This window comes from Brachypodium distachyon, chromosome 3 (genome assembly GCF_000005505.3).
Source record: "Brachypodium distachyon strain Bd21 chromosome 3, Brachypodium_distachyon_v3.0, whole genome shotgun sequence".
In the NCBI taxonomy this organism is placed as follows: Eukaryota; Viridiplantae; Streptophyta; class Magnoliopsida; order Poales; family Poaceae; genus Brachypodium; species Brachypodium distachyon.
In genome coordinates, this window is record NC_016133.3 from 28,057,609 (window position 1) to 28,126,785 (window position 69,177).

At 49.5% G+C, this 69,177-nt stretch overlaps 7 protein-coding genes across 9 annotated transcripts in view; 4 read left to right on the top strand and 3 right to left on the bottom strand.

Annotated features, from left to right (window-relative positions):
• LOC100836981 (FH protein interacting protein FIP2) overlaps nucleotides 1–2,931 on the bottom strand; it is an 8,329-nt gene extending 5,398 nt beyond the window's left edge. The window contains exons 1-4 of the mRNA XM_003573914.4: nucleotides 2,755–2,931; nucleotides 2,479–2,582; nucleotides 2,252–2,389; nucleotides 2,014–2,168 (exon numbers count right to left, since the gene is read on the bottom strand). Coding sequence (XP_003573962.1) covers nucleotides 2,014–2,168; nucleotides 2,252–2,389; nucleotides 2,479–2,582; nucleotides 2,755–2,803 — 446 coding nt within the window. The 5' untranslated portion in view covers nucleotides 2,804–2,931. The remainder of the gene's footprint in view (nucleotides 1–2,013; nucleotides 2,169–2,251; nucleotides 2,390–2,478; nucleotides 2,583–2,754) is intronic.
• Nucleotides 2,932–4,534: 1,603 nt separating this feature from the next.
• Nucleotides 4,535–6,151, top strand: LOC100822759 (SKP1-like protein 11). The gene is given in 3 exon segments (XM_024462633.1): nucleotides 4,535–5,075; nucleotides 5,078–5,148; nucleotides 5,593–6,151. Coding segments are annotated over 3 exon segments (693 nt in total). The 5' UTR covers nucleotides 4,535–4,630; the 3' UTR covers nucleotides 5,770–6,151.
• Nucleotides 6,152–7,419: 1,268 nt separating this feature from the next.
• LOC100823073 lies at nucleotides 7,420–9,414 on the bottom strand. The gene is made up of 3 exons (XM_014900369.2): nucleotides 8,998–9,414; nucleotides 8,446–8,922; nucleotides 7,420–8,350 (listed from the first exon to the last, which is right to left on the bottom strand). The coding sequence occupies exons 1-3, from the start codon at nucleotides 9,355–9,357 to the stop codon at nucleotides 7,595–7,597; spliced, it is 1,593 nt and encodes a 530-aa protein (XP_014755855.1). The 5' UTR covers nucleotides 9,358–9,414; the 3' UTR covers nucleotides 7,420–7,594.
• A 24,170-nt stretch (nucleotides 9,415–33,584) lies between these two features.
• On the top strand, nucleotides 33,585–37,392 carry LOC100837287 (F-box protein At4g35930). Of its 3 annotated transcripts, none has more exons than XM_010236459.3 (5): nucleotides 33,585–33,841; nucleotides 35,591–36,009; nucleotides 36,115–36,189; nucleotides 36,663–36,772; nucleotides 36,862–37,392. In XM_010236459.3, exons 2-5 carry the CDS (start codon nucleotides 35,665–35,667, stop codon nucleotides 37,121–37,123), a joined length of 792 nt encoding a protein of 263 aa, XP_010234761.1. In that variant the 5' UTR covers nucleotides 33,585–33,841; nucleotides 35,591–35,664; the 3' UTR covers nucleotides 37,124–37,392. The 3 variants fall into 3 exon arrangements, with proteins under 3 accessions (XP_010234761.1, XP_010234760.1, XP_003573963.1); XM_010236458.3 differs by having other exon boundaries at nucleotides 33,586–33,841; nucleotides 35,588–36,009; nucleotides 36,859–37,392; XM_003573915.4 differs by having other exon boundaries at nucleotides 33,587–33,841; nucleotides 36,859–37,392.
• Nucleotides 37,393–37,554: 162 nt separating this feature from the next.
• Nucleotides 37,555–39,733, bottom strand: LOC100823384 (GDSL esterase/lipase EXL3). Its single transcript, XM_003571767.4, has 5 exons — nucleotides 39,231–39,733; nucleotides 38,994–39,124; nucleotides 38,675–38,905; nucleotides 38,319–38,580; nucleotides 37,555–37,986 (listed from the first exon to the last, which is right to left on the bottom strand). Exons 1-5 carry the CDS (start codon nucleotides 39,520–39,522, stop codon nucleotides 37,799–37,801), a joined length of 1,104 nt encoding a protein of 367 aa, XP_003571815.1. The 5' UTR covers nucleotides 39,523–39,733; the 3' UTR covers nucleotides 37,555–37,798.
• An 8,991-nt stretch (nucleotides 39,734–48,724) lies between these two features.
• Nucleotides 48,725–50,228, top strand: LOC100837591 (UPF0434 protein RPE_0408). Its single transcript, XM_003573916.3, has 3 exons — nucleotides 48,725–48,885; nucleotides 49,009–49,063; nucleotides 49,859–50,228. The coding sequence occupies exons 1-3, from the start codon at nucleotides 48,779–48,781 to the stop codon at nucleotides 49,961–49,963; spliced, it is 267 nt and encodes an 88-aa protein (XP_003573964.1). The 5' UTR covers nucleotides 48,725–48,778; the 3' UTR covers nucleotides 49,964–50,228.
• A 1,205-nt stretch (nucleotides 50,229–51,433) lies between these two features.
• Nucleotides 51,434–52,398, top strand: LOC100837903 (probable E3 ubiquitin-protein ligase ATL44). The gene has a single exon (XM_003573917.4). The coding sequence runs from the start codon at nucleotides 51,612–51,614 to the stop codon at nucleotides 51,957–51,959; it is 348 nt and encodes a 115-aa protein (XP_003573965.1). The 5' UTR covers nucleotides 51,434–51,611; the 3' UTR covers nucleotides 51,960–52,398.
• The last annotated feature ends 16,779 nt before the right edge of the window (nucleotides 52,399–69,177 follow it).

The window sequence follows — 69,177 nt, forward strand, 5'->3', positions numbered from 1 at the left end:
TCAGCGTACTTAAGTATGTTTATCCCCCCATCAACTAATTCAGGAATAACACCTCGAACTAATCCAGCTTTTTTTGCATTGCCCAGCAAGATAGCCAGGGCATCTGCAGCGAGATCAAAGAGCAAGGGAGACATAGGATCCCCTTGTCTAAGGCCAGTAAAAGTAGGGAAATAGGGACCAAAAGAATCATTTACTCTAATGCTCACCTTCCCTCCTCTCATTATGTACATCATCCAATCACACCACTTATCAGGATATCCTTTGAGTTTCAGCATTTGATACACAAAGGGCCATTTAATTTTATCATATGCTTTTTCAAAATCTACCTTAAATAAAATGGCAGATTTCTTTTTTTTATGGATAAAGTTGAGAGCCTCATGAAGAATCATAACTCCTTCCATAATGTACCTCCCTTTGAGGAATGCTGTCTGAGTTTCAGAAACTACAGTACCAACAGTAGGGGTCATTCTATTCATCAACACTTTAGTGATTATTTTGAAGCTTACATTCAAAAGGCATATAGGTCTAAACTTCTGAATTTGCTTAGCATCTTTACATTTAGGAACTAAAGTGATGATCCCATAATTTAGTCTGTCAATCTGCAGCTTCCCATTATAGAAGTCTGTCAGAAGACCAAATAGATCATTTTTGACAATATCCCAATAAACTTGATAGAATTCCACTGGAAAACCATCAGGTCCAGGGGATTTATTTTTTTCCATCTGAAAAACAGCAATTTTTAACTCCCCCATGGAAAAAGGAGTAACCAGCTCAGCTGCATGGTCCTCCTTTAATTTCATCCCATCAGTAATGTCTAGAGTCATCTCAGTGTTACTAGAATGGCCAAATAATTTTTTGTAAAAATCAGTAATGTACTTCATCAGCTGATCTTCCCCTTCAATCAATCCCTCCTCTTGTTCCAGAGAAAGAATTATATTCTTCCTCCTTTTGCCATTGGCTTTAGCATGAAAAAAAAATTGTATTACTGTCCCCCTCTAGTATTTCTTTTTCTTTAGATCTTTGCTGCCATTTTAGTTCCTCCTGTCTCAGCAGCCTACCATGTTGAAGTTCTAAAGCTTTCTTCTCCTCTCTTTGAGCTAAGGATAAACAGGCCGATTCTGCAATAATGTCTAATTCAGCAATTTTTGCAGATAATTCCTTTTTAAGTTTTTTATACAGGGCATCTACATTTCTGTTCCACCCCTTCAGCTTTTTCCTCAAATTTCGCAAGATCCACTGCCATCTATCTAAATTGTCCAGGTGAACAGGGGCAGAAGTCCAGATTTTTTCAATTATTTCCTTAACTCCCTCCCTCTCAAACCAACTAGATTCAAAACGAAAAATGGGATCTTTCTTGAGAGCAACCCCTGAGTCAATCAGGAGAGGTACATGGTCAGAAAGAACCCTATCCATAGCAGAGACAATAGAAAGAGGAAATAGGTCCTCCCAGTCAGTGCTCGTTAAAATCCTATCCAACTTTTCAAAAGTTGGGTCCAAGTGATCATTGGGCCATCTATATTGTCTCCCATTTAAAGCCAATTCCCTAAGGCCAGCTTGTTCAATTATAGCATTAAACAAAAAACTCCATCTATTATATCCTCCAGATTTATTTTTTTCATCTTCTTTTCTGATAATATTAAAATCCCCTCCCAACAGGAAAGGGTATTGACTATCCTGACAAACCTGAGATAGTTCAGTCAGAAAGTCTTCTTTATGCTCAACCTGAGCAGCTCCATAAACCACCACTAAATTCCATCTAGAATCATTTGTTTTGTCATATAAAAGCAATCTAACAAAATGGTCTCCATTTTGTTGTTCAACAATATCAAAAATAGAATCTCTAATCCCTACAAGTATACCACCAGATCTGCCCTTAGATGGAGACCATTTCCATGAAAATTGGCCACCACCACCCAAGTTGGATAACTCTGCATTAGATACAAGCTCAACTGCAAGTTGCCTGGAGGTATTTAACCACACAAGGGACATAAAACTAGCCACTGTGAGCTTACAAGCTTAGACAGGTTAAGGCCGGAGAGATTCACGCCGCGGAATCTGACTTTCTCAGTCTGAATGCACTTGATCACATCCTTCCGAGTTAGTTCGGCGCCCAACGATTCCTCCACCTTCTCCTCCGCGATCCGCTCTTTGATGTAATCGATCAACCCCTAAAATACCAACTCAATGTCAGATGGTTGGACAGTCTATAAACTCCTAGGACAGGAGAGCATGACGCAAGGCCCATCCATACGTGCATCCGGTAGTACTCCGCCTCCCGAAGCAGCCGCTGGTACTCATTCGCCGCGAGCATGGGGACGGCACCGTCCCTGAGCCAGTTGAGCACGTGCCGGAACTGCTTCCCGTCACGGTCCACAAACGCCGCCCCGTCCTGCAAACGCCACACGATTGGTTCATGAGACGCGGGCCGCGGGCAAGGCAGGCGGAAACAAGACACAAGCGAGAGATGTGATGAAATACGTTGGAGGGGAGACGGCGCGTTCCGCCGGCGAAGATGGCGGCGAGGAGCGAGCCGGGCTCCCGCTGCGTGAGCGTGTCCACCGTGGCTGCGTACTCGCTGCCCCCTGCACCGCGCAATCACATCGCACAAAATCGGCAAGCGTGAGGTGAGCCCGTGATCGCGACCATTCGCCATTAGAAGAGCGGGGAGGAGTCCATCGAATTTTGGAACCGAATCGAATGGAATCGAATGGAGGATAAAATTAGTACGAAGCATTGGGAGGGAAGCGGACTGACCGATGTTGAGAAGGACCGGTTGCTGCATCGCGGCGCGTGGGCTCCGCATCTCGGCCTTTTCCGGCTTTCTTCTCGGCGAGGCGAGGGGGGGAAGAGGAGGCGCCTCCTGTGCCGCGCGGTGTGGTGGACTCGGCCCCTCCGCGCCCGAGCCGGCCAAGCATAACCCTTGGATGGGGGGGGACTGGGGACGCGCAAAGCCCAACTTCGAAATCCTCCACAGCCGCTTCGATTTAAGAGATTTTCGAGATTTTTTTTGTGAATTTGGGACTATTTTTGGTGAATTTTTTACATCTGACTTTTTTTATGGATTTTTTACGTCTAACTTTGATCGGAGTTTCTCCAAAGGAATCCTTCTGCGCGGTTCCATACAAAATTTATATTAACTCAAAGCTCTTCCGTCAGGCCTCCGGTTACTCTAAAAAAAAAACTCAAAGCTCTTGGGAATGCTTCTTTGTTTTATCTATACAACTAAATAAACTTTATTCAAATCGAATGACATACCAGTAGAAGCCAAGTGGGCATGATATTCCGGTCTTGTATTTCTTTTTCACGTGTTTCGGCTTTCCAGGATCTTTTGTAAAGCATGATTCTTAAAAATGCGGGAGTAAGAAAAACAAGATAATCAATCCTGAAATTCCAGACATGGCTTCTGTGTGCTCCTTGAGGAATTTTGCAATAATTTAAACAAAGTAGATGCATAATGCACACACAAAAAAATACTGAAAATATACAAACATGAACTTGTTCTCCGCTAGAACCTTGCATTAGATCTCCTTCACCTGACATTTCCCACCATGATTCCTAGTGCATCCTGGTTCACCGGTTTCTCCGAGAATAACTTCTCGATCCCCTGCGGCAGACTGTCACTTCCTTACTCCCGAACAATTTTCCAACTTTTATGCCCTTCTTCTCCGCCTCCGACAGCTTCAACTTCCTTCAGCCGTCATCAAGTCGCATGATATCTTGTCGAGCACCAAGAATGAATCGTGGTTTTAATGAGATGTATTACGATCATGTAATCACCGAGAAATTAGCAAAGTGAAGATTAGAATTTGCATTGTTGCTATCCTGCTGTTAGAGGCTAACGTCAAGGTGCATAACTCAAATGCACTAAGAGCATGTGCAATGCAAGATGCTAAGACAGGTGCTTACGAAAATAAACCAAACATTTTTTTAAGCACCAGTGCTTATTTGTATAGAGGAGGTGTCAAGTTAGGCATCTGCTTAGTCTAAATAAGCATCAGTGCTTAACAAAAACCGGTTAATTTTTCTAAGCACCCACCTAGACATCTTGCATTGTACATGCTCTAAGAAAACAAAAGTGGACATGCTCTAAGCACTACCCCTCAACGGAGGGACCGTAAGTCGTAACCACGATCACAAAGGACCCAACCTTGAGCTCCAGGAAAACACTAGCGTCGAGGAATGCGTTCTTGGCCTAATTAGGTGGTTAAACTTTTTCTAAGTTTTTTTTCCTGAAACATTTTTTAAATACAGTACTCTTGGCTCCAGGGAAACATTTTTTAAACACTCTTCGGTAAAAGTTTTGACCTGAAGTTCTTTTAAGCTAAATAAAAAGATTGATACAGCATACTCCCTCCGTTCCATAATTCTTGTCGAAATATTACATGTATCTAAACGCTTTTTAGAAATAAATACATTTATTTTTAAATAAGTTTAAGACGAGAATTATGAAACAGAGCTGCAGTAGTGCTGACCGGGACGGACGGACGGTGAAACAGAGCGTTCACACACATGAACCGAAACCCACGGATCGGTTCGAGTCGAAGCCCTGGTTCGGGTTCAAGATCCCTGCGGTGCCAGTTCTCTCGGGCAGAAAACCCCAATCCCCCCAAAGCCCCAGTTCCGCCCCACCATGGATTCCATCGGCGCCGACGAGAAGCGCAAGGGCAAGGCCCCTCTCCTGCAGGCGGACGACGTGGCTTCCGCGGCGGCGGCAAAGGCGGCGCCGGAGGAGGAGGAGGAGGCGGTGTCGATGGCCGAAGCGAAGCGCTCGTCGTCTTCGGAGGTGAAGGAGCGGGAGGAGAAGCCGATGCTGGTGCTGCTGGCGCAGGACGGCGTGGAAGTGCGTATCTCGGAGCCGGCGGCGAGGATGTCGCAGATGCTCCGCCACATGATCGAGGACTGCTGCGCTGGCTACCGCATCCCCACCCCCGACGTCTACTCCGACGTGCTCGAGAGGGTCGTCCATTACTGCGAGAAGCACGGGCCGTACTACGATCCTCAGGCCTCAGAGCGCGACCGGCACCCCTTCCCGCCCTTCCCCGTCGAGCTCACCCCTGCCGTCTCGTCCATCAAGCCCGTCACGGCCTCAAGGCCTGGGACAAGGAGTTCATCAACCTCGACAACTCCACCATCTTCGAGATCACGCTGGTAAAGAAACCAAACACCATTTCCCTACTTTCTTGCTTTATCTTCTACGCCAAGTAAGAACATCTGAACATGGCATGGATTTGTATGTCTGGTATGTGAACATGAGGGATATTATGCGCAATTAGGGGTGATTTCATAAGTTCAATTGGGTTGGCTCGCTGATCGATCGCCCTCCTGCTTCCTTATACGTTGTCTTTATGGCTCCCTGCAACGGTTTCCCAGCCATAAGTTCAATTGGGTTGGCCGTCATTGTAATTCCATAGATCATGATTTAGCCCAGTATGCTAGGGAGGTGGGAGTAGATGGCATTCGTACTGGTTCTTTGCCACGACCAGTGCAGACAGGGCATGTACAAGCATGTAACCTGGTTAATTTGCTTAATATATGAATGCCTTTTTCCCGTAAAAAAATTAGGGGTGATTTGGTGTGGTGGGGTTTGTGCAGGCAGCAAACTACCTGAACATCCAGGACCTGCTGGACCTGTGCACCACAACGCTGGCGGACAAGATGAGAGGGAAGACTCCGGAGGAGATCCGCGAAATCTTTGAGATTGAGAACGACTACACACCACCGCAAGAGGCTGAAGTCAGGAGGGAGAACTCATGGGCCTTCGAGGACTAACAGATGCTTGCTATTCTAGGTTGCAAATACAAATCATTACCTTCAGGTCGGTTCAACGAGTCAACATTGAGTAGGCAGTTCCGTCAAAAAAAACATTGAGTAGGCAGATAGATAGACCCATGAGTTGGTGAAGACATTGTTGTGTACCACAAAGTTTTGGTGCAAATTATGGATGCTTGGGTGGGTGATTTTAAAGTGGTTGAATTTGGAAGAACTTTAGTTGCAACTTGTGTTCAGTAAGTTGTTCGTACCAATTTCACATTTTTTTCAGTCAAGTTTTTTTGCTAGTTCATATACTGGAGAACTTAGCATGCTAATTGCAACATATTTGTTCGGATGCATTATAAACAGTTGTATTCGCATGCTTGCCTTTACCTGCCTATCTGCTGTGTAGTGAGAATATGTGATGTTGTTGGGTCCTTCATCAGTGTTGGCACAATTGCGTAAAAGATGGATGTTTATTCCTGTCTGTTTGCTCTGAATAGAAAACTAGAAAATTCTCACCTTCAAGTTGATAGATGAGTCGGAGAAAACTGCAGATGGTACGAATTACGCTTGTTCTGTATACGGCATGTTTTCATGTAAATGCGGATGGGTGTCTCCCGTGTTCTTGAAATGGTTTTATCACCAGACTTTTATTGATAAAGCTAATTGCACATTTGCTTTCAGTTACTCCCATTTGTAATTTGTAAATACTTGTCAGTTTTGAGCAAACCATTATGACAGGAAATTGTGTTGCCAATTATCACCAGACTTAGCATGCTAATTGCAAATTTGTTGTTGGGTTGCATTTTAGTAGTTGTGTTTGCGTGCTTTCCTTTTCCTGCCGCTTTGTAGTGAGAATCTGTGATGCTGTTGGGTGCTTCATCAGCGTTTGACACAATCGTGTAAAGGATGGATGTTTATTCCTGTTTGTGTCCTTTGTTCTGAATACAAAACTGGAAATTCTCATTTTTCAAGTTGACAGACAAGTCGGAGAAAACTGAAACGTGGATGGGTGCCCCCCGTTTCTTAAAATGGGTTTTATCACCAGAATTTGATTGATAAAGCTAATTGCACGTTTGCTTTCAGTTACTCCCATAAACCATTGTGACAGGACATTGTGTTTTGGACAAAACTGGATTGAAAGGACATTGCTAGTATATGAACCAACTGGATGGTAATAGGTACAAGTGTCAAGTATCCGTGACCAAACTGGATTTGGTGTTTGTTTAATGTAGTGTTGGTATTTTTGAACTTGGCTCGGTTCTATCTAGTTCATGCCATCATGTATAGGATTTGCATAGAAGTGTACAATTTGCTTCTATTGCTTGGGCGCGAGCTGCCTATATAACCTTGGAAGATGCATGTGAAATAATGCAGGTGACAGCAGGTAACATTTTTCCTTTCTGAAAACTTTTTAGTGGTATATGGTATTACACGTTACTGTAAATTTATTTGTGCCATGCACAGAGAAGTGAAAACTAAAGCTAGTAGTTGCGGCGCAATCCCGGGAAAGCAAATCGATTTAGGGCCAGTTCGGTTATGCCATTCCCGGTGGGGATTGACAGGGAATGAACAAATTTCAGCTCAATTTCCCTTTGATCCCCCTCAATCCCTTAGTGGGGGCAATTTGACGCCTCAAGCATTCTGTGTCATGGACTAGCACGATTGTGAGTCAACTGAAGCATGTTCATTAGCTTGCTGAGCCATGTCAGAGCAGAGCAATAAAAAAAGCGACCAAACATGAAGAGCTGCAGTTTGCAGGGGAAGAAGAAGAAGATAACAAGAACTCTAGGCAATCAGATAGACCATGGCGCTGCAGCTGCAAGGCACACACAGGCGTTCACATGAACCATGATGACCGCAGGACCAGGGCCGGCGTGCGCTTCTCCCCCTCCATGACGTACACGAGGCCTGGCTGCAGCTTGCCGCCCCTGCCGAGGTTGAAGCTGAGGAACCCTTCGAGGTGCGGGCGGTGCTCTTCCCCATCTGCCGTGCCGCCCATTCTCACGCCCCACCCGAGCTCGTGCTCCGGGGTGTTGGACAGGCTGCAGCCCCAGCGCACCGGGACATGGCCGGATCGCCGTTCGATCTCAACCCACCCTTGTGCTCTCATGGCTTCGAAGAGTTCACAGTCCACCATCGCCGCGACCGACTGTACAGACTGGGTCTCCGGTCCGCGTGGTGCAGGATCAGTCTGCGCCATCATAGCCACGGGAGCAATTAGAGAAGGAATGCCGGGTCCTTGTACCATTATGCTTGATCCCTGATGAGTCGTCGTAGAAGCATTTCTCTGCGGTTTTAGGCTGCCAAGGGGAACGGCAAGCGTCCCGAGGTTGTTGAACCGGGATGACAGCGGGCAGATCTGCCATAGCCCCGACAAGCTGAGCTTGACATCTTCCGCCGGTTCGTAGCACAGCTGCCCAAACGTTGTCATTCGGTTGGCCACCCCATGGTCGCCGTCCTGTGCTCCTGAACCGAAGACAAGCTCAGCCAGCGACGCGGTGAACTTGGATCCCCTGATGCTCAAAGCGGCGGCACAGTTGTGTTGTTCAGAGAAGGAAGGCGGCCCGTCGAGAGAGGCCTGGCTTGGCAGATTCTGCCAAGAAAATCTCATCAGAAAAAAGCTCATCCAACTCCGCTAGGCTCCAACGGATGCGATGGTCTCTGGCGAAGTCACGGAACACACGTTACCTGGATCAAGCTCAAGCCGTGCAAAAAGCCGTTGCACTGAGCTCCGAACGGAACCAGGATCATGGAGAGCCAGTCGTTGACGTGGGCGCAGTACTGCAGCCTGGTCAGCTCCAGGGGCCTCCCGTCGTCCTCCTCCGCCTCGAGGCTCATCACCCCTGTCCCGCGCCTGGTGGAGAACTCTGCCGCGATGGTGTCCTTGCCCCTGGTCTTGGACTCGAGGACGAACCTGGAGCTGAGGCCCGTCCTGTTCCCGGCCACGCCGAGGATCTGCCTCGCGTGGTTGAACTCGTCGCCGTCGACGAGGAACAGCGCCCCGACAGCTTCCAGCACCACCTTGGCCCGGACGGGGAGGTCCGGGAAGTGGAACCCCATGCCGTTCTTGTACATGGACACGATGCGGTCGATCTGCTCGTGCCTGTCCATGAGCCTCATCACGTCCGGGAACGTCTCCCGCTGCAGCCGCTTCATGATGTCACCCTACATACAGCCAGAGCGAGGACAGTTTTATTTGACGATGCCGGTCTACGATAAGGTGTGCAAGGAAAGGCTTACAGGGCTGTGGTGCTGCTGCGAGTGCGGCAGCGGTGGCCGAGGAGGAGACGCGTGGCCGGAGCTGCCCCGGAAAGCGCCACGGAGGAAGGCCTCGCCGGACCGGAGCAGGCCCAGGACGCCGTCGACGACCGTGCAGCTCGGAATGGGCCTGGGCTCCGGCGGCACCGGTAGTACCGCGTGCGTCGGCTCCGGTGGCGGTGGCGGCTGCAGAAGGAGCGGAGGCGGCGGCCGGGCGCGGTCGGTGGAGGCCATGCCGCTCGCCTGCCGCTGACGCTGACGCTTCCTGAGGGCCACGTCACAGGTGGATATCCGCTCGAAGAAACCAAGTGGCGGCGCGTCAGGCTCCTGCTGCGGCGCCATCTTGGTCCGCGCAGTTCGCGCACAAGAAGGCAGCCTCTGCTCTGCTCGGGGGGACAGAGCGTCGCTTAGATCGATCGTTTCGCGCCCTTTTTCTTTCCTTCACGGCGCCTTATTCCTGTTCACCTTTCCCTTTTGTTGCTTTAGCTTTCGCTTTTCCTTTTTTTTTTGTGTTCACTGTTTTTTGTTCTTGCCTCGCTTTGGCCTTGCCGACGATGTAAGACAAGATCCCGATGGCGTGCATCGTCGGGAAGACAAAAGTGAGCTGTTGCAGCACGGTGCACACCAATTAGTAGAACCGATGTATGGTCTTCCATTGAACACAATGCAGCGAGGCGATTGTACGCGGTCATTAGCTCGTCGTCGCCGGCAGACCCAAGTCTAGCCTCTAGGCGAGGACAACGGGCGAGAGCTTCGCTAGCAGCGATCGCGGTGATGAAATCCCCGATCTGTGGCTCGTCAGACAAAACAACGACAATAATTTAGCATTGGATGAATATTTTTTAATTCACGATCAAAGACGATTCTACATATTCAAAAAAGAGAGAGACGATTCTACATTGGATAACACAAATGCTCGAGTGAGTGTAAAGTGGTCGGTTGAACATTCAGGGAGTGTTCGGAAGTGGCCTGGCTTCCGGCTTCCCAAAAATCCATCCTGGAGCAACGCCGAACACCACGAAGCTAAATCTGGGAAGCCAACTCAATTCTATGTGGAAAACTCGGAGCACCTCTTTTCAGGATTCCGATTTGCAAAACACAGAGCGGCGCAAAATTACAGGCACGTGCCACCGCCAAGTGAGAAAACGATTCGTTTGTCGTCCTGATTCCTTCTGTCCTGAGTCCCGACCTCTTCCTCCCTCGTCACAATCCCCTTCTGCTGCCTGCGCCTCCACCAGTACGCGAAGACGGGCGCGAGGCTGGCCTTGGTGGCGAGGATGGACGGAAGCCTGCGGGGATCTCAGCTCGCCCGACGTGCTCGTCCTTCCCGGCGACGTTGCCGAACCGGAGGCTTGCGATTTGAAGGCGTTCGTCCAGGCCACAGTTGAGCGCTTCAGGCCTTCGGCTGAGATATGGTACGATAAACCGCCAGCAGCGCCTCCTCCTCCCACTATCTCCGGTGTCCTCTGACCCCGCTCTCCGGCGTCCTCCTCTGCCCCGTTCTTCGGCGAAGGCAGCCGCTCCACTGGTATCCATCTGCTGCCTCACCCCATCCGTCCGCCTCCGCCGCCGCATCATATCGAAGCGCATGCCGGGTGTACGGCGGCCTCCTCCTCCATGTTCTCCGGCGGCCTCCTCCTCCTCCCATGTTCTCCGGGGCCTCTTCTCCCCTCCGTTCTCTGACAGGCAGATCACTGGAGCTCTTCGTCGCGCACGAGATAAGTCTGCCTGCGCAGCGCCGAATGGAAGCCTGGAAGGCCCTTCCTTAGCAGGCCGGCCCAGGAAAAATGGGGCTTTCGGCCCACGCAAACTCAGGAGCGGCGACGAACGTTTGGTGCTTCGATCAGGACGGTGGAATCGCTGTGCGAAGCTGGATCGAAGGAGTTTCGGGAAGCTAGGCTATTTCCGAACACACCCTCAATCACCCATGTAACTTAGCATTGGAAAAAGTGTTTCCTAATAAGGCAATAATCTCTCTCCTTGAACATTTATATGCTAAAGTATAAGCACCTTGTACATGTTCTTTCACCGAATTTACTTTTACCTTCAATATATTTTTCTTAACCAAAGTCCATCATGCATCCGTTTCTTTGCACACACGGGTCACCTGTATTTTCCATTCCTTTGATGGGATCAACAGGCTGATCAATTTTAACCTCCATTTTATAAAAAAACAAGATTATCGATGGTTCACGCCCTTCCTGCTGCATGGCCCCACTTGGTGATCCGGATGGCCAATCCCAAAATAAGTGTCGCAATTTTGGGACATACAATTTTGGCTATGCATTTGAACTAATTGATGCCATTGCACATGTTATGCTAGATTCTATAGTTAGATTTACATCGTTAGATTTACATCATAGATCAGACATCTTGCTTCCTCAACCGGGAGGACAATTTTGATCTAGTAATTTACTGCTTTATGTTTCAGTCATCATTTTTCCTTGTGTGAACAGAAGAATTATGCTTCTTGAAATGTAGTGTTTGCGAACTTTTGATAGTGGAATATTTCAAACATTCAGCAACATAATCCTTATGCGGTATTTACAACCTCGTAGTCACACAATTAGCTGGATAGTTCCTGTATTTCTAAAGCATTTCCATGGCAACCAGTGAAGCATCTTCTAATTTATACAACAAAAAAAAATTCATATACAAAATGATGAAAAAAAATCTTTTTTTTAGATAATGGAGACATGCTCCCGATTTCATTTAAGAAACCGTGTCGGTCCACAATTCAGCAGTTGTTCAACAGAAAGATTAAAACACAGTCATGACACACGCCCAGTCTGTGGAACTACGAGATACATAGCAAAACAAGGATCACCAGGAATTAACTGCTACTGGAATTAAAACTCTGCAAATACTCTGCAGAAAGGAAAACTTCTCGTTGCTCAAGGCGCCGCAACGCCCCCACCCATGAGCATTGTTCATAGTGTCAACAACCACCTCCTTAAGGACCATCGCGATGTGCAGTAGGAGTTGCCTGAGCTTATGCTTCTGAGCCCCGCCCAAAATTCCAACCAATGGCAAAGAAAAAGAACCAGGTTAGCAGGATCTTTAAGCAAAATTCCTTGAAAGCAAGTAGTGTTTCGATCTCTCCACACGGACCAACATAGAGCAGCCATACTTATTGCTACACTAGCTCTAACAGGAAGACGAAAACCAAAAATCCAAGCGTGCAGATGTTGCATAGAAACATGACGCTACCTAATACCGAAAGCACAGCTGATTGTAATCAAACGAATCTAGTGACCTGACAATCAAGAAAGAGGTGATCGATGCTCTCTACTTGTCCAAAAAAAAACACATTCTTTTGGACCTTTCCAGCCTCTATGAAGAAGAACATCCCTAGTCAAGATACTTTTCTTATTTATCAACCACATGAATACTTCAATCATCAATGGCATTTTAAACTTCCAGAACTGCCTACAAGAAATCCTAATCCTATGTGTAACTAGAGCATTGTAAAAGGATTGAACCGAAAAAACACCATTCTTCTCTAATAGCCATTTACACCTATCATCATCATTGGTGAGCTATAGTGAAGCAAGTACTTTTTAAATCATGCCACATCAAGTATGTATCAGAATTAAAGTTCCTACGAAAAGAAAGACTTTGCAAATTACTATTAATAGCATCATAGACATTGATGTCCTGATTCATAGAAACGCTGAACAATCCAGGATATCTATTCTGTAAAATAGAATCTCCTAGCCAAATATCTTTCCAAACCTAGTTCTTTTGATGTTCCCTATCTTTTTAGTGCAAAACTTAGAAAATAACTCTTTAATTTGCATCAGCCCATTCCAAAACTGGGATTGCCCTTACTTCCTGTCACATTGACCTAAAGTGCCTTTCTTCAGGTACTTAGCTCTTAACAGGCGCTGCCAGAGACCATCCTCATGTTCACGTCTCCAAATCCATTTACCCAAATAACTAATATTCTTAATAGTTAAGTCAACAATCCCCAAACTACCTTGTTCTTTGGGCTGGCACACATCCGGCCAGCTCACAAGGTGATACTTTTTCATCCCCTGATCTTCTTCCACAATAGTCTGGATCTAAAATGATCTATACGTTTCTTAACCCCCTTAGGCAGAACATATAGAGTGACGTCGATATCATATAAGAAGGGACATGAGTTAAACTAGAGTTTAAAAGAGTCAAACGACCACTAGAAGACGAAGTTTTCCTTTCCAACACCCTAATTTCTTTTCCACCTTTCCTATAATATCTTTCCGGTCAGCATTACTTAAGCTTTGATTGTGCACAGGAACTCCAAGATATTTAAAAGGAACTGTACCAATTTTGCAAGTAAAGATCTATGCCAGGGCCTCACTATTGTGTACTCCATTACCAAAACAGTACACTTCGCTTTTATGAAAATTAATCTTCAACCCAGTTATATGTTCAAAAATGCAGAGTAAAAACTTGAGATTCCTAGCCCCTTCTAAATCCCGATCAAACAGGAATATAGTATATGTCATCAACGTATTGAAGCATACTCAGACCACCTGGGACTAAATCAGGGATCAACCCCTTGATCAGCCCTTGATTCTGAGCTCTCTTAAGCAAGACATTAAGGACATCTACTACTAGATTAAACAACAGAGGGAAAGGATCCCCCTGCCTGAGGTCTTTCTTAGTCTTAAAATAAGGGCCCAACATGTCATTTACTACTATATCCACACTACCCCCAGTCACAACCTGCATGACCATGTCAATAAATTTCTTTGGAAATACTTTCATTTGCAAAACATTAAGAAGATAGTTCCAACTAACTTTGTCGTACGCCTTCTCAAAATCAACCTTAAAGAGAACAACATCAGCATGGGTCCTATTGACTTCATGCAAAGTTCCGTGCGATAAAACTACATCATCCAAAATAAATCTCCTCTTGATGAATGCCGATTGCACTTCATCTATTGCTTTATTAGCCACTAACATAGCTTTGTAATTCATGGTTTTAGTGAAATTCTTCAAAAGAGTATTGGACAGGTAGATAGGCATATACTTTTAGATCCTACCAGCATCCTGTCCCTTAGGTAAAAGAGTAATGTTGCCATAGTTAATCCTATCAATGTTTAGCTTCCCTCTATGAAAAAGCTTAAAAAGATGCATCAAATCGACTTTAACTGTTAGAGCTCGGGTCTCCGGCACCGGGGATGTCGGACACCCCTTTTTTGTTCGGTGGAGGGCGAGGAGATCGCTCCGGCGATTGCCGGCGTGACCAAAGACACGAAGTGTCGACAGCTAGGTTTTCCAAGGTTCGGGCCTCCCAGAGGTGTAACACCCTACGTCCTGCTTTTAGTTGTATTCACGAGTAAGAGTGCTTTACAGATCGCCCGGGGGGTTCCCGGGTTGATTACTTGTCCCTCTAAGGAACTCTGCTATTCGGGTGAATGCAATGCTACTTGCTGTTGACTAAAGTTGGGAACCCTTTGACCGGTGGCATTGGTCCTCCTTTTATAGGCAAGGGGATACCACATGTGCCCACACATGCAGCGTGACACGTTCCCATCCGCGTGTCACCGCCACAAGCTTCTCCTTACTGTTGATCCACGCTGGGCGTCATGCAGCGCCCAGGCCACAGTGCACGGTAAATAAAATGAACTATAGGGTAACCGCTCTAGTCTTGCTGAGCAAGACTAGACCTGCTGACATGACCCCTGTCGGTGCATTAAATGCACTGCATCCGCTGTCTCGTCCTGTCTTCACTGTTCTGCGGGCCCCACTTGCAGGCCCGGGCGTTGGTTGTTGGGAGCCCCTTCCCGGTGAGAGCGCCCAACCCGTTGCCGGGGCAGTAAGCTTTCCCACTTCCCGGGATCAGGCTTCCGGATACCCGCCGAAGCGGGCGTTTCTCCTGTTATGGTTCTTGACTTTGTCTTCGCCAATGACTGTCTCTTTGGGGTGAGCCTCCCGGGTCTATCCTTCCCGGGAGGCCAACCTGACGGGGTTTCGTCAGTTGCGACCCATGCGTCCCGTATCAGTGGGACCCCACGGGCCACTGGTACGACAGTAGCCCCCGGGCGTGGGTCGGCAACCTTGAGCCCCCGGGTAGTGTTGTCCTTGGTCGGTTGCTGGGCTACGCTCTATTCGACGCGTGGATCCCAGGAGAGTGTCCCGGTCCCCGGCCCCGTGAGTCGCATCTCTAGTTCCACTCTTCCGAGCGAAACGGTCGGGCGTACGATCTCTTGCCTTATCCCCCATAATTACCAAGAAGTTAAGGCCACGTCGCACACCCCCATCTTAATTCCCGATAGTTTAGGGCACTTTATTGTTGATCGTGGGGGTGTCCGTTGCATCCCGCCAGCCCCCGATAAATACCCAAGGCTGGCGGCGGGCACCCCCCACTATTCCCGGCTTCCGCCATTGCCTCCCAAGCTTTCTGTGCCCCAACTCTAGCCAAGCTCACTCCCTACTCCCGCCAATATCTTCCCAGGGCCAGAGCCGATCCAAGGGGAGCACCAGCAAGGGAGAGAAGGCCAGCAAGAAGGAGCTCTCGGAACGAGCGCGGAAGCATGAGGAGATGCGAGCCAAGTTCGTCTTCTTCTCCCCCGGGTACAACGGCGAGGGGGTGGAGAAGATGGCCTTGGCGCTCGCCACCAAGCACAATGAGTACGGGCCGATGCGAGTTCTTCCCGTCGGCGCGGAGCGCGACCCGCAGTACTTCTGGGTATTTGGAAGGTTCATCCTAGCCGGGTTCGTGCCGCCGCATTCCTTCTTTCTTTCTGCCATCATGGAGTCGTATGGGCTCATCATGTCTCAGGTTCACCCCACGTCATTCTTCACATTGGCTGTCTTCCAACACCTCTGTGAAGCATTCGTGGGGGTGATGCCGTCGGTGGCTCTGTTTCGCCACTACTACTACCCGAGGACGGAGGCGAAGGTTCCCCTGTCCTCGGGAGTGGTGTTCCGATTCCGCGACAAGCTCAAGTCAGAGTTCATCCAGCTGGGGAAGAAGAAGATTGAGAACGAGTGGCGCCGCGACTGGTGTTGGATGCACGCCGATGAGCTCCAGGACTTCCATGAGGAGCCCCTCGGGCCCCCAAAGGGCTCCGGGAACTGGACGCTCCGCGACCCGAAGGATGAGGAGCTGGCCCCGATCTGTGCCAAGATCAAGGCGCTCCGTGATGTCGGGCTCACGGACACGGACGTGGCGTGCCACTTCATCGGGAGGCGCGGGGCTCCCCTGCAGCGGCGCTCACATGCGGCATGGATGTACACCGGGCCGAACGACCGGACCCGGCTGCAGCTTAAAGAACTCATGCCAGACGAGATCCAATTCTGGGTGAGAGGCATCACCGGCGAGGACGAAACCTTCCGGCAGCTGCCACTTGGAACGCACGCGCTCCACGTCGAGATCCCGAACCTGGGAGCTCGGGATCTCCCACTCTGCGATGAGTGGGGGGTCATGGAAGACCCCTCATCATAGCCCTCCCCCCCACCCTCGCAACCCACGTCTCGCACCGGCAAGGAGCCGGTTGCTAAGTCGGGGAGGGTGGTCAGGACCGGGGCTCCGCCAGGCCAGAGGAGTCAGACTCCGATGATTCCTCGTTGGGGGTCAGAGGAGACTCCGACGACGACGACGATGAAGCTCCCCCGGAAGCTGGCGGGGTCGCGCCGGAGAAGGACAACGATGAAGATGATGTCCCCCTAGTGAGGCGGTCTGATATCGACATGCTAACCATGGATACGACCTTTGGTACCCTCAATTCTATAATATTTGACAAGATTTATAATCAGGTGAATGCAAGTAGTAATTGTTTTCATTGTCATATTTATGAAGAGGCGGAGCTACTACTATCTTGTCTTGTTTTATTACGTAGGCATCTTGTCGAGCTTTTCAAGTCCAAGGTCAAGATGAGATACGATGGAGCGAACGGGAGGGCCAACAAGAATCAAGCATTCATACAGCTGAGAGGGAAGGATTTCAAGTGTACTTTCCAACAAATCAAACGGCACATGATTCGGAGCTTGCTAGAGAAAGATATCACGAATTAAAGTTGAATCCGATTCGGGTCCGAGCTGCCAGGAGACCCGAATTTGTTTTAATCACCCAGGCCGCATCCGGAGTCCAAATCAAGCAAACAAGTACTTGTTGGAAAGATAATTACAAGACCTTTCCAACGGATCTGGCCCCATCAAGAGATTCGACTCGCGCTGACCTTGACGGACAAAACAAGCTGACGGATCTCTTTTTCTGTTTTCTAAAGAGTTGTAGTTTGTTAGGAAAGTTAGAGATAGAGTTGGATTTCGGCCTCCTTACTCAAGGTGGACGAAAATATCTCTCCCTCCTCCTTTATATACCTCATGAGCCCCCCCTAAGGAGCCTTGGGTTTTGATTAGATAAAGTTTAGCCATCTTTGCTACTTTCATGTAATCGCGTGTGTCGGTTAGACCACCTGTTTTACCGTCGTCAAGACTCCAACTTATCGTCTCGTTGAGACATTGGTTTGATATAGTATATTCGCAATTTTAGATTGCATCTGCTATTTATCTTGTTCTTGCTTGTTCTTCGATTGCTTGCAGGAACAAAGACCTTCGTGGTCAGGTTGATCGTGCCCCCGCGTGATCAATAACCCTCTGGAGTTGGTGTATCGATTGCTAAGGCGCTGCCTCCTAGGCCGTAGTCGGATCGTCAACGTCACCTCCTGCCCAAATCGAGAGTTATCAATCTCATTGAAAGATCGGGCCACCCCGACCCGCATCACGTGGTATCAGAGCTTAAGGTTGCTCGGTGAGATTTTTCTAGTTTATCCGTAGTTTAGATCTGTTTTTACCTATCGTCCAGAAAAAGCCAAACAAAAATTAGAATTAGTTACCTTGTCCTAGAACCAATCTGAGCCTTGCAATTTTCACATTAGTATTTGCATTGTTGAATCTTTGCTGCATTAATCGTGTCGAGTTGCTGGATTAGATTGGATCGTTTTTCAGATTTTTTCTACTAGATCGAACTTGGTTTTGGTTTTCTTGTTCTTCGTGTGACGCAGGTTTCCTTCATCAATCTTCCACCGCCAAACTTCCTGCCACACCACCGCCATAATCTCCCGCCGCCACCATATCTTCCACCGAGTCCCTCTTCGAGTCCTACACCGAGTCCCTCTTGGAGTCCTACACCGAGTCCCTGTTTGAGTCCTACACCGAGTCCCTCGGCAAGTCCTACACTGTGTCCCTCTTCGAGTTCTACATCGAGTCGGTAAGTAATAGTTTTCAGCCGCGAGTTCGAGTCCGAGTCCAATAAGGAGTGTTTTTGGAAAGTGTTTCATCATAGATCGAATTTTGTTTAGAGATCAAGTTGTTTGGAAAGTTGAAAAAAAAAAGAAAGGAAAGAAAAAAAAGAAAAGAAAGAAAGAAAGAAAAATGAAAAAAAAGAGAAAGAGTTCAAGTCAGTTTCGGACCCGAGTCCGAGTAGAATTTTAGTTTCGGGTGGGTTTGACCCGTGTTCAGTAAAACGGGCGTATCTTTTGCGTACCAACTCGGATTTGGATGTTCTTGGACTTTTTGGAAAGCTCACGACGAGGCGCATCAGAAAATATCTATACACTTTGACCCTCAAATTCGGTTTGTAAGGTGGACTTTTGGAGCTTTCAAATTTCTGCATCCGTTCTCCGGCGTCGCTGCAGCCCGGTGTTTCTCAGTTTTCTCCACCGTCCGACATCCGGTTTGAGTGATCTTGCCCTTGCTGGAAAGCTTGTGTCGATACCCTTCTAACCTATATTTTTCCATATTTTTCTGAAGTTTTCTTACTGCAGCTTTTGCTGTTCTTCGACAGACCAACGTACAGTTTTCCGGTCCTTCTTTTGCGTGAGTTTCTGGGGTTAAAAAAGAAAAAAGAAAAAAAGAAGAAGAAAAGAATAAGAAACCAAACAGAAGGCCACAAAAAGAAAAAAAAATCCCAGGGATTTACTTGTTGTGCCATCTTTCTATCCTATCTTCTTCAGTATCTAGGCTTAGATTATTTCTGTAATTCGTTCTTATCGACTCCAGCAGCTAGGACTAGCATTATTGAGCATATTTTCAACTTTGCATTGCTGAGTTGATTATTTGCTATTCCTTGCTACTCACAAAAGCATCCAAGTTCCACAGATTCTACACCTAGGTTGGTTTGTTACCGAGGCATCGATACATTTAATATTCGAAGGGCTTGGTCACGCCGCTGGCCATCACCTTCCTGTTTTGCATGGTAAGAACTTGTAAGAACTTGATTTTTAGTTTGAGAGTTGAGCGACTTGTAGCCACATCCTAGTAGTTGATAGGAACATATTACTGTGATTTGTTTCTTGTTTTCTACTAACCATGACAGGACTTACACGAAGCATGGCAACTAGAGCGATGCTATCCCGTGACCGCGATGAGTGCTTTTCACCACGGCCATCCTCCACGTCTCTTGTTGATAATGCCATGGCAACGGTACAAAACAATCCTTCTAATACAATTAAATTGTGTGTACCTTTCTTTGAGGGGGAAAATGATGCTGAAACGTATATAGATTGGGAGCTAGATTTAACTGAACAATTCACATGCTTCCATGTACTAGATAGTTGTAAGGTCCAAATTGCTAGTAGTAAATTTCGTTTTGATGCATTATCATGGTGGTGTGAGATAGTTAGAGAAAACAAAATACCTCACACTTGGATTGATATGAAGAAAATCATGAGAGAAAAATATGTTCCTCCAAGTTATGCTTATGAGTTGCGTTCCAAATTACGACGTTTGACACAAGATGATAAAACTGTTGATGATTACTACCATGAGTTCCAAATTTTAACCTTGCGATCTGGTTTAGATGAAACCGAACAAAGAAAAATGGATAGGTTTTATTGTGGGCTTAACTTTGATATTTCTTACATAATTGAATACGGAAAATACGACTCTCTATTGTGTTTGCTTAATCTTGCTCGTGAAGCGGAGAGGAAATTGGAGAGAAGGTGTACAAGAAATGTGTTGAGCCTACGAGGTAATGATAAAGATGATTGTGTTGCTGAATAAAATATGACATGTGATGAAATAAATGAGATACCCGTTGAATTTTCTGCGCCATGTGAAATTGTTGATTTACATGCTGATTTGAGTGCACCTACTGCTGAAATTAATTCTTCTAATGATTTGAGTGCCCATATTAATTTTGATATTGATGAGAATGAATCATGCTCCAACGGTACCTGTGCCCACCGAGGTGCGGGTGATCAACCTCATTGGCGAGACCGATGACGACGCTCCGGAGGAGGTTGCCTCAGCCGGAGCCCTTCAACAAACTGCCCTGAAGCTTGCCCGGGACGCAATGGTCACCACAGGTGATGCCACGCAGATGGCGCAGCCCGCGGTGGGTGACATGGGACAGCCTCTGCCTGCCGAGGCAAGCGGTGGCGCCTTGGAGAAGCCCCCGAGCCCCCAGCCTGCCCCTTCGGGCGAACAGGGAGCTGCGGGACTCGGACAAGCCGGAGGCGCGTCACCGAGCCCTGACTCAACCTCGGGATCACAGACGGTCGCGGCGGGATCCTCCTCCTCCGCCGGTGCCACCTTTAGCCTGGGAGCAGGGGAGCTCGTCGGGCGATCATGGGGTCGAATCACCTTCGAGCCCAGCGTGTTCCTGCAAGGGCACCAAGTAATAGACAACATCCAGCAGCAGCAGCGGATGTTCGTCGACTTCTTCAACGACGCGGTGGTGGCGTAACTGGGCACCGCGCGGCGGGAGGCGGCGGAGTAGCGCACAAAGCTGCAACGGCTCCGAGAGGAGCTCCAGCAGGCGTAGCAAGCAAGGGTGGCGCCCCCCGTGCAAGGAGTTCCGGAGGCTGAGGTCCTCCGGCAACTGTGGGACCTGCAGCAGGAGCACCAGCGGGAGTTCGAACTGCTGAAGGCCACACACGCCAAGGGTGAGGAAGAGAACCAGGCGGCCCTGGATTCATTCCAGGAGCGTCTTCGGGAGAAGTCGGACTTGCTGTCCAACTACTCCCTGGAGATCCAGCGCCTTCAGCACGAGGTCGGAGAGCTGGAGAGGGAAGCTACGATGGCAGCCGAAGCCTCGGCGCGTCGGGAGAAGGAGTTGCAAGACCAGGCTCGCTCCCGGGAGCGTGAGCTTGCGGGGCAGCTTAAGGTTGCCCAGGATGCGGGCTCATCCCTTCAGGGCGAGCTCGACATGGCGCGGCAAGAGCTTCGCCTTATCGACGAGGACAACACCAAGAAGGCGACCGAGATCGGTAAGCTGAAGTCCGAATGCCACGAGCACAAACTGCAGGCCCAGGAGGCTCGTGGTGCATGCACCGAGCTGCGGGCCCGCAGGACGAAGGAGGCAGCTAGGCTGAAGAAGCTGGCGGACTCGGCGGTGGAGGCGCTGCAGGGGTTCGACATCCCGGTGACTTCCTTCGACGGGGCAAACATTGGCAGCTTCACCTCCTTCTTCGCAGATTTCGTTGGCCAGCTACACGGCCTAGAGAACTGCGTCAAGGCATTCGGGGATCGGCAGGTCGGCTTCGCAGCCGAGCAAGTCGCCGGGCAAATCTTTACCCGGGTCCACTCTGCCCACCCCGACTTCCCGTTCAAGTCGGTCCTCGACGCCTGGTCAGACGAAAAAGAGGCCAAAACCCACCGGGAAGCGGTACAAGGCGTCGTGGACGAGATGGTGGCGTGGATGCAGAACAAGACCGATGAAGCTGAAGCTGCTGACAAACAAGCCGCCGGAGGGGGCCCCGACGTCGAGGAGGCACCTGCCGCCAAGACTACTGCTCCGGGAGCACCTCCTGCATAGTTATTCCGCTTGTTCCTTTTTATTTACTTTCCTGCAAGTGGCGCAAGCATCTTACAACTTATTTTGTGTTAGCCCCAATCATTTTAAATGTTCATCCCACGAACTCGTTTGTTACAGTTCCGTTTCATCCAATGATAATTTACTTGTTCTTTGCTTATAATTGGCTTGCCGTGGAGGGGCTCTGTCCTCCACGTGTCATACCTTGTGTACCCGGGGACTTGCCAACCACGTGTCTAGCCAGACAGGGACCCGGGACGAACCCGCAGTGCCGACCTGGGGCCGGACAGCAGCGGCCCGTCACTCCACCTGTGGGTTAACTACCCCAGCGCACACGCCTCCGGGACGGACCCGCGAGTCACGTGTGGTGCAAAGGGATGCACCACCATCACCTCTCTGCAACATCACTTGCCTTCTTGCTGTTGTTGCTATCGCGCTTGCCCCGGTCTTTAAATAGCTGAAGTACTGCCTTTGCCGCCACGCACGCAAAGGGATGCACCACCATCACCTCTCTGCGACATCACTTGCCTTCTTGCCGTTGTTGGTATCGCGCTTGCCCCGGTCTTTAAATAGCTGAAGTACTGCCTTTGCCGCCACGCACGCGGAACCACCAGCGGACACGTGGAGGCACTGGCCCTGTCTCAGTTTCCTGCATCAAGCCTTGAAGTAATTGCCATATATGTACAACTTACTCGCAACACGACGACACCCGTGACTGCCCCACGAGTATCACAGTGTGCTTTCGTCCTCATCTTTACCCTGCATGTCAGATTCTTGCAGTGCCCAAGGTGCATAGCAATTTTTTTTCGAAATGCACGAAAAATAGCACAAACTGGATAACCTCCTGCCTCCCAGCCCCCGAGCACAGAACAGTCGACCTCAGACTTGGGCGTGAGCATCTTCATACTTCCATGGTGCCTTGTTGGCAAGCAGCACGTTGCGACGGGTCCGGCAACTGCTAGGCCTCGTTCCGAGGCGTCCCGGCAACGAGCTTGGTTTTCAGGGTTCCGGCAGCCCCCTACTCACAGCCAAGGATGAAGAGACAATTCTGTGCACCCAGAGTAGGAGACAGAAGCAAATATTAACAGGAATCACAATATTCATTGAAATAACACTTATCTTTGTTTCATTTTTGTGCTAGCGGATTACAATCGGGCCATGCCCGGCTACACTAGCTTAAAGAGGCATGCTGCGGCATCATCACCCGTTGGTAAGGCGCCACCATTTCACGGGTAGAACTTGCGAAGGTGTTCAATATTCCAACTATTGGGCACCGGCAAGCCTTCTTCGGTTTCTAGCCGGACAGCCCCCGGTCTGGTCACCTGCACTACCCAGAAAGGGCCTTTCCAATTTGGAGTCAACTTGTTCCCAGCCTTCGTTCCTTGTATCTAGCGCAGGACGATGTCTCCAACCTCGAGCCCTCGGGGACAGACTCTCCTGTTGTGATAACGACGGTGCCCCTACTGGTAGCCTGCAGCTCGCACAGTAGCCCGGCATCGAATCTCCTCGATGAAACTGAGGTCGTCAATCCTCTGCGCGTGTTGGCTGTCATCACTGTACGTGCATACCCGAGGTGACCCATGCTTGAGCTCGAGGGGCAGCACAGCTTATGCCCCGTAGATGAGGGCAAACGGAGTTTGGCCAGTCGCCCGACTTGGTGTGATCCGAATCGACCACAGCACGGGCTGGAGTTTTTTGACCCAGTGCTTCCCGTGGCCCTTGAGCTTGTCAAAGGTTCTCGTCTTGAGCCCCCGCAACACTTCTGCGTTGGCGTGTTCTACCTGCCCGTTGCTCCTTGGATGAGTGATAGAGGCAAAGTGGATCTTAGTGCTCATGTCCTCGCAGTAAGCTGGAACACCGCACTAGTGAATTATGTGCCGTTGTCGGTGATGATGTTGTTAGGCACACCAAACCGGCGCACAATGCCCTTGAAGAACTAGATGGCTGCCTGTGCTGTGACAGCTCGCGCAGGCTCCACCTCGACCCATTTCGAGAACTTGTCAATAGCCACAAGAAGATACTCCTAGCCGCCGACAGCTCTAGGCATCTTGCCAATGATGTCCAGCCCCCAGACCGCAAACGGCCATGAGGATGGGATGACTTGCAGGGCTTGAGCTGGCTGGTTGCTCTTCTTCGCGTGAAACTAGCATGCTTCATAGGTCTTGACTAATTGCTCGGCGTCGGCTAAGGCTGTTGGCCAGGAGAAGCCGTGCCGGAACGCTTTCCCAGCTAGCGCCCTGGAGGCCACATGGTGCGAGCATGTGCCTGGATGGATATCCTCCAGTAGCGTGCGCCCTTCCTCTTGGGGCATGCAGAAGAGTATGACTCCGTTTGGACGCCTCCGGTAGAGATACCCATCCACCAGAGCGTACATCTTTTCTTGCCGGGCTACTCGCTCCGCGGCAATGTCTTCTCCCGGGAGGGTTCCGTCCTTGAGGTAGCGAATGATATTCGTGGCCCAAGGTGGCGGTACCCGGCTCAAGCATGCCACGGTTCAGTAGCATGGTGCCCCGCAGCTGCAGGGTCTCCTTGCGTTGCAGGAGGGGCTTCCCCGGCAACCGACTTGGGATCGACAGAGGGCTTTGACTGCCTCTGTACGAATACCCCAGGAGGTACCTTGCTGTGTTCCGCTACCCACTTGGATAGTTCATCCGCAACAAAGTTATCCTTGCGCTTCACGTGTTCAAACCGGAGCCCCTTGAACTTGGAATCCAGCTTTCGCACTTCTTCCACGTACGCTGCCATCTGGGGGCAGTCGTAGTCTTTGTTCACCTGATTGATCACGAGTTGAGAATCCCCGCGAACAACCAAGCGCTTGATGTCGAGGGCGATCGCCGCGCGTAGCCCGGCAAGTAGCCCCTCGTACTCTGTTGTGTTGTTGGTGGAGTTGGCGAAGTCGAGCTGAATCACGAACTTGAGTTGATCTCCAGTGGGTGACTCGATCACTACTCCGGCACCGGCACCCTGCAGGCTAAAGGCGCCGTCAAAGTACATGACCCAGTACCCTTCATCTAACTTGCCGGGAAGGCTTGCTTCCGGCTCTTCTTCCTCTATTCCCGTGGACGTCCACTCCGCGACGAAGTCGGCGAGAGCGGCACTCTTGATGCTCTTGGTATTTGCGAAACGCAGCCTGAACTCCGCTAGCTCCATCCTCCATTCGGCCACCCTCTCAGTGGCTTCACGGTTGATGAGGGCCCGCTCTAGTCAGAACCCAGACACCACCGTGACGTTATGCGCCTGAAAGTAGTGGCACAGCTTTCGTGAAGCGAGCAAGATCCCAAGAAAGAGCTTCTGGACCTGTGGGTACCGTACCCGGGCATCGCGCAACACCGTGCTGATGAAGTACACGGGGTGTTGCACTAGACGCTTGCGGGGGACAGCCTGAGTGGGCTGCCCCTCGGCTCCCGGGCCAGCGGTGGTAGCCGGGGATTCTTCCGAATTTCCGGGAGCCCCCTGCCCCACTGCGTCAGCCCCCAGGACTTCCTCTTCTCTCTCGGCAAGTCCTCTTCTCTCTCGGCAACGAGCACAGAGCTCACCACCTGATCTGTCGCTGCTAGGTAAAGCAGCCACGGCTCGCCCGGCCTGCTAACTTCAGGTACTGCTTCAAGTCCTGGAACGCCGCTTCTGCCTCAGGGGTCCAGTTAACTAGGCCCTTCTTCTTCATCACTTTGAAGAAAGGTAAGGCTCGCTCGCCCAACCTTGAGATGAAACACCCGAGCGCCGCAACGCAACCGTTGAGGCGCTGGACATCTCTAACCTTGCGGGGTGCCTCCATCTTCTTGATCGCTTCGATCTTCCGTGGGTTGCCCTCGATTCCCCGGTGAGATACCAAGAAGCCCAGCAAGTGCCCCGAGTCCACGCCGAATGTGCACTTCTCGGGGTTAAGCTTGAGCTTGATCCTGTGGAGATTGTCGAATGTTTCCTGCAGGTTGCCGATGAGCGAGTCCCCGCGCGGCGACTTGACGACGATATCGACCATGTAGGCCTCGATATTGTGACCTAGCTGGGGTCCCAGACACTCGCGCAAAGCGCGTTGAAATGTCGAGCCCGCGTTCTTCAGCTCGAAAGGCATGCATGTATAACAGTAACAGCCAACCGGGGTGATAAACATTGTTTTCTCCTCGTCTTCGACTGCCATTTTGATCTGATGGTAGCGGGAGAAGGCATCTAAAAAGCACAATGACTCACAACCTGCTGTGGAATCTACTATTTGATCAATACGGGGTACAGGGAGGGGTCCTTAGGGCATGCACAATTAAGATCAGTAAAATCTACACACATGCGCAATTTATTTCCAGCCTTAGGGACTACAACAGGATTTGCTAACAAAGTAGGTACAACACTTCCCTGATTGCCCCGGCGTTCTTGAGCTTCTCCACTTCTTGCTGGATGAAGTCCTTGCGTTCTTGTGCTTGCCGGCGAACCTTCTGCTTGACGGGGCCCGTGTCCGGCCGCACCGCCAACCGATGCTCGATCACCTCCCTGAGGACTCCGAGAAGATCCGATGGCTCCCAAGCGAACACGTCAGAATTACCCTGGAGGAAGGCGATGAGGGCGCTTTCCTATTTGTTGCCGAGGCTCGCACCGATAGAAATGATGCGCGCCTCGTTGCCGCCTTGCAGGGGTACCTTCTTGACCTTGGCACCCTCCTCCTTCAGCTTCACGCCCTTGCTGACGCACGAGCTGGAGTTGGTACTGCCCCTGGCATCCTGCCCGGGGGTGGCTCGCGCCTTTTTCTTGTCGGGCTGCTCACCCGCAAGTGGATCCTCGTTCCCGGTAACGTCGAAGTCACCGGAATCCGCCACTGCGGAGGTCTTCACGACCTCGCGTAGGCACCAAGCAGCGTTCTTCAGGTCGCACTTGATGGAGAGTACACCGTATGTTGACGGCATCTTCATCACGCCATAGGTGCAATGAGTCGCCACCATGAACTTGATCAGCGTTGGCCGACCAATAATCCCGTTGTACGGCAACGGGGTGTGAGCCACGTCGAAGACAACGTGCTCAGTTCGGAACGATTCCCGGGACCCGAAAGTCACCGGGAGCGTGATTCGCCCCATGGGCTGCACCACTCGGGGTTAATCCCCACCGCGTTTCCGGGAACCCTTATTCCCGGAGCCCTCAGGTGGGTTCGCCGCCGCTTTGGCGGCAAGCTCAGGCGCTAGGCACCCTTCCTTGGCCATCGCGCACTTGTGCGCGAGGGCGTACAGATCCCTCATAGTTCGGATCCGGTGCGTGTTCAACTTCTCACGCATCTTCGGGTCACGGACGTTGATGGCGCACGTGTTGATGATGGCAGCCGCTTCCGCCTCTGGGATGGAGTAGGAGATGTTGGAGAACCTGTTGGTGAAGTCCCACAATGTCTCCCCCGGTTTCTGCACCACCGTTTGCAGCTCTGCCATGGTTCTCGGGCGCTTGTAGCCGCCTTGGAACGCGTTCATGAACTGTTCGCGCAAGTCAGCCCAGGAGGCAATGGACCTGGCGGGCAGGTTCAGCAACCAGGTTCTCGCCGATCCTTTCAGAACCATCGGGAACCAGTTGGCCCTGACCTTGTCATCGGCACTGATAGCATGCATGCCCAACGTGTAGGTCAGGAGGAAATCCTTGGGATTCACGGTCCCATCGTACGTCCCGAGCGTCGGCGCTCGGAACTTGCGGGGCCATGTCACCCGGCGCAGCTCGTGGGTAAGCGCGGTGCAGCCGTCATCGGCGCCCATGGGAGCGTCTTCCTGCTCCTCTGGACGCTGGCGCTGCAAGCGTTAGCGAAGATCTTGCTGCCGGCGGGCGTTCAGGATGCCTCACGCGTCACCTGGCATGACAGTTGGTGATGAGTCCGAGTAATCCTCGGGATCCTCGCCACCTTGTCATTGTTGGAGATATGCCCTAGAGGCAATCAAGTGATGATGTTATTTCCTATGTATTCATGAGTTATTGTTATTGTCCTTGAACATCATCACTGATATGTATCAATAGATACGTGATTTGTTTGTGAGACTATGTATTCTATGATGTTGTTCTAATGGTCCCTGGTCATTGAGGTTATGCGGACACATAACCTAGACTAGCAATGTGAATCAGTATGATGACTATGTTTCACAAGTCATAGGGCAAGGTGTTGCCGACTGATAGCATGGACTCGACAATGAGATTGTTGAGTCGGACAGACCCGCACTGAGACACAACGAGATGATTGTCATTTGTTAGTCTCAAGTACGATGTATATGCCAGTCCTAGACTTGAGGTCATCGCATGAGCTTGGGATGTGAATCGGCCTACTTAGGGGTTGCCAAACGCTACTCCGTAACTGGGTGGTTATAAAGGTAGCTTTCGGGTTTGCTGAGAAGCATGTTGCGAATCATGGTTGATCAAGATGGGATTTGCCCCTCCTGTTCGGAGAGATATCTCTGGGCCCTCTCGAGTGATCAGATTCGGAAAGCATGGCCATGCGACTTGGGTTAAGTGTTAACCCGTTCGGGAATCTGTATCACAGGAACGAGAAGAGAGTCGAGCTATCCACAAGGATGACAAGCATATCGTGAGGCAAAAGGAACGTTGCATATGACACATTGTATGGTTCGTCAATATACCTTGTGGTTACTCGGGAGTTGGCACGTGCTGCTAGGCGCCGCTACCAACTATCGACTTGAGTCGGTGCCGGTGGACGAGTAAGGTGTTACTCGAACCCGCAGTCCGAGCTCGTAGTCGTGTCCGTCTGACCGTGAACCTGTAGGGTCACACGCTTAAGGGGATGGGACCGAATTGGATCGGATCCAACTCGTATCGGGCTTAGACTCCTAACGGGCCTCAAGTGTTGAAGCCCACCAGGGAGGTCTATATAAGTGGAGGAGGCGTACCCGGTTAGGGTTACACCAGTCCATACGCGAGTTAGACTCGGCCGTCACACCTCCATGCCCAAAGCCTTGCGATCGGATCTAGCGGTCCGCCGCACGGAGTTCCTCCCTGTACGTGCGGATACCTCGAAGGCGCTACACCTGCGGCGCTTGGACGAACCGTTCGTGGGATCGGCGAGGAGGAGCAGACTGTTCGACTACTCGGCATCGACGCGCTACATCGACTCTCCTTCCGCTACGGGTCTGCGCGTCTAGTGGTAATCTCGTGATCCATTATCTACAGCATTGATCCGGGCGGAAGCGGTAGAAATTTTATTTTGTGCTAGCGTAGCATACCGCGTTCCCCAACAGTCATCCTGCGGGTGGAGGATGCTCTCCTTGTCCCGAGGCGCAAGGAGCGTCCCCGCCTCCCGGGTTCTGACCTCGACCCGAACCGGTCGGGCCACCCTCACCTTGTGGTTGTTGGGTGGCGAGCGTGAGGGGCGCGTCCAGCTCCGCACTCCACCCGTCGTGCGCCGGCATGCCCTGCGGTGTCTCGTAGCGCACCATGACACGTGCGGTGATGATAGCTTCGGCCGGGCTCTGGGCGGGAGGCTGCCGGTTCTCAGACCTACTGTTGTCCCCCCGTTCACTGGAGCCCTCGGTTGAGAGGGCCGGGAACCCACTGGCATCGTATGCGACGTTGAGGTCGCTCGTGCGGCTGGCTCCGGCACTGGGCGTCGCAGGCCCCCTCGGACGGTTGTCCGCCGAAGCCTGAGGGTGTGCCGGTGGCAGCTGCGATTGCTGCTGCTGATGTTGCTGACGCTAGGGGGACCCCTGGTCCCCGTGACCTTGCGACGCTCATGCGGCATCGCGGGATCGAGTGTGCATGGCGAGTGTGTCGCACAAGTCGACCCGAGGCTCGTCTGCCTTCTTGGGCGGCATGGCCAGTTGATGAAGACGATGTTGCTGGTGACGAAGCTGATGACGCCCGTGGTCACCCGAAGCTCTCTGCATGCCCCCCTACCTGGCGCGCCAGATGTCGGAGCTCGGGTCTCCGGCACCGGGGATGTTGGACACCCTCTTTTTGTTCGGTGGAGGGCGAGGAGATCACTCCGACGATCACCGGCGTGACCAAAGACACGAAGTTCGGGCCACCCGGAGGTGTAACACCCTACGTCCTGCTTTTAGTTGGATTCACGAGTAAGAGTGCTTTACAGATCATCCGGGGGGTTCCCGGGTTGATTACTTGTCCCTCTAAGGAACTCTGCTATTCGGGTGAATGCAATGCTACTTGCTGTTGACTAAAGTTGGGAACCCTTTGACCGGTGGCATTGGTCCTCCTTTTATAAGCAAGGGGATACCACATGTGCCCACACATGCAACGTGACACGTTCCCATCCGCGTGTCACCGCCACAAGCTTCTTCTTACTGTTGATCCACGCTGGGCGTCATGCAGCTCCCAGGCCACTGTGCGCGGTAGCCGCTCTAGCCTTACTGAGCAAGACTAGATCTGCCGACATGACCCCTGTCGGTGCATTAAATGCACTGCGTCCGCTGTCTCGTCCTGTCTTCACTGTTCCGCGGGCCCCACTTGCAGGCCCGGGTGTTGGTTGCTGGAAGCCCCTTCCCGGTAAGAGCGCCCAGCCCGTTGCCGGGGCAGTAAGTTTTCCACTTCCCGGGATCAGGGTTCTCGGGTACCCGCCGAAGCGGGCGTTTCTCCTGTTCTGGTTCTCGACTTTGTCTTCGCCAATGACTGTCTCTTTGGGGTGAGCTTCCCGGGTCTATCCTTCCCGGGAGGCCAACCTGGCGGGGTTTCGTCTGTTGCGACCCACGCGTCCCGTATCAGTGGGATCCAGCGGGCCACTGGTACGACATTAACCAAATGCCAGAATTTCGGATAGAATTCTATGGAGAAACCATCAGGCGCAGGGGCCTTGTTTTTTTCCATAGAGAAAACAAAATGTTTAATTTCATCCATAGTAATTTCAGCCTCTAACAGAGTTTTTTTAACTTCATCCAGAACTTTATCTACTGGCACACTCAAAGTAATATATAGAGTATCACTAGGGCCAAAAAGCTGTTTGTAGAAGTCAGTGGCATACTGCATAATATTCTTATCCCTAGTATTGTCACCCTCTTTCTGGTGCAAGCGAAAAATCCTAGTTTTCCTCCTTCTGTTACTAGCTCTAGCCATGAAATAAGCAGTGCACATGTGTCCCTCCATAAGATCATTTTCCTTATATCTCTGGAACCAAATCATGTTATCAATAACATCTAGTTGCTTTTCTAGTTGACTCTTAGCATGTCTTAACTCAAAATTCATGCCACTTAACTCACTACTATGAATTGCATCAATTTTCTTATCTAAATCATCTTTAACTTTTTACTAACACCCCTAATGTTACAATGCCAACCTTTAAGGACCTTCCTTAACTCTCTAGCCCTATTCTGCCATTTATCTACAAACTTCTTACCAGTGAATTTTGCATTCCAAACTAAGGTAACAATATCAGTCAAATCTTGATGTAAAAACCAGCTTAATTCAAACTTAAAAGGTTTATGAATTTGTACAGCCGAAAGACCATAAGTAATAAGCATACCTGCATGATCAGAAACTCTTCTATTTAAGGCAATAACCGTAGCTAGGGGGTAAGTACTAATCCATCCAGCACTTAATAAAATTCTATCTAGTTTTTCATACAAGGGGTCCTCCTAATTGTTGGACCAGGTAAAAGATCTACCAGACATTTCTAATTCTTGCAGCGCCCAATGCTCTATGATGCCATTAAACAAAGTAGACCATTTGTAATGTCTAATTCCTTAATTACTTTCAGAAGCATTTCAAATAATATTAAAGTCACCACCAATCATGAAGGGCAAACTGTTACTGCCTAGTACATGCACAAGTTCTACCAGGAATTTTGCTTTATCTTTATAATGAGGTGCCCCATACACTACGACCAAGTTCCATTTAAAACCAGAGCATTTATCAAGGAGAAGCATTTCGATGTGATAATCACCTTTTTCACATTCACCTATTTCATACATGCAATCACTAACCCCCAAGAGGATCACACCAGACTGCTCCACGGAGGGGACCCAGTGCCAAACAAACAAATCATTACCAGTCAAAGAATTTAACCAATCCAACTGAAAATCTAACTTCTTAGTTTCCTTCTTTCTCTAATAGTGTCCGAAGAAATTTCTTCTTCTTCTGCTGTCCTAATCCCCTGGCATTCCAATATAGACCATGCATAAATTATCTTTTTTTGCTAGTTTTCCTACCCCTAACCATTGGTTTAGCACTGAAAACCCTAGTGCAACCAGATTATTATTTCTACTACTCCCTCCGATTCATATTACTTGTCTCAAGTTTGCTCAAATATGGATGTATCTATGTTTAAAAAGTGTCTAAATACGTGTAACATTTCGACAAGTAATTCCGACCGGAGGGAGTACTAGAATTAAACCTAGATTCAAAAAGCTCTACCAGATTTCCTCATGTTCATCCTCTGAAGAATCCAACTTCTTCAGAGTTTCAGGATCAAAGCTATCAACCTTTTCTTTATGTAACTGAACCGTATCGTTATCTTTTTTGGTACTATTGGAAAACATAACAGTCCTAGCATGCTCTGATTCCTTGATGGCATTTAGGTTGTCATCAACCTCTTCTACAGAACTAACCAATTGAACGCCAATTTTACTAGCAATATCTACCAAAATACGATTATCAGTAGAGAGAACAGTAGAGAAAAGTGCGTACCTTTGCTAGCATCCAAGTTCTTGACCTTAGCCCTTTCCATGGCCTTGTCTAGAGCAGCTTTGTCATTACCGGCGTTCCTATTGCTCCTGCACCAATTCCCATCATAAATTGCAGCATTCTTCTTGCCTTTCGCATCCTTAACTTGAGCAGGTTGCTTCCCTAGTTCTCCCACTACAAAATTAACCATTCCTTTTATTTTCCATGCTTTTTTATTCTTTGAGAAGTACAATTTATAATTACTCTATGAAAAAAAATCTTAACCAAATGATTATGATCGTCGACCGAGAAATAAAAATCGGCTGAGAAATAAACACTCCATGCTTTTTTATTCTTTGAGAAGTACAATGCATAATCATTCTCTTCACTTCTACAAAATTCTTAATGTTCATTTCCCGCTAACCATTCAAGAGTGGGGTCGATCTTTGCCTATAGCCCACGGCGGTTGACGTCATTGCAGGAAGATGTTCATTGAAGACCTGGATTCAGTTACGTAACGTCACCTGACATTGGGTGGCTGACATGTGGGTCCCACGACACGTTGGCCCACATGTCAGACACCTAAAATCAGGTGAATTAACTTCACTGAATCTTTCTCCTGAACTCTTTTTATTTCACACTTCGCTTACATTAAACACCGTGGTCTAGGGGCTCCAGGTAGATCGACCTACGACCGGTCAAAAGAAGATGGACCTACGGCACAAAATACTCCAGTTGGAAACAAATCCCCACCGTCGCTGCCTCCCACGGATAACAACGCCCGGAGGAAAACAAGAATCCTGTCCCGATTCCCACGCCGCGCTAGGCTCCGCGGTTTCCGCCGTGCCAGCACCCCACGGCCCACCAGCACCTGGCGGCCTGGCACAAAACAACAAGACGCCCATCCACCACACTTGATGCTCGGCCGGCCCCACCACAACACCTCCGATGACGCCGTTCACCAACGGACGGCATCAGGGCGGGGTACGGCGTGCGTCGTTGGGATCCTCGCCTGCGCACGTACGGGCGGCCAGCTCCGTGTCACGGCCAGGTGGGTCCAGCTCACGGAATCAGTTTACTGTAGCTGGCGCCGTAGGCCCTGGACGGAGAAAAGGGAAAATCTTTACCACCTTCCTCTTTCGGGAGGGGTCCCCGCGCCGCGCTCTCTTCCAGCTGCCTTGGCGCCAAACGCCCACGAAATTTTTTCGGTTTCCCTCTCGTTTTCTCCGCTCGTACAAATGCTTCCCCCCTTTTCCCTCTTTTCTCTCTCCTCTTAGCCATTCATTTCGTTCATCCATTCGCCAGGGGAAAGGGGAGAGAGAGAGAGAGAGTCGTGGGCGCGTCCGCGCGTGTTCCCTCCCCTATCTCCTTCGTGCTGTTCTGGGTTGGCCGGCGGTTTTGTGGTTGTGAGGGATTGGGTTAGTTCGTCCATCGGAGGAAGGAGTTTAATCGAGCAAAAGAGCATGGGAGCTGCCTCCTGAGCTGCGCCGGCGGACCGCGTATCTGGTAACACACCATCGATCTCAAGCTCTGTTTCGATCTAAAGGCAGCGTTTTTTTAGTTCCATGCGAGTTCCTGCGGTACTTGATTTGGGGGTCGATTTTTGTCGGTAAGCTCGTCCCGGGATCGTTGGGGAACTCCTGCTTTGGTTCAGGAATTGGGAGAGGAACGGGGATTCTAGGGTTCACTGTACCAGGGGACGAATCTCGCTGTCAAATGGATGTGCTTTGTGTCCATCCTTCCTCATCTTTCAGATTTACTGTGCATTGGGGATCTTTAGTTGGAGTATTTTTTTTGTGGTTGACTCGTTGACTGCTCTCGTAGCAGTACAATGCTCGGCAGTATCTCCTTTTGCAATTAGTCGTAGAAGTTGTTTCCATGGGTGCTAAGCGAGCTGTTAATGCGGTCAGTCACGAGCCATAAGTTATGGCCTCTACAAGTAGTTTGCTTTCAGTGATAACTTCAGCCATGCTGTCAATACTATTTACTACTCCCACAATTAGCCATTAGTAACACACCTCTCCCAAAAGAAAGTAACACATTAACAATATCGTATTTATAGCAACCTTCTATGGGCATGTCATATGTTATCCTACCCACCTCTTAGATATTCATAATTGCACATCAGCATACTAGTGCAAATCATAGCCTTCTGCGGTTCTGGAAGGTCTTCATCTTTTCTAGTCTTTTTTTTAATCATCTGTGGTATGTTCCTGTACTGATTGAGACTGTTGATCAATAATTCCTGGATTTGTCTCAACAGTTGAACTGGTAAGCTTCTGTCAAGTCTCAACTTACAGCACTGAAAGTACAGTCATGTTATTCAACTAATCTGCCAAAAAATTAGAACTAAACTTTCGATGTTAGTTTTTCCCACTTTAAAGGGCCTACATTGTTGCCAATATCAAATTTCCTGTGTATGACGTCCTCATGTTTGTGTGTTGATGTTTGGTTTAGGTGCTTACAATTAATGCATTGTAGATCCTGAAACATGAAGTTTTGTTGTTGTCACTAGATTACAAATGTTCATTGTCCTGATGTCAGACTGGATATAGGAGTGGAGAACCATTATTTTAGTTGCCAAATAACAAATTAATACGTCTTAATAATCTGTATGAGCTTATTCATGGCTCTGTGCATCGCTTGATGCAGAGGCCGGGGAGTTTCCCCTTTTCGAAAGAGAATGAGCTTATTCAGTGGCATTCCTTGCCTCGCTATTTGAAGTTAATCTCTGTAATTCCTGTTCACTAGATTGGAACAATTGTTTCCTCTGGAGATCTACCAACTGGCATTTTGGAAAACCATCTCGAGTGTTTGTAATATTAAAAAAAAAGTTCTGTTTGCATATGTGTGTTCTTTTGAATGATGGATATAGGAGTGAATATTGAGCATACGTGTCCTGTTTAAATTTTTTTTGTTTATTTGAACTTTGAAGTGAGTGATCACCTAAAGGCAAGGTGTTCACGTCCCCACTCATTTCCAGTTTAGCTATCACAATGTCCTGATTCTGACCCAATCTGGAGAGGTGTGGATGCTGCTGCCTGCTGTTTATGTAGCAGGGTTATTGTTTTGCAGTTTCCTCCCTTTCAGCCTACGGAAACTCTGACTCTACCTGAAGTTAGTACCTTGTATCAACTGCCAAGATAACAAACCTGACACTAATTTTGTATGTTTATAGCGAGTTTGCTTCTCCTGTTGTAATAACTTCGTTGTTGTCCTAATTGCTTTAATTTGTGCTCTCTTGTACTGAAGCAGGGAGATGAAACTGGAAGATAACTGAAGTTTTGCAATATCTGCCGCTTATTATTGTCTTGCAAATAGTAGTCATCATGGGGTCTGGATCAGTGTCTCTGAAGCAAAAGAAACGGGCAAAGCATGCGAAGAACAAGTACTTGAAGCCTGGTGCCCTTGCTCAGATTAGTTACAGCAGGAGCACTAGCAGGGATATCGGGAAGAAGCGGATTCTGTTGAATGGGGAGAAGGATGAGCTGGAAATATTGCCACATGGCGAAGCTGTTTTTGAAAGCACTACACCGATTATGTCCCCTGCAAGGCTCAGTATTGAGCCATTTAGTGGCATTACGGGGCAGATGTTGCCAAGAACACCCAGGACTCCTCAACCAACTGAATGTGATGGCTATTCAAGACTTGAATCACTTCCTCTTGATCTGCTGGTATGGAACTGACACCACTTTCCTGTTAACTTCCGTTTTTGAATCAATTTCCTGTTAACTTCAGTTTGCTGTAACAAACCTGACTGCCATTGTTTCTTTGCGAAGATCAAGATCGTGTGTTACTTGCACCATGACCAGCTGAAGGCTGTTTTCCATGTTTCAAAAAGGATCCGAAAGGCAGTAAGTATCATGTTTTATACCACTGCATCCTTTATTAGTGCAATTGAAGTGTTTTTTTTCCTTCCTTTGGCACTTGTAGAACTCATCGCAACCTTAATGCTCGTTAAATTCATGAACTACACAATGCTTTGATAGATAGTGGCCAAGATCAGCTTTAACGGGCTACATCTTCTACTTCTGTTATGTACTTATGTTATGTCACCTGTATAATAACTATCTAACATGGCAGAAAGTTGTTTGTTCTTCCATTACATAATAACATAGGCATGTATGATTTACTGTATTTCCAAATCACAGTGCGCGTAGTCATTTCCATACTTTTCAATTGCTCTAGTGTTTTTGCATGTTCGTCATCCTACATATTCAACTTAGTTTTCACACCCAACCTACTATTTATCGAGTTATCTTGTATTTCAGTATGTTCTATACTGCTTCCCCAATCCCCCCTACTCATTTTTTGTCATATGAACTAGGTTGAACAAGCAAGGCAGTACCATTTCAACTACACTACTCCAGATCGCAGCAGGCAAGAACTGCTCCAGAACAAGACACCTCTCCCGACAGAGCATTGGCCTTTTATGAGGTTTGTCATATCAGGTTAATTATTTAAGTAGCATTTATTTGCTTGAGTAAGCTCTGATCAGTCTGGATGCCCCACTGAATTTTCAGCAGAATAGATGGCAAGGATGTGAGGGTCGCCACCCCGAGAACCCCAAAGGCTCCAAGACATGGTCCTCGGCATTCACGTTTCAAGCTGATTGATGTGAAGCCAATCACAGCTGTTCTTTTCCCGGATTCATTACCTACAAAGCGTTTGCGCCGTTCGATGCCACCAGGGTTGCCAAGGCCTGTACAAAAGGCTGCAGCCGCACCTAGAGTTTTACTATATGAGGAAGAGCTTTGTGAAGCTGTTGCACAAAATAAGCTTCTCTGAAGCTCCTAGTGATAATGTATAGTTTTATCTATGTCATGTCCCTGGGTATGAATTTTGGCCTGGTGGTACCTGGCTGACATCTTGGATAATCATGGTCAGGTTAGGCAGTTTAGATTAGTCATTAGCCCTTCATATACTCTTATGAGCATAAGGACCGAGTTTGGCTTATTTCCGGCTATGTATATACTACATAGTATTAATAAATGTAGTGGTTAATCATCTTGGACAATAATATTTTGCCTATGAAGTTGATGTCTGCTTATCAGGATTCTGGAGGCATTATGCCTGCTATTTGCTGAAATCAGGTTGGATCCTGCAATTCTTTGTCATTGATTTCGCTCTATTGGTGGTAGTACTTAAGTTATGTTTTCATACAAGTTGTAAAGTTTGATGATCTTGAATCTCGACGTTGCCTGTTTAAACAGACTGAATCCATTCAATTCGAGATTATTTTGAGAAATTCTATCTGGCAGACAAGATGCATACAACATTTTCTTTGAGTTCGTTTAGTTATATCAGCCACTGAAAATGGCTGGTCTGGTTGAAAAGCCAAACATATAGTACTATCGGTGACCATGGCCACAAAATCTCACATCACAAGTTGCAACAGTGACATCGAACTGAAGTAGTAGTACCATCTTAGCGCCTGAAGTGTCCAGTTTTGTGGCATCCTGTTTACCATAGCCCGTAGCGATTTATGATCTGGGCCATGAGGAGATCGTAGCCTCTCTCGGTGAGATGGAAGGTGTCCCAGAAGAGGAACTTGGTTGGGTCCCTGCAGGCGTGCGCCGTGTAGCTGTTGCACGTGAGCGTGACCTCGAACAGCCCCGTGCCGCAGCACCCTCGGTTGGACACCTCGAATCCTAAAGCAAAAGCAAGTAACTTGGACAGGAACATAGATGCCAACTAGACATTTTAATAACATGGCATGACAATAAATGAAAAAAGAAAGAGACGTGGTAACTAAATATGTTAACATAACATCACACAAATCAAAATCAAGAAAAGATGAGTTTACAAGTAATAAATGACACAATATATAACACCACACATAACTTACTACCCACTGCGTAGGTAGCAACTTAGACTAGTAACACGAACATGTTACTATTCTAAGTTACAATAGAGAAGCCTCATTTGAATAACCCTTGTCAAAATCATCGTAAAAAAGCGATACGTATGTGTGTTTCAGTACCGTAGGCTGCCGGGCGCTGGATCATGTCGAGCAGCGGCGTGTAGAGGTCGATGTACTTGAGCACGGAACCCGGGAGCAGCGCCGAGCCGTTGAGCCGCTTGATCTCCTTCTCCAGCGCGGCGTTGTAGAGCACGGCCGCCTGGTTGTACAGGGAAACACACGCCCTGTCGTCGCCGCCGGCGTTGGTCCGCTGCGACGGCACGCACCCGATGGGCGGCGCGCCGGCGATGCTCACCCGCCGCGCGCCCATGCCGTACAGTTTCTGTGTGGCCAGAATCGAGCGGCACCGTCCGTCCGTGAGAGTGATATTTATGGCTGCGATGGTTCTAGCTGTGTTTTGTCGATGGGTTAATTACCTGGATGAAGTCGGAGGCGCACTTGACAATGAACTCGATGTAGGACTCGAGGTCGTAGTCCCGCCGGAGCGGCGTGGTGAAATAGGTGTTGGCGAGGTCGTCGGTGCCGCTGACCACCAGGAACATGCTCGTCGACACGATCTCCGCCGCTCGCTGCTCGCCGGCGATGGCCCTGATCTTCCCCTTGTACTCCTTGAACAGGTCCAGCTGGTCGTCCAAGGTGAGAACCGACTGCACAGCACGGTGGAGAGAGTAAGAAAATGGCCATCGCAGTTGAGAATTCGATGTTGCAAGCTGTGTGTCGGAGATGTTCGTTTACCACGATCTCGGCCGTGAGGGGATCGAAGCCGCAGCCGCCGGACGCGAAGCTGACGCCGGTCAGCAGGTCAAAGTCGCTGAGCTCCGTGCCGAGGTACGCCGGCACGTACTGCTTCAGGCCCATCCGGGTGGCTGCAGGAAGCCAGGAAGGATCGATCAAACGGCGGAATTTCATTACATGGTGTCGCTGCGTCGTCAGTACGTGCCAGCCAAGCGAGACGAGAAGGAATATACGTACCTAGGATGTCGCCGACGATCTTGCCGTTGCTGAACCTTCCTGTGGCGTTGTGTCCGGGGAAGTCCTGACCGTAGGGCGCGAAGTCGCACCGCACCGTCGTGGTCAGCGCGTTGTTGTTCCCGGGGTCCACGATGGAGTCCCCGAACAGGATCAGCGCCGGCGGCGGCCGCGTCTGCTTCGACGGCGGTGCCGGTGAAGCAATGCAGCAGTGACTCAGAAGCATCAATGCCGTGATCAGTGCTATGATACAGCAGTGCGATGCTCCTCCGTCGACCGTGCATTTGCTCGCCATGTTGGGTTAAGCTGCTCGATCCGGTGTTGATCAAGAGTGCACGTACTCACACTGCTCTGCCCGGAGCTGTTCCTCTGCTCTTGTACTTGTAGAGCGGATTGGATGACTGGAAACAACCTCTGGTGGATGGTGGTATGATCATTAGTTCATTACTTGTGTATTTCACTATCAGTTTCTTGCGAGGTTATCTAATTTCTTTGTTCTTGCCAGGCGGAGCTTTAAGCTAGCGTGTCACTAATTTTCTGGACAACAAATTACTCTGATCCACAAGTTTTGGCTACCTCTGTTTTTATTTCTAGTCAGGTGAAGAACTTGTGCATGTGTGTATTGTCTTCCATTAGTCTTTTGCCCCCGGCCTTGAGTCTATTAATTAACCAGAGAAAACAATCCATACCACTGACACAACCGCACAGGCCAGCGTTTGTCATACTCATACCACCAAATTTCAGTCACACTCTTTTTTTTCTTCTGCTTGAGTACTTACTATTCAAGGCTGAATTATAATTTTTTTTTTCTTGAGGTGCAAATCAAATTTTGAATCTCCTTGTTTGTTTTCTCATAACACATCCTCTCCTTACATGATTAGGAATTATTGTTTTGTCTCTAAAATGGATACTTTTTACTCATTTTGGTCTTAGATATACAATTTTGACTAAATGTCATTATATTTATTTAGGACATTAAATTGCGTACCTTTGGAGGCTTATCATGCATTCACCCTCGCGAGATATTTTTTTTTGTGCCTTGTCCATTTTCGGTTGTTGATAGGTGGTGGGCACCGTTTTGCACTCCATCTCCCGTAGACTCGTTTCTCCACTTAACGTTAGTTGTGAACTCTTATCCCCTACCTATTGGGCCTATATAAAGGAGAGAAAGCTACCCCTTGTACGCATTGTTGAGATCAGAATTAATAAAGAGCTCATGTTCCTCTCTACTTTCTAGTGTTCATCTACTTTACTGTATTTTGTGATTGTGTGTGTTTGACTACGATCTTGATGTGCAACCTCGGGACCGGCCAGCCGGCAGGAGTTGCACAACACGTTATCAGCACGAGCCTCTACCCCAAGCCTTCATCGAGCCTCCTCCAAGCAGGTTCTCGACATAAATCACGGAGGTATTGGATCCGAAATTTTATTGCAAAAATGAATTCCTCTTCGTGTTACGATTCCGTTTTTGTGATTAGATTATTTTCCGGATTTTTCTACCCACGGTATGGATTTTCCTCGTGAGATGTTGCCGACCAAGTCGCGGGCCAATGCTGATCATCCTCGCCGCACGAGGGACTTGTTGACCATCACCATGGGGAGACGGTGTCGCACCACCGTGCTTCACCGCCGGCCACCGCAGGCTTCCAACCGCGAGCTGTCCCAAGCCACTGTCGAGCCGCCGTCTTGTGTGCTGGCTGCCGCTGCGTCGGGCACGAGCGCGCGCCGCTGCCGCGTGCGCAGGGCGCCAGCGGCGGCTGCCGCCTCGGGTGCGCGCGGGCCGCCCCCGCCTCGTGCGTCGGGCGTGCGGACCGCCGCCTGCGCGTGCACCGCCGCCTCGGGCGCTGGCCGCTGCGGCGTGCGCACGAGCCGCAGCCGTCTCGTGCGCGGGGCACCGCCGTCCCCTGCAGGGCGCGGGGGTGCCGCCGCCATCGGCCGCCCCTACCGCCCGCCCCCGCCGGCCGTCGCAGCCTCGGGCGCGGCGCCGCCGTGCAGGGCGCGCGGGCCGCCGGCCACCCCTGCCGCCCGCGGCCGCCGCCCAGAGGGGAAACCCTAGGGGCGGGCGCGGCTGGCCCAGCTGGGCCGCGAGGGATGGGCCAGTGGGCCGACTTCTGGGCTGAAAAAAAAGGAGGGGGAAAATGGGCTGGCAACCCGAAATGTATTTTGGGCCAGGAATTTTGCGTTTTAGCCCCTGGATTTTACCATAATTACGCACAAATGTTTGATGTGCTGCGTTTTTGCGCGTAAGCCCCTGGAAGTGTCAGTTTTTGCTGAAACTGCACATTTATGCTCAAAATGGCTTCGGGAATGTGTTTTTGGGGCTAATTTTTACGTTTAGGAAACGTTTAACTTGCCATCTCTATGCACATGCTTGTATTACCATGTTTTACCATTGTTGATTAATTGTAATTATGACTTATTGCTTTTAATCATTAAGTAAGACATGAACTCGCGTGTTTTAAATATTGGAACGTTGTCTTATTGAATACATTGTATCACCATCGCAATTGTGCAAGGGATTGTTGTTGTAATCTCATGGTTACTTGCAAAAATGCAGATGGACGGAATAATACATCGGGAATTTGACGCGCTTCATGAGAGCGGCGCAAATTACCTCCAGTGGAAGTGTGATGTGGAGCTTTTCCTCGAGTCAAAGGGACTCCTAGGGGCGGTCGGTCACTCGACCCACGAGGTCACTACCACCACGCCTGAGGAAAATGATGAGGTGCTGCAGTTCCTGTGGCGCCATCTCTGCAACATTCTGGAGGAAGAGTATATGGCTGAGACTAGCGCCATGGCTCTTTGGACGGCCCTGAGGGAGCGGTTCGAGGAGGACGAACTTGCCAACTTCCAAAGGAAGGTACCCATGTTACCCATTGTGGGGCCTTTTATGGCGCCATATGAGTAGCAGGCAAATCCAGGCTGAGCCTGATGGCGTGATTGCTGAAATGGCCTAGTCATTATTGTTCCCTTGATGTTTTAGTTTATTCATTGATGCAATTGGGTTGTAAGCTCTATGAGAGCAAACCATATCCTTTACAGCGATTGGATGATATCTGGTTCATTCATTAGTTCCTTTATTTAATACTGATGGCTTGTTATGTTCTGAAATATGTAATGCATTGACTTAATTATGTTGCTACTTCCTCGCTTCATAAATTAATTAGATGCTATATTTTAGAACACGTGGCGCTCGAATGGAGGAAACGTGCCTTGTGGATAGTTGTACCACAAACACCATCTTGAGAGAAACTTGTTATTTCGAGTCCATTAAAAAGACTCCGGGGAGTATCATGACTATCGCAAGGGGCGAGTCAAAAATATTAGGCTCTGGACGAGCTACTATCATACTCCCCATGAGAACAACTTTGCTCATTGAGGAAGCATTATTGTACACAGAGTTGACTCGAACTCTCTTGAGTTTTAAGGACATCCGTGCAAACGGCCTCCATGTGGAGACCGATGATGATAATGGCAAAGAGTGCCTACTTATCACAAAGCGCGATGCCCACGGTAAACATGTTGTTGAAAAATCCCCTTCATTCGACACGGGGCTTTACTACACTAAGATTGTAGCGCCGCCCGTGTACACTACCTTAAAGACTATATTTAGAAGTTCTGAACTATTATGCTTATGGCATGATAGATTAGGCCACCCGGGTATTAGAATGATGAGAAATATAATTAACAACTCAAATGGGCATGGGGTGAATGTTAAAAATTTCCCGAATCATGATGATTTCGTGTGTTCGGCATGCGTGACGGTTAAATTAATCATTCGACCATCACCATTGAAAGTGAGGGATGAAATCACTGCGTTTTTGGAATGCATCCAAGGGGATATATGTGGTCCGATTCAGCCCCTTTCGGGGCCGTTTCGATACTTCATGGTGCTCATAGACGCTTCGTCTAAATGGTCCTGTGCTAACTTCTTGTCTACACGGAACCATGCCTTTGCCAAGTTGTTGTAAATCATACAAATGAGGAATAATTTCCGGGATCATCGTATAAAGTTTATTCGAATCGACAACGCTGGAGAATTTTCTTCAAAAGCGTTCGATGATTATTGTATGGCACTTGGCATTAAGGTTGAGCACTCTGTACCGCATGTCCATACGCAAAATGGACCAGCGGAGGCATTGATTAAGAGGATTAAATTCATTGCCAGACCACTCCTTCAGGGTTGTAATTTACCAACCACGTGTTGGGGGCATGCAGTGTTGCACGCCGCAAATCTCATCAACTATAGACCCACGGCCGATAACATCCATTCACCTGTCCAACTAGCGCAAGGGCCGGCACTGAAAATTTCCCACCTTCATAGGTTCGGTTGCCAGGTATATGTACCGATACCACCCGCTCAACGATCAGCAATGGGACCGCTCCGTAAGTCGGGGATATACGTTGGTTATGAGACAGTGCCCATAATCAGGTATCTGGACCCCATGACAGGAGACTGTCATACGGCCCACTTTGCTGACTGCATTTTTGACGAGGATCTCTTCCCGACTTTACGGGGAGGAAATTAACCTCTTGATGAGAAAAGTCGAGAATCGACGTGGCAAGCCACGGGGATCCACGCAAACGACCCGTGCACAAGTGAGACACATAGAGAAGTCCAAAAGAAAATAGATTTGCATGCTTTAGCGAATCAACTGCCTGATCACTTTAGTGACTTGAGAAGTGTGACAAAATCACATGTGCCTGAGTGCAATGTACCGGAAAGGGTAGAGATACCCAAGGATCCTGTGGGGCTACCCGCTCGAGTCCAAAGGCCTAAAAGGACGAGAAATCCGGTTCCTCAAATCCCAAGTACTCGGGGACGCCCGACGAAAGAGGACAAGGGGGATTTATCACACTCGGTTACTAAAAAGCCCCGAAAGAGTGAGGGGAGCCAATTGAGACCTGGCACAAGTACGGAATCTCCAGCGCAAGAAATTCCGGACTTTAAACTTCCAACAATGGAAGCACCCAGCGGAGATGTGAGCACACACATCGGCGCGGAAAAACTAATGTTGGGGAACGCGGTATGCTACGCTAGCACAATATAAAAATTTCTACCGCTTCCGCCCGGATCAATGCTGTAGATAATGGATCACGAGATTACCACTAGACGCGCAGACCCATAGCGGAAGTAGAGTCGATGTAGCGCGTCGATGCCGAGTAGTCGAACAGTCTGCTCCTCCTCGCCGATCCCACGAACAGTTCGTCCAAGCGCCTCCGAGGTATCCGCACGTACAGGGAGGAACTCCGTGCGGTGGACCGCTAGATCCGATCGCAAGGCTTTGGGCATGGAGGTGTGACGGCCGAGTCTAACTCGCGTCTGGACTGGTGTAACCCTAACCGGGTACGCCTCCTCCACTTATATAGACCTCCCTGGTGGGCTTCAACACTTGAGGCCCGTTAGGAGTCTAAGCCCGATGCGAGTTGGATCCGATCCAATTCGGTCCCATCCCCTTAAGCGTGTGACCCTACAGGTTCACGGTCAGACGGACACGACTACGAGCTCGGACTGCGGGTTCGAGTAACACCTTACTCGTCCACCGGCACCGACTCAAGTCGATAGTTGGTAGCGGCGCCTAGCAGCACGTGCCAACTCCCGAGTAACCACAAGGTATATTGACGAACCATACAATGTGTCATATGCAACGTTCCTTTTGCCTCACGATATGTGTGTCGAGCTCAAGGCGAGTGCTTGTCATCCTTGTGGATAGCTCGACTCTCTTCTCGTTCCTGTGATACAGATTCCCGAACGGGTTAACACTTAACCCAAGTCGCATGGCCATGCTTTCCGAATCTGATCACTCGAGAGGGCCCAGAGATATCTCTCCGAACAGGAGGGGCAAATCCCATCTTGATCAACCATGATTCGCAACATGCTTCTCAGCAAACCCGAAAGCTACCTTTATAACCACCCAGTTACGGAGTAGCGTTTGGCAACCCCTAAGTAGGCCGATTCACATCCCAAGCTCATGCGATGACCTCAAGTCTAGGACTGGCATATACATCGTACTTGAGACTAACAAATGACAATCATCTCGTTGTGTCTCAGTGCGGGTCTGTCCGACTCAACAATCTCATTGTCGAGTCCATGCTATCAGTCGGCAACACCTTGCCCTATGACTTGTGAAACATAGTCATCATACTGATTCACATTGCTAGTCTAGGTTATGTGTCCGCATAACCTCAATGACCAGGGACCATTAGAACAACATCATAGAATACATAGTCTCACAAACAAATCACGTATTTATTGATACATATCAGTGATGATGTTCAATAACAATAACTCATGAATACATACGAAATAACATCATCACATGATTGCCTCTAGGGCATATCTCCAACAACTAAAAGACCTCGCTCCAGGAATGGGAAATCCTGTGGAGACAGAGGATGTGCATGATGCGCCCCATGACGAAATGGCCATAGATTATGTTAACACGGGAGAATCAATAAACCGAGCGAATGCTAATGTCGACATAAACTTTGCTAAGAAAATTGCCGCAATCATCAATCTTGACCCCGAGCCTAACTCGCTCGCTGATTGTAAGAAGAGGTCGGATTGGAAAGATTGGCAGAAGGCAATAGCTACCGAGTTATTATCTCTGCACAAAAGAGAGGTTTTTGGACCTGTGTGTCGAACCCCTCCCCACATACGCCATGTCGTCTATAAGCTGTTATTTGTCCGCAAGAGAAATGAAAAAAATGAGGTAGTACGGTACAAAGCAAGGTTAGTTGCTCAGGGGTTTACTCAACGACCTGGGGTCGATTATGAGGAAACCTACTCCCTGGTCATGGATGAAATTACCTTTAGATATTTAATCTCAATGGCTGTCAATATGGATTTAAAAATGAAATTGATGGATGTTGTTACTGCTTACCTGTATGGTAACTTGGATTCGGATATTTATATGAGGATACCTGATGGTCTTCCGGTTCTGAACCAAGACAGAGCAAACAGAGGTCTATACAGTGTTCAACTCAGGAAGTCACTGTACGGACTTAAACAGTCGGGTAGAATGTGGTATAATCGCCTGAGTGATTTTTTACATGAAAAGGGCTACATGAGCAATGAAGATTGCCCATGTGTATTTATACGGCGATCCCAAGATGGATTCTGTATAATCTCGGTATACATAGATGATTTGAATATCATCAGTACACCTGAGGATATTGAGGAAGCAAGTTCCTACTTGAAGTCGGAATTTGAGATGAAGGACTTAGGTAAAACCAAGTTTTGTTTAGGTTTGCAACTGGAACATTCCCATGATGGGATTCTAGTGCACCAGTCTACCTACACTCAGAAGGTGTTGGAAAGATTTGGATTTGACAAGGCATATCCTTCAAAGACTCCCATGATTGGGCGGTCATTACAGCAAGACAAGAACCCTTTCAGACCGAAAGAAGAGGGGGAGGAAGTTCTGGGTTCAGAATTTCCTTACCTGAGTGCTATTGGAGCACTCATGTACCTCGCGAATTGTACACGGCCAGACATTGCGTTCGCCGTCAATTTGCAGGCTAGGTACAGCTCTGAACCTACCAAAAGACATATGAAAGGTGTTAAGGATGTCTTTCGGTACCTGCAAGGGACCAAAGATCTTGGCCGCCGATGCTGGGTATTTGTCGGACCCGCATACATCCAAGTCTCAGACTGGATATGTTTTTCTATGTGGTGGAACTGCTGTTTCATGGAAATCGTCAAAGCAAAGTCTTGTATCGACTTCGACGAACCACTCGGAAATCATAGCACTATATGAAGCATCATGTGAGTGTGTATGGCTTCGATGGATGGTTCGCCACATTCAGCAGACCTGTGGGCTGAACACCGTCCAAACCGCCACCATTATCTATGAAGATAATGCAGCTTGTGTTGCACAAGTACAAATGGGTTATGTGAAGAGTAATCTCACCAAGCATATAAATCCTAAGTTTTTCTATGCACATGAGTTGCGAAAGATGAACGAGGTAAAGGTCTTGCATACTAAGTCGTGTGAAAATCTTGCTGATTTGTTCACCAAGTCATTACCGGCATCCACTTTTGAAAGGTGTGTGCGTGGAATCGGTATGTTGAGACTTAAGGAGATGCAAGGTTCAGGGGGAGATACTTCACATACTCATCATTAAATCTTGATCATGGCCATCAAGTACTCATCTTGGAGATTGAGTCGGTTGTACTCTTTTTCCCTCAGCGAGTTTTCTTGTGTTTCTCGCATGAGGTTTTTAACGAGGCAATCTGTGCAATATAGCAACGTATCATATGCGCTCTTTCTCCATGTGTTTTTCCCACTAGGTTTTTTCGGAGTTTTTGAGGCATATGGCATACGAATAAGTGCCCAAGGGGGAGTGTTGAGGAACCGGTCGATGGGGGGAGGGCCATTGATACGTGCGCCCCCCTCCATCTCCCGTAGACCCGTTCCTCCACTTAACGTTAGTTGTGGGCTCTTATTCCCTATCTATTGGGCCTATATAAATGAGAGGAGGCTACCCCTTGTACGTACTGTTGAGGTCAGAATTAATAAAAAGCTCATGTTCCTCTCTACTTCTTGGTGTTCATCTATTTTACTGTACTTCATGATTGTGTGTGTTCGACTACGATCTTGGTGTGCAACCTCGGGACCGGCCAGCCGGCAGGAGTTGCACAACATGCACAACACAATCTCGCAATGTGATTTTTGGCCTTTCTTCCCGCGGTGTGAGTGTGAGTACGTATGATCCGGTGTCGATCCGTTTTACTTTATATAATTTAACTTTCACTTAATGTCTCTATATATTCATGTCAGATCATGATCTAGTGTATACATAAGATTGAGGAAGTGCCAAGTGGTCTTGGTACTCCCAAACACAATAGTCATTCATACAAATTGTGATGTTTCTCAATACTTTTTTCCACATATACATAATAGTAGGTGTTTATCATGCCACTATTTTTGTAAAAGACAAATTCAGATATGAATATGAGATAATTAAAATAGGTTGTGAACATGATGACAAAGTTGCAGGTGACACATCTTATGATAAAATTCTTTTGAAGAATAACAACATACACATGGTAAGTTGTTTCCTGAGAGGATATTTTTTGAGGGGGACAAAGGATACAATCATCACCTGGTACATTTTTCCTTTGATAAAATCACATGGTACATGCTTATTCGATTCGGAGGAAAATAAAACATAGAAAAATAAAAAACATTCGATTGTGACAGGGTGACATTTGCCATCCTAAGGAATTGTCCTCGTTTCTATGAAAAAAGAGTTGAAATTAAGTTCATTTCCTTCAAAAAATTACTTTTCTTGTTTTCTCAAAACGAATGCTTGTTTTAGAGGACAAAACGGATGCCTTTTGTTTTTTAGAATACAAAACGAATGCATATGCAGTGAAAATCCTCTAAACGAACTAGGCCTGCATTGGAATAGTTGGAATGCCCATTTTCCTGCCAACCCCATCAACACACGACTTTCCATAGATGGGCCGAGTTGCGGATGGCCCAAATTTGACTTCCAAAGATCCGATCGGCCTGATACGTACGACCCAGTCTTTTTACTCAACGATGAGGCGGACGGCGGCGTTGCTGCTGCGTCACGGCGGCGGCGGCGGCGGAATATCGCAGGCGCTCGCCGACATGCTCGTCTGCCCCCTGACCAAGAAGCCTCTCAGGTAGAGGGAAAGCAAAATCTGGCCAAGGGAAATGGCCTCTCCTCTTTCCATAGCACCGCCCTCGATCCCGTCCTACTACCTGCTTACTTCTGCATGTGCATGCTTTTCTTTTGCCCCCGCCAGGTACTGCGAGGCCAGCGGCTCTCTGGTCAGCGACGCCGTCGGCATATCTTTCCCGGTGAGTCTGCACGTCTCTTCCCGCTTCCTCGGCGCTCTGAACTGTACCTGGGTTGTCCAGGCCTTCAGGGTTATAGTTGCCCCGTCCATGCTTGCTGGTTACCTGTTTGTTGTATTGCCGGAGCCGAGAAAACAATTCAAGTACAAATAGACAGGGCGATTTCTTGGTATAATTGTTCAACAGTAATGTGAACTCATAGTAGAGGGTCACTATAGGATGTAGCTAGTGATTATTAACTACTCTTGCGGGGCGCTCTTGTGGCTATTGGGGATTTGATTGTTTAAGATGAAGTGAATTAATTTAGGAACTGACATGTGCACATGGTAACATTTCTGCAAACATAGCACAAACTAAAAGGGATGGACCAGAGCTTGCATAGTTCGTTGTGGAAGTTTTAGAAGGAGCACATAATGAAATACTGTGAGGATCATGTTAAGTACTGGTTGTTATCATACGGGCATTAAGGCGTGCACTGTGTTATGTCTGGGAGTCTTGAACAAGCTAGAGAGGATGGGTGGAGGTTAAAAGAATAAAATTGCGCACAAGTGGCTCACAATCAACTGATTCTGGTGTTGTGCAAAGCGGAAATTATGTTAACTTTGGTTTTTAGGATAAATATGTCAGACACGGTTTTTCTGGACTATCAGATTAAAAATTAACCCATTTAGGATCTCAATTTATTATTTCTTGTCGAAATTCATCAATTTCTCATGCAGGATACTTGCATCACTCCTTGTGAACAGCTCCCATTTTGCTTAGCCGTTAGCTCTTATTTTATTCTGATGTTAACTCCAGATAGTAGATGGAATTCCTTCTCTCCTTCCGAAAGATGGGAAGTTGCTCGAGGACCACCAGGAGAAATCAGGACATGAATCCAGTCCTAGGGATTCTTCTCATTAAATTTGAGTATGGTAGCAGCCGACAAAACCATCCCATGTTACAAAGAAATAACCAAGAATGAAAAGAGTTTGTGCTATGATCCAACTGTTTCTTGCTGTAGTAAATCATTGTCAGGTTGATGTGTACCTGGGTACTAACTATTCCGTGCAAATGGAATAAACTTGTTACACGATTGCTGTTGGCCAAAAATTGGTTTTGCCTCATCTTGTTTTCATGGTGTATCTGTACATTGAGCCTTGCAGACAAAATCATTAGGACCCTGGAATCCCAATATGTTCTGAATCTGCCTTGTTAGGCAGGAGTCACTTGGACTAAATTTGAGACAATCAATTATTGCACCTGTGTGATGTTTCCTTTCTCGGCCGAAAGAAAGTTGGGATGATATCCTCGAACCAGCCTTGGATATATTATAGCAAAGATAAAGATGAACAGGAAAACCGTACATGGCAAAGCCAAAAAATCAGGGAAAGCAGGAGTACCCGCCGAAGAAAAGTTGGTGCCAGAAAGCAAATCTTACGTCTATTCGAGTGTTCGTTTGGTAAGGAACATGGTATGTACGTACATACATGCAGTGACTGATGCTGCGATGCACATGCAACAACCGTTGCATGGCGCTTGCCGGAATTCATCTCCAGTTGACTGGAACTCAACATCTTACTACTATATGCATCGGCATCTCAGCTTGCTATATCGAGTATCTAGTGCTAAAAATTGATCAGATTGCATCAAAAGAGGTCAGATTGTATGACGGAAATAAAATAAAATCCATGCAGACCGGATCGATCGATGTGACGCGTTACGGGCAGAGCTAGGATGAGCAGTGACGGGATGGCTCACCTACATTCTGGAGGTAGAACAGCTCCGGTCAGTGTACCTAACCACTGATCACTCACTCTGTCACTCATTTTCTCCGGTTAATCCATTGCGGGTTAGCGAAGTTGCTTGCTTAGCCATGGGAAAAGCTGACCTGCTTTTGTGCTGATGAAGCAAGCTCAGCCGACACTTCGTGGCTTCAGCCGGCCATGCAGGCGCAGATGCAGCCCCTAACTAAACTGTTAAAGTTCTCTCCACCACATATATATATTCCTGGTAGTTGACGAGGCTTGTATACAAGGCTAATACGTAGAAAAGTTCCCCCTCTTTCGACGTACGCGCGTCGTCTTCTGCATGTTAAAAAGGTACGAGTACGCTGCCCTGTATTTCGTTGGATGGACTGGTTGGTGGTTCTCGATCGGACGGACGGGAAAGGCCGCTGCGGGTATCTGATCGTGCAGGGCCCCTTGCACAGTTTGAGACTGATCTTTGTGTACCTGAAATGAAACCTCCTTCCTGTCAGGCCAGAAATGTACGAATGATGGATCAATCCGGGCGCTAATTAATAATAAGTGAGCTTATTAGGCCGACCTTTCGCGTCGCAGAAGCTTTGTATCCACGGAAAGGGATCAGGCGCTGGAGTTTTAGGTGCACCTTCCCATTCAGCTTATCATCCCGTATATATGATCACAAGCTGGAGCAGCTGCTCTCGCCTTATATATAAAGACATCGCAATCCAGCCTCGGATGGATGCCGGTCCATCAATTCCCCCATTGCAAATTACTCTTCGTCGCACTCGCACATGCAAATTTTGGAGAATTAGTTGGACTTAGACATGGTGATGATGATGGGGCACGTGGTGGCGCTCCTCTCGGCGGCTCTCTCCGGCTCCGGGAAGGCGGCGGCGGAGGAGCAGTACGTGTACCAGTCGTCGGGCTGCTGCGTGTGCATCTCGAGGTTCCGCGACGGGGAGGAGATACGGAGGCTGCCGTGCGGCCACGCGTTCCACCGGGACTGCGTCGACCGCTGGCTGGCGCTCTGCGGCCGCCGGACCACGTGCCCGCTCTGCCGCCTGCACGTCGGCGGCGTGGCAGCCGCGGTGGCGGATGTCGATGATGACCACATGCAGCTCAGTGACGATCTCGTCATCTGGTTCTCTTCCCTCTTCGTCGCCGGCTTGTAGGATTCTTAGTCAAACCGGTCGATCGTGTAAGTAGGATACGATCGACTCATATACAGAGGAACCTGGCATTTGCCTGCCCGGCTTCCCTCTGCACGCATTGCACCGCGCCCTCATAATTCGCTTCTGCACTTTGATGTTTCCCCCAGTTCTACTTCTTCCTCTGCGAAGACTGCTCATCTGGCAATTGCTTCACTGCTAAACAGCTCCTAGTATCGGTTACTGTTCTAAAAGAGGAGTAGATAGAAAGTTGGGGCCAAACAGTACCTAACCACTACTTCTTGTGTACGTACTACTATTAGTTTAGCTCATTAATAATTTAGGAATGATGTTTGTCGCCCAATAATGAGGAAAGAGGACTGGTGGGGAAGAATGCAAGCCTGTTACTGCTAGCTATATATGCTCTCCTTCAGAAAATGCGGGACTCTGTTTTTTTCTTCTCCATCTGATGATTCGCTTGCACGTTTCTTCATCCGGGTGCCGTAAATTTACACAGTAATTCCACTTCATATCTCCAAGCCTTGAACTACTACTTTGTGTTCGTGTCAGAACTCAGAAGACAACGCAACCCAAGGCCCCCACTTTGTTTCGGAAAAAGAAAAAGAAATGATAGCTCACCAAATGGCAAGCTGACATCGCTGTTCACCTCTGCCTGTCACATCTGCACGCGCACTTAATACATCACCATTGGCTGGTTCCCACGCGCCTTCTGATTCTTCCACCCTGTACCGGCATTGTACAAGCATATATATATTAGCATTAATCTTGTCAATAAAAATTGAGAAACTGCGTGAATAAATTATCGTGCAAAACTTAAATGCACACCCAAGACGATTATTTAGGTCCTTGGATGCATGATAATAACTGACAAACACTGACGACAAAAGATCGTCATTTTTTGTCCTATTTTGTTTGAGATGACTCAAAATAAGATTAGTATGACCATATAGGTTCCATTCCAACAACAAAATAAATAGTATGATGGAATCGAACAATTTCTCTCCCACACTTCCATTTGATTTTTTGTTAAAAAGGTTAATTGGATTTATGCCACTCTCTATTTCACCTGTTGGAGATATGTCATTACAAAAATTTGACTTAGAAAAATGCCAGTCTAACTTTTTTGTACCTTTATTCATGCCATTTTGTCCCATACCAGCACATATACTGCCTAAATACGTATAGATATAGCTCTATACGAACAATTTTTTTCCGATCCCAAGTCAAATAGTTAAATTTCCTTATTTCCCAAGCGTTTCTCATATCCCGTCCCCAACGGTGGACTTATATTAATGTTTTTTATTTTCTGTATTTTTTATAGATTTTTTCTGAGAAGATTGAATTTTGGGCCAAATTTGAATTTTTTTGAACCTTTATGGCACCTGAAAGACTCGAACTTGTAAATAGGGGTATTATGGTAAATACTGTTGTACATGATGAAATACATGTATTTTATGAACACATATTGGTCTTAAGTGGACAGAATATGATTGATAGAGGTATAAGAAAATTAGATTGGCATTTCTCCAAGTCAAGTTTTTGTAATGCCATATCTCCAACCGGTCGAATAGAGAGTGGGATAGATCCAATTAACCCTTGTTAAAATGGTGTTCTGAAAAGCCAAATCTGACGGGAATAAAACAGAAAATGTGAACTAGGATTACGACTCATTTATGTTCCTTCCACAAATTTACAGACCAATCGATTTGGAGTTAAACGAAGAAACAAAAGATAACAAGTTTACTGACTTATAATACTATAACTGAATATTCCAAGCAACAAAAAATTGAAAGAAGTGCTATATAAATGGTTACCTGAACTTCAACTTCAGTCAATGAGGTGAGTGATTGAAGAATCAAGTCGAAATCTGAAGTTAGACCTTTTACCTGCAAAAAATATAAAGCAGGTAAATCTAAATAAACACAAACAAAAGTTCCAAATGAAATTACTCATGACTTATATGATCTCTTTTCAGTTTTCGGGCAACAACATGCTTAAAAGGCAGCAAAAGAAGGATATGCACTGAGCCACGGAGGAATGCTTCAGATGACAATTATAGCATTTGGAAATTACTATGTTAAAGCTCGCAATTTCTGTCAAAGGAACCCAGCCTTGCTCATCCATCTGCTCTTTCAAGTGTAGATCCGTGCATAAGCTACCCTCACTACCATAAGAAAGGGCACAATGTTAATAATCTGATAAACAAGTAGGAACCAAAACTAGAAATGTCAGGGGGATGACCCCGTAGGGTCACGTCGACACAACTCTAGCCGAGTTAACAGAGATAATTCTAGCCGAGAAAACGGAGGCTAGGCCGGCTTAGATAAACATGCCGGCATCTCTGAGTGTGACTAACGCTAAGTCGGCTAAACCGGCATACCCAGTGTATGCCGGCACGACTGTTATATTTCGTAAAGCTTGCAGGATCAAGATGACTACGGGAACCTCGGCAGGAGCTGGGATCCCTCAACGGTCTTATCCTGACCAAACGGTGCGGAGTAAAGCAAAACCATCATCACTCCGGAAAAGCGGTCAGCGCCTCCACCACGGTGTCAGGTGACCACGCGCTGGAAGCACCGAAAGGAGATTCCCTGACGAAGCCGGCACAGGATAGCTGTACCTGCTGTCGGCAGACAGTAAGAGTAAAGTTGTCTTGTCCCCCATAGTACTGCCTAGAGGGAGCAACGCCGCGTGTCCGGCGGGGCCCGTAGATAGCGACGTCGGACTTGGCCCACATGGCAGTGTACCATGTGGCGCCTATAAATAGACCCCTACCCCACGCGGTAAGAAGAGGCTTAGCAGTTCGAGGGTTTTCATTCCCTTCTTCTTCTTCTTCTTCCCCAAGAATACAGCTAAAGGGGCACCATTGTAGAGCTTCTCTATCTCGGCTAATACAGCAAGGCAGGAGTAAGAGTCTTACCTCGACAAGAGGGCTCCGAACCTGGGTAGATCTGGGTGTTCTTGCGTGTTTTGTGCGTGTTCTTGTTCACGTCCTCCCTCCTCCGGATCCACCATCGTCCCCAAGTTAAGCCATCCTATGGCATCTGCTATGACACCACCACGACAGTTGGAGCCCACCGTGGGGCCAGCAGCGGCGCGGGCTGGAGTTTTCATCCGGACGGGAAGCTTCCTTGTCACCGGAGAGCGTGTGGTCTTCGGTTTAGTCCAGAGATTCGGCTCTCTGGGCTTCATCGACAACAACGCGGGCTGCTTCAACGGCACACCGCTCCCTTGTGCCGGCCGCTTCATCAATTTCGGCATGCACGAGGTCTACGTCGCCATTGACCGTCCTTGCAGGTACCCAGAGCAGGTGGTGATGGCCGACGATCCACCTGCCGTCCGCGCGGTTCGTGACCGGCACGCCGACTGCCCCGCTGACCGTGTGGAGGTCATGGTGACTGCACACGGCGCCGACACGGGGAAGGACGCCGCAGGAGGCGGCGTGGCCCAAACCAGGTTCGGAAGAACGGCAAAGCTTCCCTTGGAGAAGCTGGAGAACATCGCTGCTCAGGCTGGCACGTCGGCCTTGCCGCCGAAGCCGACTCAAATCCAGGCCTCCATCGAGCGGCTGACTACGCCGGTTGCGTCCCACGTTAACCCGGCTCAGCTGTAGGCGGAGTTGGAGCTGGAGAGGCAGAAGCTGCTGAAGGAGGCCGTCGACGTCGCCAACGCCAGGCAGCAGTTGGAGATTTCGCTTCGTGAGTATAACAAAGCTCATGGTCTTAATTCTACTACGTTTACTAACCCTAGCAGAGTTGGGGAGGTGCGTAACCATGTCAAGAATTTGAATGCCGAGATGACAAGAGATGGCAGAGTTGTGCTAGTTGTGTCAGCAAGTTTCGCCTCGGCACTGAAGCCGGAATACAATAACCCTGTAAAAAACCTTCGGGCTGCCGAGGCTGCAGCTGAGGAGTTGCCGAATCTCACGGGAGAGGCACTTCGTGAGCAGCAACTGTGCGTGAAAGAGCTGCTCCAAGCGGCTAACGAGCAGAACGAGGCATACATGAGAATGCACGGCAAAGCCAGTGCATCGCAGGTCATTCACTCGGCTGCAGACGCTGGAGGCCGGGTTGATAAACAAGCATCCTCGCCTGGTGGCAAACGGGACAAGAGTGTCAACTCAGGCCGGGGTAAACACCTTGAACGTTGTGATCCAGCTTTCGCCGAGAGACAGATAGGCAGGAGGGTCGATGACAGTCAGAGTGGTCTGCGTCCCGGCGGAAATCGCCGAGATCAGCAGGAGTGCTACTCGCATGATCAAGGATACCGAGTTAGGGGTCCATCACCCAATACTGCTGCGAGACAGCAGGGTGTCGGGCAAAACCCGATCTATCAAGGTGACGATCACCGACATGACCGTTACGATGACGGATACTCGGCCTTGGCCGACGAGGGTTATATCAGGCGGGAACGCGATAACCTCGGCCCACTCGGAGGCAGAGTCGGCAACAGGCAGGTGTCACCCCTGAATGCCCGGCATCGCCTTGACCGAATATACCTGTCTGAGCTCCTGGAAGAGCAAGGCCCTTCGGGACCATGTTGCTTTGCGAGCCGAATCATGAGGGAAAGACCTACTCCGGGTTTCCAGCTGCCCAGGGGTACGAGAACCTATGACGGCAGCACTAAGCCGGAAGACTGGCTGGAAGACTATGTCATGGCGGTAAGTGTGGCAGGTGGCAACCGCAGATGGGCAGTGCGTTACGTACCCCAGATGCTTATCGGACCGGCAAGAATTTGGCTGAACAATTTGCCGGAAGGCAGCATCAACTGCTGGATCGACTTCGAGGAAGCCTTTGTCAGCAACTTATCGGGACACAATGCTGAAACTTGGCATTACCGACAACATGCTTGAGCCAAGCCGGACCACTTTTCACGGTATCGTGCCGGGAGTGTCTTGTGCCCCTGTCGGCAAGATCCGAGTCGATGTCTTATTCGGCACCCGTGAGAACTGTCAGACTGAGAATTTATTGTTCGAGGTGGTGGATCTCAACAGTCCGTACCACGCATTTCTCGGCAGGCCGGCACTTGCTAAGTTCATGGCTACTACTCATATCGGTTATCTTAAAATGAAGATGCCGGGACCAAATGGAACCATAACAATCACGGGTAACTACAAGTGTTCAATCGAATGCGCTGCGGCAGGATCGGCTCTGGCTGAGTCATTGGTCATTGCTAGCGAGAAGAAGAAGCTGCAGGAGGCTGTGGCGATGGCTCAGGCGGCACAAACTGGCCTGCCGGCTATGACGAATCCTCATGGAAGTGTGGCTTTCCAAGCGGCCAAAGAGACAAAGAAGATTCAGATTGACAGTGAGTTCCCGGACCGCACCGTCATCATTGGACCTGGCCTGAGTGAGAAATAGGAAGGCGAGCTCACCAGCTTCCTCCGTGAGCATTGGGACATCTTCGCATGGTCAAATCAAGACCTGCCGGGTGTGCCGAAGGAGCTAGCTGAGCACTCATTACATGTCAGACCAGACGCGAGACCGGTGAAGCAGCCTCTTCGACGCTTCGCTGACGACAGAAGGAAAGTCATCTTGGAGGAGATATCCCAGCTTCTAGCTGCCGGCTTCATCATGGAGGTGCTACATCCCGACTGGCTGGCAAACCCGGTCATGGTCGAGAAGAAGAAAGACGACCTAACTGCCGCCAAGGTGTGGCGCATGTGTATCGACTACACCAGCCTCAACAAGGCGTGTCCTAAAGATCCTTTCCCGTTACCTTGGATCGATCAAGTGGTTGATTCTACTGCCGGGTGTGAGTTGTTGTCTTTTGTGGATGCGTACTCTAGTTTTCATCAGATACCACTGAACCCTAATGATCAAATAAAGACATCGTTTATCACCCCGTTCGGGGCTTATTGCTATTGTACTATGCCGTTCAGCTTGCGAAATGCAGGGGCTACCTATCAAAGATGCATGCAGAAATGCTTGCACGATCAACTCGGCAAGAATGTGCAAGTATATGTCGACGATGTCGTCATAAAAACCAAGGAAAGCGCTTCGCTCCTAGACGATATCCGGGAAACATTTGCGAATCTGAGAAGGTTTCGAATGAAACTGAACCCGGCTAAGTGCACATTTGGTGTGCCGGCAGAAAAGTTGCTCGGTTTTCTAGTATCAAGCCGGGGCATCAAAACAAATCGTGGAAAAATCGCTGCCATAGAAAAAATGAAATTGCCAAAGTGCCTTAAAGATGTGCAAAAATTCACAAGATGCCTAGCATCGCTAAGTCGCTTCCTTAGTCGGCTGGGCGAAAAGGCTATGCCCTTATACCAGCTGATAAAGAAGACTGACAAATTTGTGTGGACGCCACAGGCAGACCTAGCTTTCCAGGAGCTGAAGAAAATGATTGCCACGTCGCCGATATTGGCCTCTCCAATGGAGAAAGAGCCGATGTTGTTATACATCGCGGTGACCAACCGGGTTGTCAGTGCCGTCATAGTGGTGGAGAGAGTTGAGGAGGACAAGTCGGTGCAAAGGCTGGTATATTATTTGAGCGAGGTGCTATCATTGTCCAATCAGAACTACCCCCATTATCAGAAGATGACTTACGGTTTTTATATGTCGGCAAAGAAGTTGAAGCATTACTTTGATGCACATCAGATCCGAGTTGTCTGTGAGACGCCTGTCTCGGAAATCAAGAGTAACAAAGAGGCAAGCGGCCGGGTAGCAAAATGGGCAGTTGAACTAGCACCCTATACGCTACAATACGATAGACGAGATGCCGTGAAGTCTCAAGTTTTGGCAGATTTTCTGGTGGATTGGGCCGAGATGGAGTATGAGCCGCCACCCCCGGAGACATATTATTGGAAGATGCACTTTGACGGCTCCAAGATGAAAAGCGGGTTGGGTGCCGGCATAGTTCTAACCTCGCCTAAGCGTGACCAGCTCAAATATGTACTGCAGATTCACTTTGCAGCGTCCAACAATGTCGCCGAGTATGAAGCGCTAGTGCATGGACCGAACATGGAAAAGGAGATAGGAGTTCGCCGGATTCAATGCTTTGGTGATTCCGATCTAGTCGTCCAGCAAGCTTCCGACAACTGGGATGCATTGGATGCCAACATGGCGTTTACCGGTTTCATGTTCATAATATCAATGGCCATTTCGAAGGGTGCGAGTTCCACCACATACTTCGGGCGGAAAACGAAGCGGCCGACACACTGTCGAAACTCGGTTCGACAAGACAGGCCATTCCGGCTGGAGTAGCACTGGAGCATCTACGCAAGCCGTCTATCAAGCCATTGCCAGAATCGGAGTCCATATTCATTCCGGCAAGTTCTGAGGCCGCTACGCCTATGAACATTGACGGTGGTAACGGTTCCGGTAACCCAGGGACTGAGAGCCTGAACTCGGTGGAAGCAATGGCGGTTGAGCCAATGGGGGTAGACGAGCCGGGTGAGCCAATCTTCACTATTCGTCCCGTGCCGGCATGGGCTCAGCCGATAATGACTTACCTCAAAGACGGGAGTCTGCCGGAAGAGGAAGTGTCGGCAAGGTAGATCCGATGAAGAGCAAAGGCGTACGCCATCATCAATGGTGAGCTTTACAAGAGGAGTGTCACTAACATCCTACAATGATGCGTTGAGCCAGAAGAAGGGCAGGAGATACTCCGGGATATCCATCAGGGAGAATGTGGTCATCACGCATCTTCAAGAACGTTGTTAGGCAAAGCTTTCTGGCATGGTTTCTATTGGCCGAGTGCACTACAGGAAGTGGAAGATATAGTCAGCAAGTGCAATGGATGCCAGAGATATGCTAGCAAGATCCATATGCCGGCATCCGAGCTTAAAACCATCCCAATCACTTGGCTATTTGCCGTCTGGTGTTTGGACATGGTAGGGCCATTTAAGCGAGCGCGAGGAGGCATGACGCATATCCTGGTCATGGTCGACAAGTTCACTAAGTGGATTGAAGTCAAGCCGATAAAGAATTGTGACGGCAAAACGGCGGTGTCATTTTTGAAAGATATCATCTTAAGATATGGATTCCCGCACAGTATTATAACGGATAATGGGACAACTTTGCAGAGGGGCCTTTCGCACGTTTCTGTGCCGAGAAGAAAATCCGACTAGATGTTGCCTCTGTAGCGCATCCTCAGTCCAATGGGCAAGTGGAAAGAGCAAATGGTATGGTCTTGGCCAGCATAAAACCCCGGCTAATCGAACCATTGGAGCGCACTCTGGGATGCTGGTTGGACGAACTCCCGGCTGTGTTATGGAGTCTCCGGACAACTCCTAATCGCTCTGGAGGATACACGCCATTCTTCCTCGTATACGGGGCAAAAGCTGTCTTACCAGCCGACATTGAACATGACTCTCCACGAGTAACCATGTACACGGAGGCCGAGGTAAAAGAGGCCCAAGAAAACGATGTCGACCTGCTCAAAGAAGCACAAGAATTGGCTCTATCTCGGTCGGCCATCTATCAACAAAACCTAAGGCGTTATCACAGCCGAAAGGTCAGCCCGCGAGTATTCCGGGAAGGAGATCTTGTCCTCCGGCTTGTGCAACGCACAACCGGCACGCACAAATTGTCACCTCCATTGGAAGGACCCTTCATCGTGAGCAAAATGCTCCACAACGATTCCTACTATCTTATAGAAGCTCAGGACCCCAAGGCGAACAGGATAGACCGGTCGGGCGAGGAGACCAAGAGGGCATGGAATGTAGCTTTGCTCCGTCCGTTCTATACTTGAAAGATGAGTATCTGCATCATTTTTTCCTTATATCGAATATTTCAATTAAGACAATGAAATTATCCGCCGAGTTCTTAAAAGAAACTCGGGGACTTCTGTATGATTTGCTGCAATTATTTTTTGTATGTCGGCATGGCTTGGTTGTGTAATCTTACGTTGATCTAGTACTATGTCGGTCTTGACAACACCCCTCTATGACTTCGCTGTTGTCCGCAATCCAGCTTCATGGCAAGCTAGAAATGGGTATAAGATAATCGTGCACACGAAAAACGACTAAGGAAATAAGCAAAGAGGCGATCCGAGATATGTTTCATTTCAGCTCGGCATTTTGTATTAATTCTTCTATTGCCGGGCAAGTTCTCCGAGTTATCTTTTTCCAAAAGGGTGGTTTTATGACTTTGCAATTCATACGTCGAACGCCGACAAGGCAGACAAAAGAACCGAAGTTGTAGCATTTCACTAAGAGGAAAAAGACACTCGGGGACTCGGTCGGGAATACGATAAAACAAACGACTTGATTAAAATGAGAATTTAGTACTTAACAAACAAGAGTATGTTGGTTACATTTGCACCCGACATTCCGGGGATCTAACTATTTTACAGTTTCTTTCAAGCTCCATATGACAAGGCAGCCGGGTTGTTGGTGTTGGGACTCGGCTGGGGGGGAGGCCGACTCCACAGCGTTTTCCTCGTCTACTGCTTCTTCCTCCCCATCCGTCATCTCGGCATCGGCGTCAAAGAGGGGGCCTTCTACAAACTTATGCACATCGGCATATTGTATGAAGGAGTAAGCCCTTTCTCGGCACTCAGCCATCAACTCCGGGTCCGAGAGATAACGGGAGTCGGCGTGCATAGTCTGGAGCACATCGAGGTTAATGCCATCGTACCAAGAGAGTATGAATGACAAAGCCTCGTCGGCTCCGACGCGTGCAGTAGACTCCCGCCACTCATCCAGCCGGGACGGGCCTTCGGCCAGCCGCCTGGACAAGTCCGGGATCTCCACAGGCACCTCCTCCCCGGGCCACAAAACTTTGAAAAGCTGGAGGCAGGCATCCACCATGTCGATGCCGAAGGACTTGAGAGGTTTTACCCGGCAAGCAATGCTCACCAGGTAGTCCTCCAAGTCCCATTCTAATGGTTCCCCTGCCGCCACTGCCGGATCCCTTTTCTTGCGAGCTTTTATCATGGTCGCTTGGGCATGCTCGACGGATAAGGGAAAATATTCTGGCAGGAGCAGAGAACAGTTAATTAGTCTCGGAATGACAGTGCAAGCAATGCTCACCAGGTAACTAAATGGAGAGGCTAAGCTTACTTGTTAGCATGGAGTCGATTTTGATGATGTCACGCTGGAGAGCGTCGATCAGGCCCGCCTTATCGGCATCCTCCAGCTCGGCGACTGTCACACGAGTCTCGAATGCGGCAGCGACCTCCTTGCACTTCTTGACCTCGTCTTCTAGACGGGTTTTCTCATCCTCTCGAGCAGAGAGGGCTGAGGTGAGTTGGTTCACCTCGGTCTTATGCGCCTCTGCTTGCACAACGATCTCGGCCTGCAGCTGAGAGATCTCCTTCTGATGTTGCTCGGTTAGCCGAGTCTTCTCATCTATTCAGTCAGAACGGATATTACAAAAGCCGACATTCAATGTGAACGAAACTCGGATTGCGGGTAGATCTTTACCTTGTAGCTCGGAGACGCGCTTCAACAGCTCCTCCACTTGGGCGTTATCTCTGGCTGAGGACAAGAACATATGTTAACTTATATCCGTTATGCATACTCAGACAGAGATTGTATATTGGCAGAATATACTTACTTCGGCTCTCGTGCTCCGCCTTCAAGGCCTCGTGCAATGCCTCCAACTTCTTGTACATACCCAACAGCCCTTTGAAGGCTGCGGTGCGTTTATTCATGCAGAGCTGCCAAATGAAGAAGTACAACCAAGTTTACTAAAACAGGCAACTGGTAATGAATCTCGGGGAATAAGTGTTTGAAGTTTCTAAGCTTCAGGCCGACTATTCTAAACTCGACCTGAATCTCGGGGAATAAGTGTTTGAAGTTTCTAAGCTTCAGGCCGACTATTCAAAACTCGACCGGAATCTCGGGGAATAAGTGTTTGAAGTTTCTAAGCTTCAGGCCGACTATTAAAAACTCGACCGAAATCTCAGGGAAATAAGGGTTTGAAGTTCTACGAGCTAAGCTTCAGGCCGACTAATTTTTACTCGCCCTAAACCTCGGGGACTAGGAGTATAGGTACTATACTTAGATTGGGAGTTAGAAACTTTTAAGGAATTTTGCATACCTTGGTGGCTCGGTCGGCTTCAAACAGGGTCATCCGGGCTTGGTACATCCGGGCCGCCACTGACTCCGGAGTCGCTGCCGGGGGTTGCCCCACCAAAGGGTTTTACCATGCCGCATGCACGGTGCTGGAGGTCACTTCGTAGTGATCTGCTTGGTTCCAGTCCGTGACAAACTGACCGAGCGACCCCCAGCTCTGTCCGCTGCTCGTCTGGAGCGAGATTTCCTGTTGTCAGTCTGAGCAACGCGGGGCAGCCGACCCTGGAGCATTCGGCCCTGCTGTGACAGCAGGGCCTTTAGCCTTAGCCTTAGCGGCACAGGCAGCGGTAGCCTGGACGGTCTTCTCCGGCCGCTTGGCAGATGACGGCAGAGTTGGAATCCGGGTAGGAGTTGGAGTCGGCTCCGGTTGCGTTGGAGATGGCGGCGGAGTTGGAATCCGGATAGGAGTTGGAGTCGGTTCCGGGCCTTGGGGGACCTGGGGACCCGCAGCAGGTTCTTGCGGTGTCTCGGAACCCGGTGCCTCCGAGGTGGTTTCCGCTGCGACCGAGGAAGGCGCTGGCTCGGCAGCAGCTTCACCCGCCGAAACCCTGGCAGCAGGGGTCTCGGATTGGCCGACGACGGTGGCGTCGGCACTTGGATCAACATCCTGGGCCGGGGATGTCGAATCCGCGACGGTCTCAGTCCCGCGCACAGCCGGGTCAGAGGCCTCGGTGCGGGAAGGTTGAGATGCCGGAATCTCGGACGCAATGCACGACCGAGACTGGGTTGCATCCAAAGCTTCCCTGCAGAAGAAAAAGTTTAGCTACTTACTTGACAACAAAAGAAGAAGGCGGACGTAAGCAGTCGAGGTGAGCTAGGCCTTACCCGACGACCAAGGGTTTGGGCTTGGGGCCACGAGCCGCTGCCCTCTTCCGCTTTACGTTCTGCGGAAGCTCCATCTCGGCGGTGCGCTTCTTCTTAACGGTGTTTTTCTGCCGAATCAGCGCCTCCGCCGCAGGCTCGCCCGAGTCGGCTGCATCCGGGAAAGAATGAACAAAATCACCTCACTGATAGATGTTGAGAAATCACGGAAGAATGTCGGAGATTCTTACACTCGGTGCGGCGAGGAGCGGCATATGGGATTGGCATGAAGTCCTCCGAGTCGGGGTCCTCATCGTCGGCCGTCTTGTGCGGAGGCGCAAAGCGCTTGTCGGGGGAGTCCCAGTCCTCTTGACGCTGAAGGGTAAAACTCTACGCAAGGGAATCAGATTGAACCGGGATAAGAATGCATTAGGCAGATGCCGATATACATATATGACGGATACAAACATGAAGCGACAGAAAGATGAAACTTACCTTGGGAGCACGACGATTCCGGGCGTATGCCGGCATACCCCATGACCATTCTTTCGACATGCTGGTCTTGGCGATCGCCTTAACCGGCGCCAAACCTCCGCATGGGAGAGCTTGATGGTCGAGATCCTGTCCGGATCAAACTGGCCGCCATAGTGGCACATCTTATGAACTTGGCGCTGGAGCGGGCACAGGCGCCGGTATATGAAGGTGGCCAGGAGGTCGTCGGTCGACATCCCATTCTTCTTGAGCTCAAGGATCTGGGCGTGAATCTCGTCAGCCTGCAGGAGGTTGTCTTTCAAGTCGACAGACCAATTCCTTTTCTCCTCAGGGGGCCCAATCTCGAATCCCGGAAGATTAATATAGTCGGTGGGGGTGGCGTTCTTGACATAGAAATAGGTCTTGTGCCATTTTGTGCATGACTCAAGACATTGGATTTTAGGGAACACGGAATTACGCGAGGAACGATGGTGGCAGCCCCGCACTGGGTCATCATCTTTGGTGCGCCGAGATTCTCCTTGTCCGGGATAACCTGTGGCGGGAACATAAAGTACCGAGACCACAGGACAATGGATGGCCAGAGGCCGAGATAGCCCTCGCAGCATGTGGCAAATGCCGAGAGAGTAAGAATAGCATTTGCCGGGAGATGGTGAGGTTGGAGACCGAAGAAATCAAGAAAGGAACAGAAGAAGTCGCCAGCCGGAAGAGCGAAACCGCGTTCAAAATGAGAGAGGAAGACGACGTGTTCACCTTCCTCAGGAGCGGGAACGACCTCGTCGCCGGGAAGCCGGGACTGAACCCCCTTCGGGATTCATCGGGAGTTGTGAAGCCACTTGAGATCCGCCGAGGTGACCTCGGAGCCATCCCACGTGGCTCGCTCGGAGCTGGTCTTCTCCTCCGCTTGAGCAGCAGAGCCGGCGGCCGGAGCGCGAGAAGAGGACGCCATTGTTGGGGAAACAGATCTAGGGCTTGGAGCTTCGGAAGAGGAAGCGCTTGCGCGAGGCCTGGGCTAGCTAGCGGAGGTGGTGGAGAACCGGAGGCTTGGGAACAGGCTAGCGGCGGCAAGCTCAGAGGCGAGTTACCGCGGTGGCGGAGTTGCTCGGAGCAGCGGCGGCGAAGTGCGTATGGAGCAGAGGGGATAAGTGCGCGAGGAGAACGAAGAGGCGGGGAGAGCGAGGAGTGTGAAGGGTTTTTTCGCCCACGCCCTCCTCCTCCTCTTATACCCGAAGCACAGTTATGGGATGCACGTTTCCCGTGATATATGCTTAGTGGCTAACGGGAGGATCGCGCATGATTCGGGCAGTTATGTTCATCAAGGCGTGCGTTCGGTTGCTGTGTGGCGTGCCGCCGAGAATCCCGCAATATCCGGCGGATAACTGTTCGCGTGGGAACCGAGGTTATCTTTAAAAGCTATATCGGCGTTACTGTCCGACGCGACGGCATGTTCGCATCAAAAGGCGCAACGGCAGTAACTGAAGCCTTATCCTCCCGTTGGTAGCTGTTATATCGGCAAATGGGAGCTTTCGGTCATCAGTCATAAAGAGAGAAGGATCCCGGCTAGAAGCTGAGCAAATATCTCAACCCGGAGTCCCGGATTAAATTGGTCTCGGCTAGCTGAACCGGGAATTACCCCGGCATCTTTCTCGGCTAAACCCGAGTAAACTGTTGGTGGTCTGTTGTGGGAAGCTGTCGCAACCCGACATCTTTCTATGCTGGACCGCACCAGCTTCGAGGACTAGTGTCGGGGGGATGACCCCGAGTAGGGTCACGTCGACACAACTCTAGCCGAGTTAACAGAGACAGTTCTAGCCGAGAAAACGGAGGCTAGGCCGGGTTAGATAAACATGCCGGCATCTCCGAGTGTGACTAACACTAAGTCGGCTAAACCGACATACCCAGTGTATGCCGGCACGACTGTTATATTTTGTAAAGCTTGCAGGATCAAGATGACTACGGGAACCTCGGCAGGAGCCGGGATCTCTCAACGGTGTTATCCTAACCAAACGGTGCGGAGTAAAGCAAAGCCATCATCACCCCGGAAAAGCGGTCAGCGCCTGCACCACGGTGTCAGGTGACCACGCTCTGGAAGCACCGAAAGGAGATTCCCTGACGAAGCCGGCAGAGGATAGCTGTACCTGGTGCCGGCAGACAGTAAGAGTAAAGTTGTCTTGTCCCCCAGAGTACTGCCTAGAGGGAGCAACGCCGCGTGCCCGGCAGGGCCCGTAGATAGCGACGTCGGACTTGAACCACATGACAGTGTACCATGTGGCGCTTATAAATAGACCTCTACCCCCCGCGGTAAAAAGAGGTTAGCAGTTCTAGGGTTTTCATTCCCTTCTTCTTCTTCTTCTCCAAGAATACAGCTCAAGGAGCACCATTGTAGAGTTTCTCTATCTCGGCTAATACAGCAAAGCAGGAGTAGGAATCTTACCTCGACAAAAAGGCTCCGAACCTAGGTAGATCTGGGCGTTCTTGCGTGTTTTGTGCGTGTTCTTGTTCACGTCCTCCCTCCTCCGGATCCATCATCGTTCATCGGCAGCAAGTTAAGTCATCCTATGGCATCTGCCGTAACACCACCACGACAAGAAATAAGAACATATATTCGCTCCAAATCTAAAGGAACTAGAGAGCAACCTAAAATAAAATTCAACTTGACGGCGTATCTTTTCTTCAAGCTTTTCTGCACTTGGCTGCGCGGGTTTGGGTTCCTCGACGACAAGTGGTTGCGCTGCTTGCTGCTGCTCCATACGCGGAAACATCGGGTGCACCGGGAGAAGTGTTGGATATGGCACAAAGTGAAGGGCATCTTGTGGTGGGGGTACAACGTACCAAGGAGGCACAAATTCTGCCAAAAACAGCAAATAATCAAGCAAATTATTGCTATTCGATGACTCAATCACCACCTAGTCATGCAAGCAATTGCTTGAACACATGGATCACGTACCAGTCTGTGGCTGTGCATAGCCAATAATCGGTCCATAGTAACATCCGTAGAACAGCTGCGGGGAGAATATCTGCGTAGGTGGCGGAGCGAAGACCGGCATTGGCGGCGGCACAAGGAACGGAGGACCAGGATGCCGATGCCCACCCTGGTGACCCCTGCTGCCGCGGTGATGCCTGTCAAAGCCTCCGCGGTACTGCTCCTGCCCATGCCAGACAGCACCTCCATTGCCATTGCCAATGCTGATGCCACCAACCATCCTCCTCCCGCTTCCCCCATCGTGTTCGCCCTTCCTGTTGTGATGAGGCGGGATGCGCCCGTTTGGGTGTCTTGCAGCGGCACCACCGTGATTCCTCGCTTGTGCGGCAGGGGCCTGTGGGCTCGAGACAGTGCCGGCACGCGTCTCTGGTGTCGGACGTGGGGCACGATCGCCATGGCCGGTCATCTTGGCGACTGGATTTCCTGTCGATGATGATGGCACGCTCTGAAACTGTGCAACCGGCGGTAATGAACGTCAGTGTCCCAACCAACGGATCCCCGATCAAGTAATCAATCTGAAAAAGAGATCAAAACTTCACAAAGCAAAGGGAGGAGCACTCGCCGTGGGTTGTGGAGGCGGAGAAGGAACATCGGTGGATGCTTTCGACGACTGTGCCACAACGCCACCGGGAAGAGCCGGACGGAACTCAGCGCTGCCAATGACGTGCATATTAGCGACTAATTCCTCCACAGCAGTCGGCGCACGCCTCAAGAGTCCAGGCGGCAGAAGCAGGATCAATGGCGAGGAGAGGACAGTTAGATCGGTCAGGGCCCTTGGAGCGGGCAACCGTCCTGGCACCTGAGGGTGGTGCCCCGCTATACATGTATGCGTGGATCGCAATTAGGGTTCCGGCCGCCGCCTAGGCATCATCCATGGATTTATTCGTATGGTTTTTGTTGTTCGTGATGTGTTAGATTTATTATGTACACAGCGGGAGATTGAATTGGACACGTGTTCTATCTTGGTGTTCCTGGAAACGGAAAAGAAGGAAAATAATCCTATACGACCCAGCCCAGTACGACCTTGGGCCAGCAAGTAGACGAAGGTAGAAAAAAAGTCGATCAACCAATTGAGCCATGGGCCCATGGCTTATCGGCAAGTCTTGCTGGGGCCTGTGGCACAACCTGGACACCTGAATTAATTCAATGGCTGATCTAATGGGCAGACGTGCGCAGCCTTGTCTTCCACTCTTCGCGTGCGGCGCACACCCGATTTAGGACGGAGAGATCGTGGGGCGGTCTTGGCTCTGCTTTCTCCCGATCTCTTCGCTCTGCCTGGCCTCTCCCGATGCGGATTCATTCTCTCGCTGCTGCAGCTGTACAGAGGGCCGGCGACGAGGCGGTGGCGCCGTACGGGGGGGCGGACGGTGGCCGGAGTTCACGCGGAGGATCTCCGATTGGCAGAACTGGCTGTCGGGGTGCTGCAGGGGCGGCGGCGAAGGGCGGCGGCCGCAGCGGCGTCGGCGGTGAAGGGCACGCGGTGGCCGCGACTGTGGAGAAGGGCGCGTAGTGAGCTTCCCCGTCGTCTCGCCGTTCAATTCCATTCTGGCCGACACCACGTCCTCTGGACATTGCTGTGCCACCGGCCGGTAAGCAGCAGAGCCACGCGGCCCCACGCCACCGTTGTTCTCCCGTAGGCTGGGAGCAGCAGGAAGTTACCGGGAACTCCCGACTCCCGTAGACATCTAGTGCCCGGCCCCCTCCTCTTGGGCCAACCCCGACCGGCCCACACTCCACACCTAAACTCTAAAGGCCTCCATATCTCCCCTTTCCCTTTTGGGCCTCAGCCCTCATTCATCCTGGGGAGTGGAGGGCGGTGGTGAACGACGTGCCGCGGCAGTGACTGTGGAGCTAGGTCACACGGCCGCAACGGGTGTCGAAGCTGGCTCGGCCACAGGGACGGCGGAATAGATCATGCTGCC

Coding starts and splice junctions, on each gene's coding strand:
- LOC100823073 (XM_014900369.2), bottom strand. CDS start 9,357: ATGGCGCCGCAGCAGGAGCCTGACGCGCCGCCACTTGGTTTCTTCGAG. Junction 8,923..8,997: donor CGCAGCAGCACCACAGCCCT/GTAAGCCTTTCC, acceptor GGCTGTATGTAG/GGTGACATCATGAAGCGGCT. Junction 8,351..8,445: donor ACGGCTTGAGCTTGATCCAG/GTAACGTGTGTT, acceptor TTTTCTTGGCAG/AATCTGCCAAGCCAGGCCTC.
- LOC100837287 (XM_010236458.3), top strand. CDS start 35,665: ATGGGGTCTGGATCAGTGTCTCTGAAGCAAAAGAAACGGGCAAAGCAT. Junction 36,010..36,114: donor CACTTCCTCTTGATCTGCTG/GTATGGAACTGA, acceptor TTCTTTGCGAAG/ATCAAGATCGTGTGTTACTT. Junction 36,773..36,858: donor GAGCATTGGCCTTTTATGAG/GTTTGTCATATC, acceptor CTGAATTTTCAG/CAGAATAGATGGCAAGGATG.
- LOC100823384 (XM_003571767.4), bottom strand. CDS start 39,522: ATGGCGAGCAAATGCACGGTCGACGGAGGAGCATCGCACTGCTGTATC. Junction 38,581..38,674: donor GCGCCTCCGACTTCATCCAG/GTAATTAACCCA, acceptor CTGGCCACACAG/AAACTGTACGGCATGGGCGC. Junction 37,987..38,318: donor CCAGCGCCCGGCAGCCTACG/GTACTGAAACAC, acceptor CTTTTGCTTTAG/GATTCGAGGTGTCCAACCGA.
- LOC100837591 (XM_003573916.3), top strand. CDS start 48,779: ATGAGGCGGACGGCGGCGTTGCTGCTGCGTCACGGCGGCGGCGGCGGC. Junction 48,886..49,008: donor CTGACCAAGAAGCCTCTCAG/GTAGAGGGAAAG, acceptor TGCCCCCGCCAG/GTACTGCGAGGCCAGCGGCT. Junction 49,064..49,858: donor CCGTCGGCATATCTTTCCCG/GTGAGTCTGCAC, acceptor TGTTAACTCCAG/ATAGTAGATGGAATTCCTTC.
- LOC100837903 (XM_003573917.4), top strand. CDS start 51,612: ATGGTGATGATGATGGGGCACGTGGTGGCGCTCCTCTCGGCGGCTCTC.